The sequence below is a fragment of the Gordionus sp. m RMFG-2023 genome, chromosome 1, assembly GCF_954871325.1.
Source record: "Gordionus sp. m RMFG-2023 chromosome 1, tfGorSpeb1-WG-v2, whole genome shotgun sequence".
NCBI lineage: Eukaryota > Metazoa > Nematomorpha > Gordioida > Chordodea > Parachordodidae > Gordionus > Gordionus sp. m RMFG-2023.
This window is the reverse complement of record NC_088775.1, coordinates 74,140,177-74,212,265: the sequence shown is the minus strand read 5'-3', so window position 1 is coordinate 74,212,265 and position 72,089 is coordinate 74,140,177. Positions and strand designations below refer to the sequence as shown.

The window sequence follows — 72,089 nt, the reverse complement described above, 5'->3', positions numbered from 1 at the left end:
TTTTCGGACGATAGTAGATAAAAGAAAAATTACGTACATCTACCTTAAATGACAAAATAAAATATAAATTTTGTAAAGATATTAATTTAACCTTAAATAAAATGGTAGAATTAGGAATTAAATTAGATAGTATCAATGATAAATCAGATGTTGATTATATAAGTTATATGAGTAACGATAAAAAGTCTGATAAAGATAAAAACTTTAACAATAGAAATAGAAATGACAATAATAATTATTTTAGACCTAATAATAATTTTAGAAATAATTTTAGAAATAATTATGATAATAGAAATAAAGATAGGAATTACAATAATAATTTTAGATACAATGATAGGAATTACGGTAATAATAATTTGAGATACCACGATAATTGTAACAATTATAACTAAAATAACTATCGCTACAACAATAATAATCAATCTAATTATGGTAGAAATAACACATGGCATGATAATAATCAAAGAAAACAGATCCAATACGATGACGGAAATCGTAACAATTACCAATCTTATTACAACAATTCAAATAATTATAGAGGTAGTGACAATAATCAGAGAAAGCAAATACAATATAACAACAACTCAAATAATTATAGAGGTAGCGACAACAATAATAGAAAGCAAATACAATACTACAATGATTATAATATGAATATTGAAGAAATTATTAAAGAGAAAGTTGACTCTACAAAGAACAAAGATGATAACGATTTCAATGTTAACAACTTATCTGGTGACATGCTCAATGACAAAGATAATGCATTCATGACTACTTTAAAAGTGAACGATATTGCTACATGTATGCAAGTCGATAAAGGCTCAAAACATACTATTATACCTCATGGTCTGGCTAAAAAACTTGGTATTAGAGATGTTAAGAAATCCGAGTTACAACTTACCGCTTATGACGGAAATTTAATCAAGATCATCGGCATCACTCAAGTTAAAGTGACTTATGAGGGTATCTCAAAATATTTACAAGCGGTAGTCGTCGAATCAAGTAAAAATGCCTTGTTGGGACGTACATGGATCAACGCTTTCAAAAATTTTTTAAATAAATTTATAGCAAATGTTGACACTAATTACGAAGATGAAATAAAAAAATTGATTAAGTGTGAATCCAAATTGACTAATGGGCCAATCAACAAAACAAGTGTCAAGTTACATTTAATAAGAGATGCCCAACCTAAAATTATACCGCCTAGACGTATTCCTTATTCAAAAATTGATCTTGTTAGCAATGAACTTAAAAAATGGATACATGATAAAATTATTGAACCGGTGAATTATGTCCGATGGGCAAGTCCTGCTACCGCTGTCTACAAAGATGATGGGAGCATTAGGCTTTGTGCTGATTTTAAAGACACTGTAAATCCAGCTCTTGAAGATTTCAGCTCTACCACGAATCAATGATCTAATAGCTAAACTTTCAGAAGGAAAGAAATTTACAAAGATTGACTTTAAAAATGCTTTCTTACAGATCCCAATTGATAAAAGTTGCAGAAATATTTTAACCATATCTACGCACAAGGGATATTATCAATTTACTAGACTTCCTTTTGGGCTTAAGACCTCTGTAATTTTCAACAAATTATGGATCAAATCTTCGGTGCTATGGATGACGTCATATTTTATATTGATGATTTACTTATAACTGGAAAAAAACGATGAAGCCCACCTTAACAACATAAAAAAGTGTTTGATAGAATATCATCGTTTGGGCTGATACCTAACTTCAATAAAAGTGTGTTCTTTAAAAACAAAGTGAGGTTCCTGGGTCATGATATTGACGCCAAGGGGATTCATGCTAATCACGACAAAATTGAAGCAATAATTAATATGCCAGAACCAAAATCAGCTGCTGAATTATCAACATTTCTGGGAATGGCTGGCTACTATAGAAAATTTTTGAACAATTTTGCAGAAATTGCCGATCCTTTATATAAGATTGTCAACAAAGAAAAATGGGCTTGGAACCTAGAACACTCTAAAAGTTTTAAAGATCTTAAGAAGTTGATAAGTCTTCCACCTGCTTTGACATATTTTAACTCTGAATTACCTATAGGGATAGCCAATGACGCATCGAAATGTGGTTTAGGAGCTGTACTATTTCATACTGAAAAAGATGGTAAAGAAAAACCTATAGTTTTCGCGTCAAGAATTTTATTAAAATCCGAAATGAACTATACCAATATTGAGCGTGAGGCTCTAGCTATTTTGTTCGCCGCTATAAGGAGGTTCCAGGAATACTTAATCGGCACAAAATTTACAATTATTACTGACCATAAACCTCTAGTTCACATCTTTACCAATGTTCTTAAGGATAATAGCACCATGTAGTTAAGACTTCAGAAGTGGAATATTACATTAGGAGGATATGATTTTAATATAAAGTATAAAGCCGATAAATATAATGTTGTTCCTGATTGCCTCTCGAGATTACCACAAGAATGTCATGATGAAACTATTGAAAATATCACTATAATAAATGAATATGGGGATTTACCTATTAATTTTAATCAGAGACCTTCAGGCCCGGCCCTAAGCCCGGCCGTATTTTAAATTTTTTAAATATACCCGGGCCGGGCCTAAAAAAATTTTTTTAAACATATCCGGGCCGGGCCTAAGATTGTTAAACCCGGGCCGGGCCGGGCCGGGCCTTAATATTTTTTATAAAAATTTTTACATTATGAGTTAATGGTTATAAGATTATATTATATTATAGTTATGATTAATATAATATTGGGTGATGGTTAACACTACCTAACAACCCACAGATCGATCTAATTATTAATTTCCTGCAAATTTATTCAAAGTATTAATATATTTTTTTTATAATTCATATCTAAATTTTTACAACATATTTTACCAAAACAATCAAATAAGGGAATATCTTAAATAAGCCCCAATATTCAAGTATTATTAATATATTTTTTTATAATTCATATCTAAATTTTTAGAATATATTTTACCAAAACAATCAAATAAAGGAATATCACTTCTTAAAGTTTGTAATGCCTTTCAAAGCGAAAAGGAGAAATAAAATTGATTTTACTTATTATAAAGTATTTTTTAATTGAAAAATTTGTTTTACACAAGTATCATTTTATTTCTCTTTTTCTCTGTCCCAAATTCAAGCAATTACGTATGTAGTCAGGGACAGATCGCAAAATGACGGAAAACTATATAAAAGATTATATTAAATTACAAGAGGCTCAGGAAGTAAATGAAATACCATCGACCAGTCAAATTACGACTGTTGTTAAACAAACTGAATCGTTTTATGACAAATAAGGCGATGGTAATTCTGGTAATATGTCAATACCCGATGATGAATATAATAATTACATAAATAATAGATAAAACATTTAAGGTGGATAATTTGTTAGAGTGGTGGGCGGCTCATCAAAGCGAATTTCCAATTTTAGCAAAATTGGCAATTCCTGCTTTAAGTGCAAGCTGTGAGCGGAATTTTTCCACTACTGGGAGAATTCTTGAAGAAAGAAGAAGTAATCTTCAACCTGAAAAGGTAGATATGCTTCTCTTTCTTCATGATAATTTGTGAATTTTTAATATCTTTCTTGAGTATAGGGTTTCGTCAATCATGCAGGTTTTTTACTTTGCAAACTGTCAAATATTTATTGCATTTATTATATTTGCCTTGAGTCATGAAAGTTTTTAATCCAACATTTTTCATTATTTTTTTTTACAATATTATATAATACAATTATCTTCTTTTGTTAAAAATTTATATTATAAAATAAATTATATTAATATTGTGCAATTAGATTATATTTTCAAAATACTATTTATTATACATGCATTTTTTTAAATAGCGATTTATTTTTATTTTATAAATTAAATAGTAAATTAAATACAATATATTATATTCTCAAAAATATTTTCCATTTTTATAAATTAAATATTAGTTTTATTTTTTTTAAATGTAATATAAAATATAGTATATGACAAATATTATTACCATTTTTATGAATATTAGTTTTATTTTTATAAATGCAATATAAAATATAGTATATGCTCAAAATATCCATTTTTATAAATAACAGTTTTATAATTTTTATAACAATATAATATTCTCAAAATATTAGCTTTTTACATGTATTTTTTAAATAATAAGCGATAATACTCGCTTAAAAATATGGTAAAATACCTCATAGGTGAATTTTTGCATATACCAGGTCGAATATAATTTTTAAAAATTCCGAGCCGGGCCTGAAATTTTTAAATCCGGGCCGGGCCGGGCCGGGCCGTAAAAAATTTTTTTAAAAAATATCCGAGCCGGGCCGTAAAATTTTTTTTTTAATAACCGGGCCGGGCCTAAAAAATTTAAAACCGGGCCGGGCCGTGCAAATGGTACCTCTGCAGGTCTCTGATTTTAATCAAATTCGTGATGAAATTGAAAGATATGGAATTAAAACAAGTCATAAATGATATTAAAAACAACAGGCCTATAATGAATAATATTTATAAAAACATTGAATTGGAATTAAGTATAATTAAGGATTGTCTTTACAAAAGCAACAGAATCATAATTCCGTCTTCTATGAGAATAAATATACTACAGTCATTATATGAAGGTCACTTGGGAGCAGGAAAAATCAAATCCTTAGCCAAAGATTACATGTGGTGGCCTGGTATAAATAATGACATAGTAATGGAAGTGAAAAGTTGTGACGATTGTAACATATATCATGATAATCCTATAAAGATACAAAAACCATATGTTTCGGCAACCAAACCGTTTGAAAGGATACACATAGATTATGCGGGTCCGTTTTTCACAAAAAATTGGTTGATAATAGTCGATGCCTACAGCAAATTTCCAATTATTATTCCTGTTAAAAATATTACGACTGATGTTACTTTAAAAGAAATCTTTAAAACTATTTCGCTATATGGAATACCTGAAACTATAGTTACTGATAACGGCACTAACTTTACGAGTAACGATTTTGAAAAATTTTCCAACAATTTCGGTATCAAACATGTGCTCACGTCTGCTTATCACCAGCAATCCAATGGCCAGGTAGAACGTATGGTGAGAACGTTCAAAACACATATGAAAAGGAATATTAAAATTTACCTAGATATCGCACTTGGCAAATTTTTATTTAATTACAAAAATACGCGTGATACTACAGGAGTTACACCATCTCAGAGAATGTTTAATCGAGATATTAGAATTAAATGGGACTTATTAAAACCGTTGGAGGAGAAGGAGAATAAAATAAACGTTACTTTACCACGAAATAGAACCTTTAACGTAGAAGATTTTGTTTGGTATAAAGTACAAGGTGATGATAAATGGTGCAAAGGCATGATCACACATAAAGAAAGTTACATGATTTTCCAAATTAAGACAGAGAAAGGTATTTTGAGGAGACATTTAGATCAAATAAGAATTAGAAACTGTTTTAACACAATTATTAACTATGACTCTAAGAATTCTTTTAAGGAGGGAAGTGTGGAGAAAAATATAAAAATTACTGATAATAACGATATAACACCTATTTCTAGACCTGTGCGAATTAAACAAAAACCTGTTTATTTAAAAGACTACATAACTTAAAATATTAAATAAATATTAAATTGCATAAAGTAAATTAAATATTAAAACGCTTACACTAAAACGCAAAAAATTATAACGCTGAAAATATTATATAACAATCTTATTGATTTATCATTCTTCATTTATTCTTATATCCAATTTGATGAATTATTATTTCTCATTATCCGTAACACTGATGATAATAACAATTTTGAAAAATGATAATAATAACAACTGAGGTGACAAGCAAGCTATATGACAAAGTCACGATTTATAAGGACAACTTACGATAAGGATATCAAGCTTGCGATTTAAACAAACCAATGTGAAAATCGATTTAAACAAACCAACTATTGGGACAAGCCAACGATATGATGACTGGTGAAACAACTTGATGAACAAACTAACTACGATAACATAATTAAAGTGTGAAGGCTTTTTGAAGAAGGAGAATGTTATATATTCAAAATTTATATTTTTACTTTTTTATAATCTAATTTTTGTAACCTTACCTATTATTACTTTTTGTTTTTCGTTTTGATTATATGTATTCTAATTTATATTTTTAGATAATATATATATAGTGTGTGTACGAAGATAAAGAAGACAATAATAAAAACTTACTCTCACCATAATTCTTATTCTCTTTAATTCCTATTAAAAATTTAACTCAAAACTGTTTTTCAAAGAAGAAGAAAATAGCTTTCCTAAAAATACGTAAAAAAAAGAGAAGAAAAGATATTTATTACATCCATTGTGGGATGAATAATAAGATGTTTGATTATAATAATATTTTAAATAAATAGATGGCTTAAATTTATTATCAAAAGAATTGATTAGTAAAATTTTAAAAATATTAACTGTAATATTTTATATAACTGTCAAATACGTCTCAGAACCAGTGGTATCGTGCCGCATGATATACTTTTTTTTTGTGTTTTGATGTTTTGTCGCGTGACTTTTTGCTAAATTTTTCTTAAGCTTAAAATTTGTATGCTCAATTTAACAAGCTGATTGCTCAATATATAGTTTATATATAAATATTACCTTATGATTCCTTCACATTTTAGAAAATATGATAGCTATAATACTACTATGTTTTACAATTGCACCAAGCCATCATGTGCGGGTAAAGGGATATTTAAAAACAATATTCATATATCCAAACAATGCACCGATATATTTTTTATTAATCTTATATAAAATAATCATATAGCTCTTACCTGCTTAGAAAGTTTATCTAAAATATTTTCTCCAGCATCATTTGAGACCATAACCAACCCAGGTAAATTATAGAATATATTACTAATATGTTATCTTGTAAACCTACAAATTTTCTTCTTAGAATATATTACTAATATGCTATCTTGTTAACCTGGAAATTTTCTTCTTAGCATCAATTGATATAATTTATTCAGGAACTCCAATTAACCAAATTAAATATAAAATATGTTTCTTGTTAACCTGGAAATTTTAATCTTAGCATCACTTGATATAATCCATTCAGGAACTCCAACTAATTAAGGTAAATTTAAAATATGCTATCTTGTTAACCTGGAAATTTTAATCTTAGCATCACTTGATATAATCCATTCAGGAACTCCAACCAGCCAAAGTAAATTTAAAATATGCCATCTTGTTAACCAGGAAATTTTAATCTTAGTATCACTTGATATAATCCATTCAGGAACTCCAACCAACCAAAGAAAATTTAAAATATGCTATCTTGTTAACCTGGAAATTTTAATCTTAGCATCATTTGATATAATCCATTCAGGGACTCCAACCAATCAAGGTAAATTTAAAATATGCTACTAGTTTTATCTGGAAATTATCTTTTATAGCCATTGAAGATTATTCAATAAATCAATTAATTTTTTTAAAGCAAAATGCGCAATATAAATTTATAAAATCTAAATTTAATAAAAATCTACTATTTTCTAATAATTATTTATATTCTCAAAATAGAGAAAACTTTTTAGCTAAAAATTCACATCACTCTTTATCAATATTATGACCATGCTGTCAAAATTTTCATTTTTTAATGCTTTTTATACCAAATTTACACCATTTTATATAATATTGATATGCAAAAAGTAATTACCATAATTTTATATATTACTATTGAAATACAAATTGCAATCATTATTTTATATACCACCTATTGATATACAAATTGTAATCATCAATTAATATTCAATTGCAATATATACAAATTTTTATACACCACCAACAATATAGAGTCTTAATAAATATAATTTTATAATTGATATGCAAATTGCAATCTTTATTTTATATACCTTCTGAAGGAAACAAGTTATTTTTGAGTTTTTAATTTTATTTCTACTTTTAAAAAATCAAATAATAATAATAATAATAATAATATGTATAACGATCAACTGGTATATATAATAAAACATTTCAATAGATATTCAAATTAATACTCAATTAACATTAAAATAAATTATTTCAACTGATCACAAATTTAAATTAACATTACAATAAATTATGTTAATTGAACACAATTAACATTCCCCTCTTCGACAAAGTATCAAGTTGCTGTTCCGTGAGCGCATAAGTCTATGTTTGAGTCGCGTGAGTCCATAAGTTTTCGTAGGTTTGATAAAATTGTTGTACGTTATCATTATCATAAGGAATAATTGATCAAATACGGAATAAAATTTTAAATTTGGAAAAAAGAATTTGGAATATGGAATGATAAATATGTAGAATTCCGTAAGAATGAAAAATCAAAAAGATTATTATATAATATTTTGCGATTTGGAATAAAAATTTTGGAATATGGAATGATAAATATGTAGAATTCCGTAAGAATGATAAATCAAAAAAGATTATTATATAATATTTCGCGTTTTTTCAAATTTTGCGTTTTATATATTTTATTTTAATAATTTAAGTTGCGTTTTAATATTTTATTTTAATAATTTAAGTTACGTTTTAATATTTGATTTTAATAATTTAAGTTAAATAGATTAGGTAGTCATCTCAATAGATTAAGCATTGGTCATATAATAGATTAGGTAGTCATCTCAATAGATTAGGCAGTCATAGCAATAGATTAGGTAGTCATCTCATAGGTAGTCATCTCAATAGGTAGTTATCTCATTCTAGTCCACCACCCAGAGACAGGGCACGATAAGTTACCTAATAAGGTCCTAGCCTTAGATGCGTCAGACGCAATGTAATCCTCAAAGTATGTCTCAACCATATCAAGGTATGTGTCCGTCATCTCTCCAATAAGTTTTGGAAATCTGAGATACGGATCGCATATAGCAGTAAGTTTATTGTCCATAATTAGCATTAAGTTTATTGTCCACAATTAGCATTAAGTTTATTGTCCATAATAAAAATTTAACTTTAAGAAAATACTATATGTTTTAAGTTATGAATTTCATATCGAACAAAAAAAATTATGTTCATAGTCAAACGGAATTAAATAATTCTATGTCTTTAAATTTTATATCGTCAAAGCAAATCAAAAAAAAAATCCTATGCTTTAATTTTGAGTCGTCAAAGGAAATTAGATAAATTAATCTCATTGAATTTAAGTCTTCAAAGGAAATTGGATAATTCTTTAAATTTAAGTTTTTAAATAAAACTAGATTATTCTAAATCTCTAATTTTAAGTTATAAAAGAAAATCAGATAATATTATGTCTTTATATTTAAATTATCAAAATAGATCAGAAAATACTATAACATGAAAAAATGTGTAATTCGTATTCAATTTATATACTATAATTTGTAGCATAATAAGCGTATCAAAATATAAATTTGCGTAAAATTGTAAGTTCTAACATTTTGTGATCATGCAATCTATGAACATAAAGTTCTTATCTTGAATAATATGCGGTCTCCCATTCATTAATATATAATTGCGTAGCATCACAACCACACATATCACGAGCATATGTGCGATGAAAATAGTGTCCGGCAAATTAATCGCCTTAAATTCAAACATTAAAAAAAAATTTTTTTTTTTACCTTTTGTATATGTATATATCAGAATAATATTTGACTATTTTTTTTTTAAAAAAAAAACAAACAAGTCATATATCCTTCGAATTTAATTTACTTTTTACTTTTTTTTTAATTTAAGGCAAATTTTATATATTTTATTTTTTTTTTACAAAAACGTGCCGGGGTACCATGAAGGAAACAAGTTATATTTTGGGTTTTAAATTAATTTTATTTCTACTTTTAAAAAATCAAATAATAATATTAATATGTATAACAATCAACTGGTATATATAATAAAACATTTCAATAGATATTCAAATTAATACTCAATTAACATTAAAATAAATTATTTCAACTGATCACAAATTTAAATTAACATTACAGTAAATTATGTTAATTGAACACAATTAACACCTTCATCAATATATAGTCTCAATAAATATAAATTTATATACTATTGATATATAAATTGCAATCATTATTTTATATAGCATTATTATACAATTGCATTCAATCAATCACAATAATAATATTTATATAATCATATTATTTATAAGTAATTAGTGTTGTTAATCGGCTTAGCCGAGTCGGCTCGAACAGAGCTCACCCAAATTTTGGGTCGTTTTTTTCGACTCCAACTCAAAGTTTTGGTCGTTTTTTACGACTTCGACCCGAGTTCAAGCCGAAAAAAACGACTTCGACCCAAAATATGGGTCGTTTTTTTCGACTCCGACCCAAGTCCAAGCCGAAAAAAACGACCTCGACCCAAAATATGGGTCGTTTTTTACGACTCCGACTCAAAATTTGGGTTGTATTTTTCGACTCAAACTTGAAATTTGGGTCGTATTTTTCGACTCAAACTTGAAGTTAGGGTCGTATTTTTCGACTCCAACTTGAAGTTTGGGTCGTATTTTTCGACTCCAACTTGAAGTTTAGATCGTATTTTTCAACTCCAACTCAAAGTTTGGGTCGTTTTTCTGACTCAGACTCAAACATCGGGTCGTTTTATTCAATCCGACCCAAAATATGGATCGTTTTTTTTAAAGACGCCTTAAAGTTAGGGTTACTTTTTTTCACCTAACCAAATATCTAGATCATTTTTTTCGACCAAAAGTCAAATAACATTTAGTAGATATTAATATTATAGGCGGGAAAGTTTCTTAAAGCTTCTTTAAATTATAACGCTCTGGATTAACTATTCCATCATAGTTATTTTTTAAAATTTTTAAGTAAAGATGTACCATAGAAAAGAGCCATTTGTTATGATGGTTATTTTTGAATTTTTTTAAATTAACTAGATAAAAATATATATTGTAGACATGTTAAATCAAAATTTCAGTGAAGATGTACCATAGATAAGTGACAATTGTCATAATCGCCATTTTTGAACTTTTTTGAGTTTTTTTAAAGCAAATTGCTAAAAATATATATTCTGAACATGTTAAATTAAAAATTCAGTGAGGATGTATCATAGATAGGTGACAATTGTCATAATCGTTATTTTTGAACTTTTTTCAATTTTTTTAAAGGAAATAGCTAAAAAAATATATATTCTAAACATGTTAAATTTAAAATTCAGTGAGGATGTATCATAGATAGGTGACAATTGTCATAATCGCTATTTTTGAACTTTTTCAAATTTTTTTAAAGGAAATAGCTAAAAATATATATTCTAAACATGTTAAATTTAAAATTCAGTGAGGATGTATCATAGATAGGTGACAATTGTCATAATCGTTATTTTTGAACTTTTTTCAATTTTTTTAAAGGAAATAGCTAAAAATATATATTCTAAACATGTTAAATTTAAAATTCAGTGAGGATGTATCATAGATAGGTGACAATTGTCATAATCGCTATTTTTGAACTTTTTCAAATTTTATTAAAGGAAATAGCTAAAAATATATATTCTAAACATGTTAAATTAAAAATTCAGTGAGGATGTATCATAGATAGGTGACAATTGTCATATTCGTTATTTTTGAACCTTTTTTAATTTTTTTAAAGGAAATAGCTAAAAATATATATTCTAAACATGTTAAATTAAAAATTCAGTGAGGATATATCATAGATAGGTGACAATTGTCATAATCTTTATTTTTGAACTTTTTTCAATTTTTTTAAAGGAAATAGCTAAAAATATATATTTTAAACATGTTAAATTAAAAATTCAGTGAGGATGTATCATAGATAGGTGACAATTGTCATAATCGCTATTTTTGAACTTTTTCAAATTTTTTTAAAGCAAATAGCTAAAAAAATACATCCTAAACATGTTAAATTAAAATATCAGTGAGGATGTATCATAAATAAGGGACAAAAAATGGTTATTATATATACGAGTAGTTAGGTACATAATAATTTTTAAGTGATAAAATGAGATTCTAATATATTTCTTGTAATTTTAATTTATAAAAAAATTCTTAAATATGTTATTGTCATAGACTGGGTCAGAAAATCAACTATCACATAAACTCATCTATGTTTTATTCATATTATATTAAGTTTGAGGATATTAAAATATTTCCTCTTTGAAGTTTCTAGTTAGGATAAAATTTACTTGGCACATCTTACAATGATATTTATACCTTGTTTTTTTTTTCGAAAATAATAAATTTTATGCGATATCTCATGAAGGAAATTACAATATTATCTGCACCCATATCTTTTATATCAATCTCTATCGATGACATTTTAAATTATATTGGAAACTAGATTGTGTAGATTTCTAAATATTAATTTAAAATAAGATGCTAGAATTAATTATAGATATATCTTAATAATTTGTATATGCATTTATTATTTAAAATCTCTCGTTTTAACCCTATTTAGCAAGAAAAATATTGACTAATCCTGAAAATTGGACAACTTTTATTAATAAAATTTATGTTACTTATTAAAATTAAATTATAATTTTAAAAACAAAAAATGAATAAAAAAAAAAATTAAAATTTAATTTGGCTACCCTCAAAAATAATAAAAAAAATTTGGAAAGTTAAAAAAAATGATTATTAATCATATCCCTGACAATGAAGAAAAGAAAAAATCTCAACAAATTTGCCGTCTAGCTGGCACCACGCCAAGTAAAATAAAATATCTTTTTTAATTTTAGAATTTAAATAGTCACTTCACTTCCATATGGACTTTTTAAACTAATAAAACAATAAATTTTTTTTATAAGTATTTGCGATTCCGGATGCATTTTTTAAATATAAAATATGAATTTTTTTAAATATAATTTAGTAATTTAGGCGAGCCATATTTTTCAAAAATGTAGTGTTAAGTCGAGTTTTTTTAAGTCGTACTGTAATTCTGAGCGTTTTCCGTACTTTTGCATGATGGCTAAAGATTTTTTGTCGCAGCAAAGTACATCCGTTGAGAGCGAGCGTGTCTTCTCAAGAGGGGTGGACACCGTAACAAAGAAAAGAAATCGCATGGCCTCCGAAACACAGTGTTTATGTTTAAATTCATGGGATATCAATATCATGAATAATAAATTTTATATATAATTTTTATATCTATATATATTGTTAAATTAAATTTTTTGTACATTAATAAATATATAATTTAAATAAAAATATTTAAACTATAAATGTATCAAATATTTTAGATGTTTTGAGCTTAGTATTCTTGTTTCAGGCTGTTGTTTTTTATGAATACTGTAGAATATTAGTGTTTTAATATTATTTGACTTTAAATTGATAACTAAAATAGTTTTTGATATTAAGATTTAGAATTTTGAACACTTGAGAAAAATTACACATTAAAATTGATACTGGGATTAACTTTGAACCATGTTATAAAGCGCTATACTTTTTTTCAGGCGTTAATTATTCACTATTTTATTAAGAAGAATATTATGAGAGCAATTTTTCTCATAGATTATATAAAGGTATAGATATCTATTATTGTAATTTCAGGATTAGTCAATATTTTTCTTGCTAAATAGGCTTAAAACGAGAGATTTTAAATATTAAATGCATATACAAATTATTAAGATATATCTATAATTAATTCTTGCATCTTAATCTTTTAAATTAATATTTAGAAATCTACACAATCTAGTTTCCAATATAATTTAAAATGTCATCGATAGAGATTGATAAAAAAGATATGGGTGCAGATAATATATACAAAGTTATTTCTCTGTACAATGATATATAATTTCCTTCATGTATATCGCATAAAATTTATCGAAAAAAAAACAAGTATAAATATCATTGTAAGATGTGCCAAGTAAATTTTATCCTAACTAGTAACTTCAAAGAGGAAATATTTTTATATCCTCAAACTTAAAAATATAATATGAATAAAACATAGATGAGTTTATGTGATAGTTGATTTTCTAACCCAGTCTATGACAATAACATTTAAGAATTTTATTATAAAATTAAAATTACAAGAAATATATTAGCATCTCATTTTATCACTTAAAGATTATTATGTACCTAACTACTCGTATATATAATAACCATTTTTTGTCCCTTATCTGTGATACATCATCACTGATATTTTAATTTAACATGTTTAGGATATATTTTTTTAGCTATTTCCTTTAAAAAAATTGAAAAAAGTTCAAAAATAGCGATTATGACAATTGTCACCTATCTATGATACATCCTCACTGAATTTTTTATTTAACATGTTTAGAATATATATTTTTAGCTATTTCCTTTAAAAAAATTGAAAAAAGTTGAAAAATAAAGATTATGACAATTGTCACCTATCTGTGATACATCCTCACTGATATTTTAATTTAACATGTTTAGGATATATTTTTTTAGCTATTTCCTTTAAAAAAATTTGAAAAAGTTCAAAAATAGCGATTATGACAATTGTCACCTATCTATGATACATCCTCACTGAATTTTTAATTTAACATGTTTAGAATATATATTTTTAGCTATTTCCTTTAAAAAAATTGAAAAAAGTTCAAAAATAGCGATTATGACAATTGTCACCTATCTATGATACATCCTCACTGAATTTTTAATTTAACATGTTTAGAATATATATTTTTAGCTATTTCCTTTAAAAAAATTGAAAAAAGTTCAAAAATAAAGATTATGACAATTGTCACCTATCTGTGATACATCCTCACTGATATTTTAATTTAACATGTTTAGGATATATTTTTTTAGCTATTTCCTTTAAAAAAATTTGAAAAAGTTCAACCATAGCGATTATGACAATTGTCACCTATCTATGATACATTCTCACTGAATTTTAAATTTAACATGTTTAGAATATATATTTTTAGCTATTTCCTTTAAAAAAATTGAAAAAAAATCAAAAATAAAGATTATGACAATTGTCACCTATCTGTGATACATCCTCACTGATATTTTAATTTAACATGTTTAGGATATATTTTTTTAGCTATTTCCTTTAAAAAAATTTGAAAAAGTTCAAAAATAGCGATTATGACAATTGTCACCTATCTATGATACATCCTCACTGAATTTTAAATTTAACATGTTTAGAATATATATTTTTAGCTATTTCCTTTAAAAAAATTGAAAAAAGTTCAAAAATAGCGATTATGACAATTGTCACCTATCTATGATACATCCTCACTAAATTTTTAATTTAACATGTTTAGAATATATATTTTTAGCTATTTCCTTTAAAAAAATTGAAAAAAGTTCAAAAATAACGATTATGACAATTGTCACCTATCTATGATACATCCTCACTGAATTTTTAATTTAACATGTTTAGAATATATATTTTTAGCTATTTCCTTTAAAAAAATTGAAAAAATTTCAAAAATAAAGATTATGACAATTGTCACCTATCTATGATACATCCTCACTGAATTTTAAATTTAACATGTTTAGAATATATATTTTTAGCTATTTCCTTTAAAAAAATTTGAAAAAGTTCAAAAATAGCGATTATGACAATTGTCACCTATATATGATATATCCTCACTGAATTTTAAATTTAACATGTTTAGAATATATATTTTTAGCTATTTCCTTTAAAAAAATTGAAGAAAGTTCAAAAATAACGATTATGACAATTGTCACCTATCTATGATACATCCTCACTGAATTTTTAACTTACATGTTCAGAATATATATTTTTAGCAATTTGTTATAAAAAACTCAAAAAAGTTCAAAAATGTCGATTATGACAATTGTCACTTATCTATGGTACATCTTCACTGAAATTTTGATTTAACATGTCTACAATATATATTTTTATCTATTTCATTTAAAAAAGTTCAATAATAACCATCATAACAAATGGCTCTTTTCTATGGTACATCTTTACTTAAAAATTTTAAAAAATAACTGTGATGGAATAGTTAAATCAGAGCGTTATAATTTAAAGAAGCTTTAAGAAACTTTCCCGCCTATAATATTAATATCTACTAAATGTTATTTGACTTTTGGTCGAAAAAAATGATCTAGATATTTGATTAGGTGAAAAAAAGCAACCCTAACTTTAAGGCGTCTTTAAAAAAAACGATCCATATTTTGGGTCGGATTGAATAAAACGACCCGATGTTTGAGTCTGAGTCAGAAAAACGACCCAAACTTTGAGTTGGAGTCGAAAAATACGATCTAAACTTCAAGTTGGAGTCGAAAAATACGACCCAAACTTCAAGTTGGAGTCGAAAAATACGACCCAAACTTCTAGTTTGAGTCGAAAAATACGACCCAAACTTCAAGTTGGAGTCGAAAAATACGACCCTAACTTCAAGTTTGAGTCGAAAAATACGACCCAAATTTCAAGTTTGAGTCGAAAAATACAACTCAAATTTTGAGTCGGAGTCGTAAAAAACGACCCATATTTTGGGTCGAGGTCGTTTTTTTCGGCTTGGACTTGGGTCGAAGTCGAAAAAAACGACCCAAACATTGAGTCGGAGTCGAATAAAACGACCCGAGCTTTGGGTCGGGGTCGCGACTCGCGGCGTTTTAACAACACTATAAGTAATGTTGTTAAACGGCTCGATTTGAGACTATTTTTAAAAACGGCTAACTCAATATTTTATCCGAAAAAATATTAGGCAAGCCAGCAGACCTTGCTCAGAGGTGGCATAAAGGTTTGGCATCTATTAGCTAAATCTCGAGGCTTAGTCAATATTTTGCTAGAGAAAATGTGAGTTTGCCGTTTTTAGAAACTCGACTCAAATCGAGCCGTTTAACAATATTTTAAAGTAATATCTAAGTAATCAGATATTTATATGAATAAATACGTATGATAAATAGATTTCCTAGTAAGATAAGTGACTAGAAACCTCTAACAAAATAAATCTCATATTTATAGTAATAACAAGTATAAATCCCTATGATAAATTTTATTAATGGAGTTCCTAGTAGGAAAAGAGATTAACATATTCCCATTAATCATTAGAAATCCAAAAAAAATTAAAATATGAGTAAATCTGATATTTATAGGAATAAAAAATATAAATCCCTATGATAAAAATTTTATTAAAGGAGATCCTATTAGGAAAAGAGATTAACATATTCCCATTAATCATTAGAAATCTTAAAAAAATTAAAATATGAGTAAATCTGATATTTATAGGAATAATAAATATATTGGATAATAGAAGGTGTTAGTAAGATAAATGACTAAAACTTTCTACCAATAAAATTTATCTTATGATAAGTATAAATACCTACGAATAATTTGATTTACCCTTTTACCCCAAATTTATTTTTTATATCCTACCCAGCTACAAGTCTCATGAAATAATATTCAGAAAACGATGTAAGTAAATGGCTCCTAGTCCTATCATCCTCGGCTATTTTTTTAGAATAAATATAACAAAAAATATTAACCTATATTTATATTAGTAAATTAAGTTATATCATATATATAAAAAAATGTTTTAATATTGTATTATATATAATATTGAATTATAAATATATTATATTAAATAGGTAAATAATATTAATATATATAAAATATGTAAATAATATTATAAATATATAATATAAATTAAACTATTTTAATTATATATTAATTATGTAAATAATATTAATTATTATATTATAATAAAATCATATTAAATATTATAATTATATATTACTAAAATTTATATTAATACAATTCATATATTTTTCTTTATATCAAATTAATTACTTTAAATATTATATTAAAATTATATTATGATAATTATTACAATTATATATTTATTAAAATTTATATTAATACCATTTATATTAAATGATATTAATATTAATTATGTAATTATATTAAATATTTGATTAAGGTATTTACTAAAATTTATATTAATACAATTAATAAATTTTTATTTAAATGAAATTAATTTAATATTAATTACTTAAATAGGAAAAACTATCTAATCTGTAAAAGTTAAATTTTTCTTTAAACTTATAGGGGCCATTTTGACAGCCATTTTAGCTTATTTGCCTTTTTGATATTTTTAAGCAGGGATTCGAACCGAACCCGAACCCGGAGAAGTGAACCCGGGTTTTTAGAAAAAAACTCTGAACCCGAACCGAACCTGAACCCCATTTATAAAATTTTCAAAACCCCGAACCGAACCCAAGAATTTTATTTGAACCCGGGTTCAATCGGGTTCAGTGTATTATTTAAAATCATATATTAATATATGTAAATACAAATATTATATTTTCAAATTTCCAATTAAATGAAGTCTTAATAAATTTTAAACAACTTAATTCATTTATGCCATTTTTAAATTTATACTCGATTCCTATTGGAGTGTTAAAAAATTTTAAACAATTGAATTAATTTACGCCATTTATTTTTAAATTTTTATCTTATTATTCTTAAAGATTATTAATTAGAAGAAAATGGTTAACAAATCAAAGTAAAAATTATTATATTGTTAATTTAAAAAATTCTAAACATCTAACCTAAAAATTGTTAAATGTAGGGCAGTTTTTGTGAACTTATTAAAATGATTTTAAAATTTATATATGCTAATCATTTATTTTTGGTTCAGTTTAATTTTTACAAGATATTAATGAAGTGCATATTATAAATGAAATTAAATTTATAAATATCTCTTTTTTAATTCTGAAATCATTGCTATTTAAAAAAATTGTTCTCTTTTTATAGATTTAAGATTAAAGATAAAGTCATATTTGATAAGCATTTTACCTTTAATACAATAGAAAAAAAAATCAATATGTTCATATTGCAAAGTAAAAATGTCTGGTAATCACTTGTCAAATTTAGAAAGACACCTGGAAAGAAATCACAACAATGAATATTTTCATTATTTAAATGAAAAAACCAAATATCAGGAATTGTTATTGACAAAAAAACCTAAAATTAATATAGAAACCTTTTTTCCAAAAAAGCATATAAGTATAAATATATCATCTAATGATTTGATGAGTTCTATACTAGAACTTGTTACTGTAAATGGCCGGCCTTTATCAATTATTGAAAATTCGGGATTTCAAAGAATTATAAATCCACTCCTATCTGGGCTCAATTTAGTTATAAACAAAGAAAATTTATCCAGAACTATTAATAAAACAGCCCAATCAATTAGAGACAAAATATCGAGAGAGGTAGAAGGAAAATTAATAAGTTTAAAAGTTGATGCAGTTCAACGACTAGATAGGTCAATTCTTGGTGTAAATATTCAATTTATATCAAAGTCCATTATAAATTTGAGGACTCTTGGAATTGTAAAGCTGAAAGAGAGATGTACAGGAGAATATATTAAAAACTTTACTAAAATTTAAAATTAATATTCAACAAATATACAGAATTACTTCTGATAATGGTTGTAATTTTTTAAGAGCTATAAAGCTCCTGCAACCTGAAACTGATTATGATATAAGGAGTGAATCAGCAGATGAGGAAAATATGGATGTAAATGTATATAAATATGATATTGATGATATACAAAATACTTTTTTATCAACTATTATATCCTATCCGATTTATAGTGTACGGTGTGCAGCTCACACACTTCAGCTGGCACTTCAAGATGCTATAAAATTATCACCTATTGTGGAAACCATTGCAAAGGCTAGGAGCCTAAATGTAAAATTAAGACATCTTACTTACCAAAAGTTATTAAAAAATATGAAACTCCCTAAGCCTGTGTTAGATTGCCACAGATGGCAGTCAACCCATGATATGTTAGAAAGGCTGATTTTACTAAAACCCAATATAGAAGATTTTTTTATAGAGCAATCTGGTTATTTATTGACTGAAGATTGGAAAGAGATAATAACGATTGTTGAAATTTTAAAACCGCTAAAAATCGCAACCAAACAATTCCAATCTGAACAGTTAACACTGACAGATTTTTATGCAGCATGGTTAATATGCTGCATCGAACTGGAAAAAAATCCAAACCATTTTGCTCAATTACTATATTCTTGTCTTAAGAACAGAGAAGAAAGGTTTATAAAGAACGAAATTCTCTTAGCTGCCATATACCTGGACCCAAGATACAAGGTTAATTAAAAGCTTAGTAAATTAATTATTTTAGATTTATATTAAAATTGTTATTTTATGAAATATTTAAATATAAACAATATAAATCCTTAAATATTACAGGTATTACTTAGTGATGATGATAAGATTTGTGCGAAAAAACATCTTGTCAATTTATGGAGACGAATTAAAAGCTTAACAACGCCGATTTTATCTGATGATATTAGTTCCGATGAAGTTATTGAACAAGAAGATGATTTAGAGAAATTGATACAACTTAAAGAAAGGCAGGAGAAAATACTTAAAAGAGGGCCAACGATTGCTGAGAAAAGTATTGGAACAATAATTACTGGATTTAGCGATTATAAAAGATTAGATAGGAAGGAAAATATTTTGCATTTTTGGGAGTCTGCTAAGCTGGAACACCCTGAATTATATATTTTATCTAAAATCTTATTTGCTGTTCCTGCAACCCAAAGTTAATTTTTCATATTTTCACATTAAATACATTTAACATAGGTTAGCGTTGAAAGATCTTTTTCACATTTGAAATTCATTCTTTCACCACATAGATCGAGGATGAGTGAACAACTCTTGGAAGATATTATGCTAATACGTCTAAATAAAATTTTTAAAATTGATACATGACTATATGCTTTGTATTTTTAACTATATTTGCCTATAAATAAAATAAAAAATTTATTTTTTATATCAAATTTATGTCTAGTTTTTTATTATGATTTAAATATAGAATTTTTTTTATCAACTCAAAAATTCTTGAACCCGAACCGAACCCGAACCAAACCTGGGTTCAAAAATATTTCCCTGAACCGAACCCGAACCGAACCCACCTTTTTTTTTATACCCCGAACCGAACCCGAACCGAACCCGGGCAAAAATTTTGTCGGGTTCGCATCCCTGTTTTTAAGAGTATAAGAGCGGACCCGAACCTGCAAAAGTTGCATTTTACCTAATATTTTATAAATAATTATATATGACAGAGGATTATAAACTATATGTCTACTAACTTTTTATAAATAATCTTATACTTATTTGTATCTAGACTGTTAAATATGACCAAATTAAGATTAAAATTTAATATTATTTTTTTTAGTTTAAAAGGTCGGTGTAATAAAAGATAAAAAAAAATCGGTAACGCAAAATGAAATTGTAAAGGACATATGTACTTTGTTAACATGTAAATTCGCTATTATAAAAAATGTATATAATGACAAGAATTTTGTATATGGATATATATAATAAAATTAGATTTTTATAATCAAAGAAGAGTTCTCCCGTTGCCTTCCATTAAATTAAAATGGTGGCAGCGTCGTTCCAAAGAGCCAGATATATGATTATTTTTTTTACACCGTCCAAATATACTATCAGATTTATAAAAAATATACCATATATACATCAAACAAATTACGTTCCCGTTGCTTATTATGACGATATTGAAGACATGCAAGAGGTTTACGACTCAATAAATGGTCAACAAGCCGAAGATGATGAAGGAAATAAATTTATTATAAATGCTAAAAGGTATGAAAAATTATAATCATTATAGAACAATTATTGTAAATTATATAAATTAAATAAAGGTAACAATAAAATATTTTATAAATTTATCATGACAAAATCTTTATCAAATGTAAAAAGTAATGTAGAATATCCTACCTTCAACAACAATATAGATACATACATTAAAAAGTTTGAAAATTTATTAAAGGACACGCAGGTTCCCGAGGCAGAAAAGGCTAATGCGTTCATTCAAAGATTACCAGAAGAAAACTATTTGGACCTGGAATCCATTTGCGTTCATCTGATTACAACGATTTGTAAACTTTACTGGAAAAATACAGGCTAATACATCTCGATAAATCAATAGACACGTACAAAACGGAATTTAACGCAGCCGTTCAAAATAAAGGGGAAACATTCGGTAAATGGGTAACTAGACTATGTAAGTTGAATAATAAATGCAATTTTAAGGATCAAGAGAGAATAATTGAGAAGTAAAAATATCGTCAAGTAATAAAAAAATTAGGGAGCAGATATCGAAATTAGAAAACATAACTATTACAGACATATTAAGAATTGGGAGAGAGATAAATGATGGGGATGAGTATGAAAATATAAATATTAAAATGGATAATATAAAAATAGAAGGTGAAGCAGCATCAACTTCGACGATAAAGTTAGTACAAGGAGAAAAAGATGAAAAGAGAGAATCATATAAACAAATAATAAAATACAATTCGAACATACCAACGAATAGGAGTTATGGACAATCCGGACATCTAGATACAACAATCATCAACAATGGCAAAATAATTACAATTACAGATATCAAGGTAATTATTATCCAAGACTTCAGAATAATTATGAACCAAGGTATCATTGTCAAGATAATTTTAATAATAGATTTTACAACGACAGAGGATATTACACACCAAGATCGTATAGTAGATTTTCGAGATTTAAAAATAATTATAATAATAATAATTAATTACAATTTTAATAAATATTATGATGAGCTCAGGTTTAGACCTAGATACAATGAATATCAACATTATCGTCATCAGAATTTCGATCAATCACGTAACAATCGATATCAAAACTATGAACGATGAACAAAGATACACGAATATAGTTAATACAGTGAGAAGAAATAAACGAGGAAAATAACGTCAAATCAGAAAACAAAGAAGTTGATAAAATAAAAAACAAGGAATACAATCTATTTAGCTTGGATATCAACAATTTAAATGATGATAATAACAAAGAAAATGATGCATATAAAGTCACGTTATATTTAAATGACATACCAACTGTGTTGCAAATAGATACAGGATCGCGATTTACAATATTACCGATAAATATCAAGAAAGATTGGGATAAAGATCTTAAATAAATCGGATACAAAATTAACTGGATATGACGGAAGAACAATAAATGTGATGGGCAATGCCAATGTAAAAGCCAAATACGATGATAAAACCAAAATTTTGAATGCATATGTAGTACAGAGTGACAAGATTGCACTCTTGGGAAAGACGTGGATAAAAGTTTTTAAAAACATACTTAATCAATTTGTGAATTTAGTAGAAGAAGATAACAACAACGACATTCAAAAACTGATAGACGAATGTAAATCAAAAATAAATATGAAACCAATAAATCACAGCTAAGTCAAACTACATTTGAAACAAAATGCAATACCAAAAATTATAGCACCAAGATGTGTCCCGTACAAACGTTATGATTTAATTACAAAGGAATTACAAAAATGGATCGACGATAAAATAATAGAACCGGTGGATGATGTGCGATGGGCAAGTCCACTCACACCAGTTTTCAAAAACGTTGGTTCGCTAAGACTCTGTGCAGATTTCAAAAATACGATAAATCCAGCATTGGAAGATTTTAAATATCCTATATCACGTATCAACGACTTGATTGCAAAATTATCTAAAGGGAAGAAGTTTTCAAAAATAGACTTCAAGCAATCGATCCTTCAGATCCCTATACACAAAACATCGCGTGATTTACTTACAATATCGACACACAAAGGATATTACAGATTTACAAGACTACCATTCGGATTAAAAACTTCATCGGCAATTTTTCAACAATCAATGGACAAAATATTTGGTGATATGAAAAATGTTATTTTCTACATTGATGATTTATTAATCACGGGTGATAACGATCAAGATCATTTAAACAATATAAAAAAAGTTTTTGACCGAATTTCCAAATATGGGCTAATACCAAATTTCGACAAAAGTATATTTTTCAAAAAAGAAATACGTTTTTTAGGACATGATATAGATGATAAAGGTATTCATGCAAACGGAGACAAAATCAAAGCAATTACAAACATGCCTACACCAACAAACAAAGAGGAATTAGCAACATTTCTGGGCATGGCCAGTTATTACAGAAAATTTTTACATGACTTTGCAGACAAAGCAGATTCCTTGTACAAAATAGTCAACAAAGATAAATGGATATGGGAAGAAACACATCAAAAGAGTTTCGATGATATAAGAGAATTAATAAGCTCTCCGCCAACATAAATTTGTATAATCCAGAATTACCAATAGGCATAGCAACAGACGCTTCGAAAAAAGGCTTAGGAGCCGTGTTTTTTCATATAGAGAAAGATGGTAAAGAAAAACCCATAGCTTTCGCGTCACAAACTCTATTAAAAGCGGAAATAAATTATACGAACATCGAAAGAGAAGCATTAGCAATAATATATGCAATAAAAAAATTTCAGGAATACTTAATAGGTACCAACTTTAAAATCTACACCGATCACAAACCACTCATATACATATTTACTAAGGGACTTAAAGATAACAACACGATATCAATGAGACTTCAAAAATAGAACTTAGCAATGGGAGTCCATAATTTTACAATAATTCACAGACCGAAAAAATACAATATAGTACTAGATTGCTTATCTAGATTACCACAAATTAACTCTGAAGACATTGTACAAAATATAGAAAATGAGGATGTAAATAATGATTTATGGGATATACCAATAAACTTCAAAAGAATATCGAAAGAAACAAATAATGATAAGGAATTAATGGAAATAATAAATAACATCAGGAATGGAGAATACACAAAGAATAAAACATACAAAAATATGGAAGTAGAAATAAGTTTGATAAAAGATTGTCTTTTTAAAGATAACCGAATCATCATACCACACAAAATGAGAAAAGAGATATTAGAGGAACTTCATAAAGGACATTTAGGAGCTGGCAAAACCAAATTGTTAGCAAGAGATTATGTATGGTGGCCTGGAATCAATACGGAAATTGATCAAGAAATAAAAAATTGTGAAATATGCAACAAATGGGCAGATAATCCACACAAAATACAAAATCCATGGCAAACAGCTACGAAAAATTTCGAAAGAATACACATAGATATAGCTCAATTTGAAGACAATAATTACATGGTAATCGTCGATGCTTACAGCAAATTTCCCATAATCAAGAGAATAAAAAATATAACAACAGAATTGACAGTAATAGAATTAATAAAAATAATTTGCTTATTTGGAATACCACACATAATCGTAACCGATAATGGAACGAACTTCACAAGCTATTTGTTTAAAAAATTCTGTGAAGATCATGGTATCAAACACATACTTACAGTTCCACATCATCAACAGTCAAATGGACAATGTGAAAGAATGATAAGATCAATGAAAATGAACATGATAAGGAACATGAAAACCAACAAAAAAATAGATTTAGACATAGCTTTGGAAAAAATTTTGTTTAATTATAGAAACACACCTAACGCTACAACCAATATAACTCCAAACAAATTAATGTTTTCAAGAGATATTAGAACAAAATGGGACTTAGTTAAGCCAAACATAGACATAAACAACGAAATTAATCGCAAAATATAAACAAATAGAACTATAGAAAAAGGAGATAAAATTTGGTACAAAACGTTTAAGAAAAACATTTGGGACAAAGGAATAATAACACATAAAGAAGGAAATTTATTATACAAAATAGACAACGGAAATAAAATCATCAGAAGACATTTAGATCAAATAAAGAAAAGATCAACATATATACTCGAAAAAGACGACTCGACATATAAAACACCAAATTTTAGAGGGGGAAGAATTGGAGATAGAGAACAAAAATCAAGTTCAAGATAAAATACAAAATGAGTTTCAAGTTCAAAATCAGATCAAAGATCAAGGTCAAGTTCAAGCCAGAAGTCAAGATCAAGAGCGAAAATATTTTTTGAGACTTAAAAAGATTTATAATTATAAATAAAGTTTTTTTTAAAGGTAAACCATTAGAAGAAATAAAAACATGATAGATCGAAGGAAATAACAAGCCAATATAAAGGATTTGACAACAAAAGCACAAAATTGGTTATCTAGGAAATGGATCGATCTAAACGATGTACTCTCGATGATAGGAAAGAACACTCGAGCTTTCGAAGGGAGAAATTTAAAAAGAAGGGGAAATGTTAAATATGACCAAATTAAGATTAAAATTGAATATTATTTTTTTAGTTTAAAAGGTCAGTGTAATAAAAGATAAAAAAAATCGGTAACTCAAAATGAAATTGTAAAGGACATATGTACTTTGTTAACATGTAAATTCGCTATTATAAAAAATGTATATAATGACAAGATTTTTGTTTATAGATATATATAATAAAATTAGATTTTAAAATCAAGGAAGAAATCTTCCGTTGCCTTCCATTAAATTAAAATAGACCTTGAATAATTTTAGAAAGAAACATGATAATTAAATTTAAAAATCAATAATATAGTTGATTAGTGATCTTAAACTCGGCTAATCACAATAAAATTTGTTAATTTTCAATTAATAATGATTATATTAATTTAATTAGGGTTATGTATAATTTAAATAAAAAAAGTCAATTAAGATTCAACTGTTAATGCTAAATTAATATTTAGTGAGTGATATTGATATATTTTTAACACAGAATTTGATCGCAAGCTGACATAGTGTAATTTATATTTATTAATCTAATCTAATAATTAAAATAGTATTCATTTAATAAAAATGATAGTTTTATTAATTTTTAAATAATAAAATTAAATCTATATTACTCAATAGAATTATAGAAATTGTTCAGGGAGCAATTAAAAAAATTTATTTTTAGTTCAAGGGAATATTAAGGAATTAAAAAAAAATTTTTGCTTCAGGGGGCTATTCAAATCAAGGGTCTCGAGCCCCTGAGCGCCTCCCCCCCTAGCGACGCCACTGAATAAGATCAGAATAAAATTTAACAAAAGCAATTCGTATTTTAGTCATGGCCAAATTGGAATGATGTTGTAGAATTCGAAATTAAATATTCTAAAACAATTTTAAGATTATTAATCTGGGATCAAGTGGAGTCGCTAATATCTAATGTTTCAAATATAATTTTATTAATAAAAATATTAAATATCTTTAATTTCAATAATGGGAAACCTATGGTCAAGCTTTTCTTTTCATATTTTCTTTTGTGCAAATAATATCTGAGCAATCAGATCTATTAATTCGTATATGGGTTATTATTTCTATTTCACCGCGAAATAATAACCCTGAATTTATTGTCGATCCCTGGGAAGAAAGAAATTCCACAGGCTCTCGGAATAGATTTACTGTGTAAAGCTCATCAATCATCCCATTCCTTATTAGAGTTTTAAAGATTGTTTTCCTATATTTAGAACATTATTTATAGAAATATTGGGCTCTAATACTATATGAAGCAGTTAAAAGATAGTGGATCAATTTAAGCCATAGTGAAAAATTAATACATACTTCTTATGGATATTAAACAAATATTTTGATCATTTAATAATTATAAATATCGACGCAGATATGGTAAAATATATAATACACCACAAGGAAAAGAATATTATAAAATGTAAAATTATTTATTTTATTTTGGCTGAAACCGGTTCAAACTGGTTAAACATTTTTTTTAAAGGATCTTTTTACTCTTTCAAAAAATAATTGCATCGGTTCGGTTACGGTTCAGATATTTATAAAGGTTTATAACGGTTTATTCAGGTTCACTCTGGGCCCCTTATTTTAGTCACCAAAATTGTTTTTTTTTATGTTTTACTAATTTATCAGTTTTTTAAAAATTGAAAATAACATTTTATACAAACACGGGCCTATATTTATTTTTTTAAATTTGAGCTCTTTTAATAGGCATCGAGGAGGGACGTTTAGTAAATATAAAATAAATATTACCATTTTCTGAATCTCCTAAAAGAGCTAAACATGATTTTATATTTATATTTTTAAATTAGTGCCTTTCTAATAGGGGTCGCGTAGAGATGCTTAGTTTGGTCAAAAAAAAGAAGTGTTTTTTCAAAAGCTCACTAAGTTAAAAAAAATAATTAAGATTTAATATTAACATTTTCTGAATCCTATTAAAGAGCTAAATATGATTCTGCGTTCATTTTTATTTATCGAGGATGCGTATGAGGGAGGACCCATAGGGATGCCCATTTTAGTCATGTAAAATAAGTATTTTTTAAAAAATTTCTTTATGTTACCAATTTTTTTAAATTAAAAAAAACATTTGTTAAATTTAAAAAAACATTTGTTAAATCATTTCGATTAGATAAACACCATTCTATATTAATATTATTAAATTAACGCAACTTTAATAGTAGATGCTTAGGGATGCGTAGTTTACGGCGGAGCGTATATTAGTAGAATTTATTTTCTTCTGATACCTTAGAATATACTTAAAGGTAAAATTGATGCTTAAGAAAAATTCTTGATTGTATGTAGTCAGTTACCATTGTGTTGTTATTTTGAATTTATGTGATATGCAAATTATATGATCAGATTATTTTAGTTTTATCGAAATTTTGAGAATATTATTATTATGTTCTATCTCCCCACTTGTCCCGTATAACTTATTTCTTTTTTTTACGTTTTTCTCCACTTGTTTCTTTTGTTTTCCCATCTTCCTTTTTTTTTGTTATGAAATTGATATTATACCTTATTTTTATATTGCATTTGAAACTGGTTCAAGAAATATTGTATCGCGATTATATAACAACCTTTTTTTTCTCTTTGTTTTAAAAATTATAAAGGTTGGAAAAATACCTTTTTCCAGGATTAAATATTTTTTTGATTGTGAAATTTATATACAATTTTTTTTGATTAATTATTGGATGAGTTTGATTTTTTTTTGACTTTGACTTTGTAACTTCGACTATAATAAACTTTGAAAATATTATTTCCACTACGTTGTCCGATTGATTCGATGACAAAATCGATAAAACCCGGCCCCCTGGATCCCGTCATCGACCATCCCGGACTGTATTTTTCCCACTCCGACTGGGGGACCCATCGGTCCAAACACAACACTGAGAGCATGAGGTACTTAACCTCAGGGTCGTGGGTTCGAGCCCCACGTTGGGCGCCAGTGTTGTAGTTGGACCGATGGGTCTCCCCGTCAGATTGGGAAATATACAGTCCGAGATCGGGGGTCCGGGATGGTCGATGACGGGATCTTGGGGGCAGGGTTTTATCGATTTTGTCATGGAATCAATCGGACAACGTAGTGGGAATAATATTTTCAAAGTTTATTAAACAACTTAAAGTCGATGTTACAAAGTAAAAAAAATCAAAATTATCCAATAATTAATAAAAAAATTGTATATATTCACAATCAAAAAAATATTTAATCCTGGAAAAAGGTATTTTTCCAACCTTTATAATTTTTAAAACAAAGAGAAAAAAAAGGTTGTTATATAATCGCGATACAATCATTCTTGAAACTGGTTAGAACCAGTTTCAAATGCAATATAAAAATAAGGTATAATATCAATTTCATAACAAAAAAAGGAAGATGGGAAAACAAAAGAAACAAGTGGAGAAAAACGTAAAGAAAAGAAATAAGTTATACGGGACCAGAGCCGTAGCCACGGGGAAACCCCGGGGGAAGGGGGGCTGCCCCCCCCCCAAAAAAAAAATTTTTTTGGCTCCCAAACCTGGCCCCCAGAAAAAATCTTTGGCCCCAAAAAATTTTTCTGCCCCCACCCCCCAATTTGAAATTTTTTTTTAGAATTGATTATTTTTATATTTTTATTATAAATTTTGAATATTTATTCAAAAATATTCAAAAATATTCAAAAAACATGTCTATTTAGAATTGATTATTTTTATATTTTAAAATAAATTTTGAATATTTATTCTACAAACATGTCTAGTTAGTAAATTTTTTTCTATCCTGTTTTATTTTTATTTTTACCCAATATTAAATTATCATTCATTTTTTTTTCATTTGTTTTTGTTGTGTATAACATTCTCTATAGGTATCACATTTATATTATAATATATAACCAGTTATTTTATTTAACAGCGTTTATTTTAAAATTATGAAGAAACAATCAGTTATTAACTCTTATTTTAAGTTAAAGTTAAACAAATGTCAAGCAACGTCACCTCTACAAACTACTAATAAATAAAACATCAGAAATTTCAGAAACTGATTCTTCTCATAGTTAGTATAAATTTATATTATTATTTCATGACTTATATGATATTGATATAGGGCAATACCTATATATTATTATTTCAAATATATTGATTTTATATAAGATAAGAGACAGACATTTATTATTAATATTATCATTTTTGTATAATAATTTTAATTATTAAAATAAATATATTCACTCATATTTCAAGATATGAATGAAGCAAATAATCTAGAAAATGATCCTCACTACACTCAGGAGGAGAAAGATGGTAAATAGTTTAAAATTTAACCCAAATTTTTCTATTTATATATTTTTGACAATATCAATAGGAGTAGGGGATTATGGTGTTTCATTATTACATTTGATTTTAAAACAAATAAAGGCGAAGAAGAGTCTCAATCATATTCATCTAGCAGCTCAGTTTCTCATTGTCAAGAGGCAACTAGTAATTGATTTATAAATATAAAAATATTATATTTTTTTGTTAATCTTTAAAGATATAATGTTTATGACTTTTTCTAGTTTTTAATACTGAATATCTATAATTTCACTGATCAACTTTACTGATAATCTTCATCATGATTGGGCACTACAGTATAGCAAATACTTGTATCTTAAATACAAGAAAATTTTGTGTTTGTTCATTTTCAGCATGCCCTTCCTTCGCCCATCCTGATGACCATTATTATTTATGACCCTTTCCTTCATTACAATTTATTAATTATAATATTTTTAGTGTCAAAAAAGTCCTCTAATGGTTCAATTCAAATCCCAGGTGACCTTGGCCAGAATAAACAAAATCAAATCAAATTAAACAATTACGCGAAAAAAGATATCCATGGAAGGCAAAGATCATTTCAAAAATCTTGGTATAGAGGTCGAGACTGGTTGGAGTATAGTGTAGAAGCTGACGCTGCCTTTTGTTTTCCATGTAGGAAATACTTGTGTAATCCAAGTGATGAATTTAGATAAACGGGATTCAGAAATTGGAAAAATGCGTTAGCTGCCAAGAAAGGACTGCTAAAACACGAGAGCTCAAAAGCTCATTTAAATTCAATTACAATATGGCATGATAAAAATCAAAATATAAACAAAGGTACAGAAATAACTAAAATGTTGGGAGGTGATCAAATTAATCGTAATCAATATTATATTAAATCAATATTTGATTTGATGCTATTTCTTAGCATACAAGAGCTACCTTTCCGTGGAACTGGTTTAACAAATATTACGGATGCTGCAAAAGATGAAAACATAATTTATTCTTCTGGGCTATTTATAGCAATGTTTTCCTACACCATCCAAAATGACCCTGAATTAAATAAAATTATAAAATTTATACCCCAAAATGCCCAGTATACATCACCACAGATTCAAAACGAAGTAATATCCATTATGGCAGATATGGTGCTTGAACATATTTCAGACAAATATAATAAAAGCGAGATGCCTTTTTTTTTGTCTTAAGGCTGATGAGACAAAAGATGTTTTAGGTTGTGAAAACCTAAGCATAATAATTCGCTATATTTTTTCTGGAGAAATCCAAGAAAATTTAATAGGAATCATTAATTTAGAGTGACTTTCTGCTGAAAGTATTACAGATTGCATTTTAAAGCAACTTAATGATCTAAATATTAATTCAGCTAATATAATAAGCCAGGCATATGATGGTGCAAACGTTATGTCTGGCCGAAATGGAGGAGTGCAAACACTTCTTCAAAAAAAAATTAATAAAAATGTTCCTTTTATACATTGCTACAACCACAAGTTGCATCTTGTGGTTCAAAATTGATATAATAATATTGTTATTATTTCTAATTTTTTTAATTTATCAATGCATTGTATAATTTTTTCAGGCGTTTTAACGTATCCTGTAAATATACAGGCCACACCCTTAAGAGACTTTCAGACCAGAAATGGACTGGTCATTTGGAAACATCTCGCATTATTTATGAGAATTTTGAGGTTATTGATGAAGTATTATTTTACTTTTCTAATAGAACTCTTAATTCTGAGGTTTCAATTCATGATTCAGTCGAAGCCTCTGGTCTTTTATCTCAATGTATTAATATAAATTACATTATATTAGCCATCATAATTTATGAGATATTAATTACAATAGATCCACGAAATAAGTATCTACAATCAGTAGGAATGGAGTTCTTTAAAAAGGATATATTATGAAATTATAGATAACTTTGTGGATCGTTTTTTAGACCGATTTACAGAAGATGATTTTAATCTTTTTTCATCTTTTAATACATTGTCCCCCCTTGACCCTGATTATTTTTTATCAGATAAAATGGCCCCATTAAAATCCCTGTTAAACTTAAATATGGAAACACTGCATCATGAAATCAAGATAGCAAAAGGATTGCTAGCTTCGGAAGCTAAAGAAAATCATAATTTTGAAAATATCTTACATATTATGTATAAAAAAAATAAAATCATGCATTTAAAGAATTATATAAATGCTACTCAGCAGCGCTAATCATTGGGATATCAACGGCCATTGTGAGGCCTCGTTCTCTACATTAAAGAGAGTTTTATTGAGCAGTAGAGTCTATAAACGTAAACAAAATTTAGTATTTATGGCGTATGAAAAAAGAATCACGCAGAATTTATCTTTTAGTTCATTTATATTAAAATTTAAAAATAAAAATCGCCGTAATCTATTATAGTAATATTTTGTTTTGTATATGCATATTATAGTATTATTTTGTTTTGTATATTTATATTATAGTATTATTTTGTTATTAAATTTTTAATAAAAATAGGAAAAAATTTCTATGAATGCGTAATTATTTGTTTGATTTTAAAAAAATAGTGCCCCCCCCCCAAGTAAGCACTTGGCCCCCCTAAGTGAAAATTCCTGGCTACTGCCCTGTACGGGACAAGTGGGGAGATAGAACATAACAATTATCAATATGAGGAATATAATATTACTATTAAAACAATAGATGTTATTGTTGCTAAAACAGATTTTAAGTGATTTATATATTTTTAATAATACTTTAAATAAAATTAAACTTATGGACTTCATAGAAGAGTTATATAAAATCTAAAAAAAGTTTTAATTATGAAATAATAAAAGAATTGGTGAAATCAAATTTATATAATGTATGAGTGGTGAAATGATGATGTCCTAAAATTTTTATATTTAATTTGCATATTTTACTGCTTAATTTATAAGATATTTTATATATTGATATAGAACATCCAAAAATATAATACAAATGCTATCTCTTCCTCTAGAGCTTATAGCAAGTCTAAAAAATATTTTTACGAAAAAGGTATTAGTTAATTATATATTGAAATCTATCCGTTAAAAAATTTATCAAGGCTAAAAAGCAGCAAATATTTCAAGCTTTCTTTAAATATGTATACTGTATATTTACAAATTTGATCAGGCTAAAATTCAAAAAAACCGAAGAAAATTTGTTTTACATTTGTATTACATAGATCAGAACCTACAGGAGGCAGTATTCTGTCATTTAGTTAATCCTCTAAGTCCTATGAACCTTTGGCAAAATCCTTCTTAGAATTAAATAACTACTATATTTTGATAATGGAACGAAAATATAAATCTAAGAATTTTTTTCTCAACTCAACACCAAGTAGTTCAAGTTTTAAAACCATAAGCAAAAAACAATTTAGCGCTAGTATTCTTCTTAACTTTTTGATATATTCTATGTATTTTATGAGCAATTGTTTTAAACGGTTTATTAGCTTTCTATATCCGATATTTTAGAAGCACTACCATAAGAGAATTAACCTTTTTAATTTTTCCCTGAAATGTTTTATATTTTTAGATTCTCTTCTATTTTAAATATGAAATATACCTAAATGTAAATCTAACTGAATTTAATAGGCGTTTATCTCTTAAAATCATCTAAGATGAGTGGTTGGTCGGATTTATATAGTTAAATAGTCTTATTTTAATTTATTTGTATAGCGTCTATTTTCATAACTCCTATTGACCAACTTAAATGTCGCCTTGACAATTTGGTAGGACCCAGTTACGCATGATAATTTCCTATATTAATTCATCCAGACATAAGTCCTATTAAAAATAATAACAACGCCCTCCCCTTTCCCTGGAGTATGCTGAACTACTTTAGAATGAACATTGTTAATGGTCTTTAGTAGCTGGAAGTATAATCTATTCGGATTCCTAACAATATCTTACAGAGTTGCCATAAGCCACCAAATGATGCGACATGTTATATCTTATTCATGTATAAAAAAAAATGGTAAATTCAAGTGAGGGCATTGATTAATAAATTGCATATTAAGCTCTGAAATTGTGTAGAAAACGTATGAAAAAATCGGAAAATAAAAAAAAAAGAAAGAATATGTTTGGAATCAACTATCAAATTAATCAAAATCACCTATCTGATATTATCAATCCTCCAGAATTTAAAAAAATGATAATGGCATGAATATTTTAAATAATAAAATGCTATAAAAATATAGATTTTTTTTAAATTAGCTTTTTTTTGAAAATAAAAAATAATTTTGAATAATACACGAGTCTAAAACAAAGATGCAAGTTATGATTGCAATATATACCTTTATTTTAAATAAATTTTTACCCATATAAATTATTAAATAAATATAAAAATGATTCATTATTTATTAATAATTAAATTGATTCATTGATTAGTACATGAATAATTCACCACCGGATTAAATGTTGCACTTGTTATAAATTATTATAAAATTAAAATTAAAAATATAATTATCATTAAATTATGTTGGTTAAATCATTAGCGTTAATATATCCATTACAATAAATAAAGATAGAAAATAATTATCGTGTTACCGATCTAATTTGATATTTAAAATTAAATTTCTATTCGCACTGCCTTATATATTTAGATACAACCATGTGAGCATCTTCAAAATAATGTATGGATTCAACTCCTTCGGGTATCCTCACTTCGGTTATCACGAAATTTTTGAAATAAGCAAATTTATCAATACCACTATCAGTGATATAATTCATGCTCACTCCAGATCTACTTTGTGATATGGTCATCTATATAAATTATAGTTTAAAACAGTTCATTTTAAGTTTCTTGTTACGTTTGGATATTCGCGAGAGTCAATTAACTTGATATTTTTGTTAGCTAGATCACTTATATATATTGATGTATATTCGGAAGGTTTCTTAGTTATAACATTTAATTTTACCTTTGAAGAGATAAATAAATTTTAAATATTAATTTAAAATTTATATACGTCGGCGTTAACTGCTATTTTATATTGCGGTATATTTACTAATCGTTCCAAATATGTTTTTTCAAGATCTGTAAATAAATGATAGACTATTCTTGAAGCTTCTTGAATAGGTTGGAAATTAGCAACAAATTTAGCGCTAATACCATCTATTTCTGGGAATAATTTAACATTTCTAATTGTAAAAAAATATTAAAATATAAATCCTAACATCATAAATAATACTCTAATTTAGTGATGTTAGAATCATAATTGATAATATTATAAATTCCTGGTTCTTGAACAAGTTCGCAGATACACTTGTGTTCGAGATAGAGAGCTTTAAAAAATTGATTTGATTAGAAATGAATGTAGCTTATTTAATACTTTTGTTATTTTCCCGAGTATGGTCAGGTAAGGTATAATTGCTTGAAATATCATCATCGTGACATTCTAATATAATTGATGGAATAAATTTACTTCAATATCAATTTAAATTATACGTTCTGAACAATTTTGGAGTTGAATCTCAAGGGTATGAATTCCTGGACTAATAGGGGTAAATATGGCACTTTCGAATTGGATTTCATTTATAAAGGTCTTCTTAATAGCCTTTCTTATAACCGAATCATGATAATATTCGTCAATAGATATATGATCGTTTTTTTGGGCTACTGCCAGCTGAAACTAGATTTAAATAATGTATAAAAAACTTTTAAAACCTTATCCAACGTAGAGTGAGATATTGATAGGTTATAACATCTACTATTAACATCGTTAACTCCAAAGTGTAATCCACAGAATTTTTGTAATCTAGTCATAGGTGTTATTATCATTTTGATCTAAATAAATTAAAAATAATAAATTGTTTTAAGCTCTTTATTATTTCACAATAATTGGAAAAATATGATTATATTTAGAAAATCATTACATCACTCTTGGCTTTAAAGGCGATATTAAAGTATTTTTTAGCATTAGAAATATCTTGAACTGTATTTGAATCAAATGCTGTCCTTAAATTATCATTATCTTTGTTAAATATATTTTTGCCATCTAATTTCCATAGAACATTATCATTTTCCTTGGCAAGATATGTTTTGGTTTTGAATATGGCTTCCCTAATAAAAGTCTAAAATTAATATTATAAAAAAATTGATATCAACTTTGGTAAATTAAGCCGTTCACGAATGTCATAATATCCAGCAGTTTGGACAATGTAGCAAATTGCTTTAAATTTAAGATAGATTAGATACGTATAAAACATGTTATGATTTTAAAATATTACCTCCAATATCCATTGTATCGTTTTTAGCTATAAAAAAAGAAAAAAAATAGATATTGTAAATGAATTTTTTTGTTAAAACCAGTGTCATTTTCGTTTTCTGGACATCCTATTATTGTGACATCGCCTAATTAAAACCATTAAATATTGGAACAGTTTTAATAACAAAATACTTAAATCCTGTCTAGTTGTGGAAGGTGAAGAAGCAGAAAATGTAAAACCAGAAGGAGTGGTTTGTTTAGATGGAGTAGTTTGTCCAGATGGAGTGGTTTGTCCAGATGGAGTAGTTTGACCTGATGGAGTGGTTTTTCCAGAAGGAGTAGTTTGTCCTGATGGAGTAGTTTGTCCAGAAGGAGTAGTTTGTCCAGATGGAGTAGTTTGTCCAGAAGGAGTGGTTCGTCCAGAAGGAGTGGTTTGTCCAGAAGGAGTGGTTTGTCCAGAAGGAGTGGTTTGTCCAGATGGAGTAGTTTGTCCTGGAGTAGTTTGTCCAGAAGGAGTGGTTTGTTTAGATGAAGTAGTTTGTCCAGATGGAGTGGTTTGACCAGATGGAGTGGTTTGTCCAGATGGAGTAGTTTGACCTGATGGAGTGGTTTGTCCAGAAGGAGTGGTTTGTCCAGATGGAGTGGTTTGTCCAGATGGTGTCGTTTGACCTGATGGAGTGGTTTGTCCAGAAGGAGTGGTTTGTCCAGATGGAGTAGTTTGTCCGGAAGGAGTGGTTTGTTTAGATGGAGTAGTTTGTCCAGATGGAGTGGTTTGACCAGATGGTGTCGTTTGACCTGATGGAGTAGTTTGCCCAGATGGAGTAGTTTGTCCAGAAGGAGTTGTTTGTCCAGATGGAGTAGTTTGTCCAGATGGAGTGGTTTGACCAGATGGAGTGGTTTGTCCAGATGGAGTAGTTTGACCTGATGGAGTGGTTTGTCTAGATGGAGTGGTTTGTCCAGATGGTGTCGTTTGAGATGATGTTGTATTAAATGGCGATCCGGTTGTGGTGGGGGTAATTACTTATAAAAGGAAATAATTCAAATATAAATTTAGATTTAATTATATATAAATAGATATATCTTTTCAGTCATATCAATAAGCATCATAGGTAAATTTAAAAATTAACACGGATATATAGATGGAAATAAAAAATTTCAAAATTAAATAAGGTAAATTAGCCTTTTGATTTATTTAACTTATTTTCACAATATAATATTTAGTTGACAATTTTATTGTATAAAAATATTTTAATTTCGTATCAAATTTTATTATAAAGTTTTAATACTTTAAAATATTATTTTAGCAACTAATTTATGAAATAAATAAATTAATATAAAATAAATATTATTATGAAATACTTGATGAGGAACTAGTGATGTCTGTTATTTTAAAAATATATTATATATTAGTTTACCTTAATTATAAACTAAAAATTACTTCCACAATCCTTTATAATAATGTCTAAAACATGATGATCTCCTTTAATATCGAATATATCTTTATTGGCACGGATAATAAAGCTATTATCGATAGTCTTTAATTTCCCATCTTTCATCTCAATTTTGATTGATGTAATCAATTGTGTAATAGTTTTCTAAAATATACAGTAAATTTTTGTCTTAAAAATTCAATTTACAATATCTTCAACATCCTGGGGAAAGAAACATTTTGAATATATTACTTTTTCAATAACTAAGGAACAATATGCTTTTTTACTATAATCTGTAAAATCTTTTGTTACAAGTATAACCTAGAAATTGAAAGAATTTTATGGAACGCAAGAAATTAAATTTACATTGCTTTCTGCTTGGAAGCTAATATCAAATTTTATTTTAAGATAATACAATATTGAAAATGTTAAATAGAAATCTTTCTCTTCGTCATCCGTGGGAACAAATTGTCCGAAAATATCATTTTCAAAGATAGGATATATAATTTTATTATCCTTTCGTTCCAAGTATATCTCGGCACTATATGATATATTAAGTATATATTTGAAATGGAATATTATTACTTGCAAGATAGCGAGGTGCAATTTATTAAATCACTTAGACTATAATTTCCGTCTTTTGTAACTAAATCACAAGGATTTATAGCTAGAAAATTAAAATAAAGTTTGTATCATTTGATTATGGGACTATAATAAAACCTGGCGGACAAGTAGTAGTTTGTCCAGAAGGAGTAGTTTGTCCAGATGGAGTAGTTTGTCCAGAAGGAGTGGTTTGTCCAGATGGAGTAGTTTGTCCGGAAGGAGTGGTTTGTCCTGATGGAGTAGTTTGTCCAGAAGGAGTGGTTCGTCCAGAAGGAGTGGTTTGTCCAGAAGGAGTGGTTCGTCCAGAAGGAGTGGTTTGTCCAGAAGGAGTGGTTTGTCCAGAAGGAGTGGTTCGTCCAGAAGGAGTGGTTTGTCCAGAAGGAGTGGTTTGTCCAGATGGAGTGGTTTGTCGAGATGGAGTGGTATGTCGAGATGGAGTGGTTTCTCTAGATGGAGTGGTATGTCGAGATGGAGTGGTATGTCGAGATGGAGTGGTTTCTCTAGATGGAGTGGTATGTCGAGATGGAGTGGTATGTCGAGATGGAGTGGTATGTCGAGATGGAGTGGTTTCTCTAGATGGAGTGGTATGTCGAGATGGAGTGGTATGTCGAGATGGAGTGGTATGTCGAGATGGAGTGGTTTCTCTAGATGGAGTGGTATGTCGAGATGGAGTGGTTTGTCCAGAAGGAGTAGTTTGTCCGGAAGGAGTGGTTTGTCCGGAAGGAGAGGTTTGTTTAGATGGAGTAGTTTGTCCAGATGGAGTAGTTTGACCTGATGGAGTGGTTTTTCCAGAAGGAGTGGTTTTTTCAGATGGAGTAGTTTGTCCAGAAGGAGTGGTTCGTCCAGAAGGAGTGGTTTGTCCAGAAGGAGTGGTTTGTCCAGAAGGAGTGGTTTGTCCAGATGGAGTAGTTTGTCCTGATGGAGTAGTTTGTCCAGAAGGAGTGGTTTGTTTAGATGGAGTAGTTTGTCCAGATGGAGTGGTTTGACCAGATGGAGTGGTTTGTCCAGATGGAGTAGTTTGACCTGATGGAGTGGTTTGTCCAGAAGGAGTGGTTTGTCCAGATGGAGTGGTTTGTCCAGATGGTGTCGTTTGACCTGATGGAGTAGTTTGCCCAGATGGAGTAGTTTGTCCAGAAGGAGTGGTTTGTCCAGATGGAGTAGTTTGTCCGGAAGGAGTGGTTTGTTTAGATGGAGTAGTTTGTCCAGATGGAGTGGTTTGACCAGATGGTGTCGTTTGACCTGATGGAGTAGTTTGCCCAGATGGAGTAGTTTGTCCAGAAGGAGTGGTTTGTCCAGATGGAGTAGTTTGTCCAGATGGAGTGGTTTGACCAGATGGAGTGGTTTGTCCAGATGGAGTAGTTTGACCTGATGGAGTGGTTTGTCTAGATGGAGTGGTTTGTCCAGATGGTGTCGTTTGAGATGATGTTGTATTAAATGGCGATCCGGTTGTGGTGGGGGTAATTACTTATAAAAGGAAATAATTCAAATATAAATTTAGATTTAATTATATATAAATAGATATATCTTTTCAGTCATATCAATAAGCATCATCGGTAAATTTAAAAATTATTTCTAATTTCCTATCATTTGCAATTTATTTGATCTTTTGGCACTTTTAGACGAAACGGCATTTTGCACGGTTATATAGATGGAAATAAAAAATTGCAAAATTAAATAAGGTAAATTAGCCTTTTGATTTATTTAACTTATTTTCACAATATAATATTTAGTTGACAATTTTATTGTATAAAAATATTTTAATTTCGTATCAAATTTTATTATAAAGTTTTAATACTTTAAAATATTATTTTAGCAACTAATTTATGAAATAAATAAATTAATATAAAATAAATTTTATTATGAAATACTTGATGAGGAACTAGTGATGTCTATTATTTTAAAAATATATTATATATTAGTTTACCTTAATTATAAACTAAAAATTACTTCCACAATCCTTTATAATAATGTCTAAAACATGATGATCTCCTTTAATATCGAATATATCTTTATTGGCACGGATAATAAAGCTATTATCGATGGTTTCTAATTTCCCATCTTTCTTCTCAATTTGGATTGATGTAATCAATTGCGTAATAGTTTTCTAAAATATACAGTAAATATTTGTCATAAACATTTAATTTACAATATCTTTAACATATTTAGCATATATGCATATAGGACTTATAAATTTTTCAATAACTATTGTACAAAATGCGATTTCATTATATTCAGTAAAATCTTTTGTTTCAAGTACAACCTATATATGTTATGTAAAATTTAAAAATTGAATCGAATATGATTACATTGCTCTCTGCTTTAAAGCTAATATCAAACTTTAATTTAAGATAATATAATATTGACAATATTCGAAAGATTTCTTTCTCTTCGTCATCCGTGGGAACAAATTGTCCGAAAATATCATTTTCAAAGATAGGATATATAATTTTATTATCCTTTCGTTCCAAGTATATCTCAGCACTATATAATATATTAAGTATATATTTTAAATGGAATATTATTACTTGCAAGATAGCGAGGTGCAATTTATTAAATCACTTAGACTATAATTTCCGTCTTTTGTAACTAAATCACAAGGATTTATAGCTAGAAAATTAAAATAAAGTTTGTATTTGATTATGGGACTATAATAAAACCTGGCGGACAAGTAGTAGTTTGTCGAGATGGAGTGGTTTGTCCAGAAGGAGTAGTTTGTCCAGAAGGAGTGGTTTGTCCAGATGGAGTAGTTTGTCCGGAAGGAGTGGTTTGTCCTGATGGAGTAGTTTGTCCAGAAGGAGTGGTTCGTCCAGAAGGAGTGGTTTGTCCAGAAGGAGTGGTTTGTCCAGAAGGAGTGGTTTGTCCAGATGGAGTAGTTTGTCCGGAAGGAGTAGTTTGTCCAGAAGGAGTAGTTTGTCCAGAAGGAGTAGTTTGTCCAGATGGAGTAGTTTGTCCAGAAGGAGTAGTTTGACCTGATGGAGTAGTTTGTCCAGATGGAGTGGTTCGTCCAGAAGGAGTGGTTTGTCCAGAAGGAGTGGTTTGTCCAGAAGGAGTGGTTTGTCCAGAAGGAGTGGTTTGTCCTGATGGAGTAGTTTGTCCAGAAGGAGTGGTTTGTTTAGATGGAGTAGTTTGTTTAGATGGAGTGGTTTGACCAGATGGAGTGGTTTGACCAGATGGAGTGGTTTGTCCAGATGGAGTAGTTTGACCTGATGGAGTGGTTTGTCCAGATGGTGTCGTTTGACCTGATGGAGTGGTTTGTCCAGATGGAGTAGTTTGTCCAGAAGGAGTGGTTTGTCCAGATGGAGTAGTTTGTCCGGAAGGAGTGGTTTGTTTAGATGGAGTAGTTTGTCCAGATGGAGTGGTTTGACCAGATGGTGTCGTTTGACCTGATGGAGTAGTTTGCCCAGATGGAGTAGTTTGTCCAGAAGGAGTTGTTTGTCCAGATGGAGTAGTTTGTCCAGATGGAGTGGTTTGACCAGATGGAGTGGTTTGTCCAGATGGAGTAGTTTGACCTGATGGAGTGGTTTGTCTAGATGGAGTGGTTTGTCCAGATGGTGTCGTTTGAGATGATGTTGTATTAAATGGCGATCCGGTTGTGGTGGGGGTAATTACTTATAAAAGGAAATAATTCAAATATAAATTTAGATTTAATTATATATAAATAGATATATCTTTTCAGTCATATCAATAAGCATCATAGGTAAATTTAAAAATTAACACGGATATATAGATGGAAATAAAAAATTTCAAAATTAAATAAGGTAAATTAGCCTTTTGATTTATTTAACTTATTTTCACAATATAATATTTAGTTGACAATTTTATTGTATAAAAATATTTTAATTTCGTATCAAATTTTATTATAAAGTTTTAATACTTTAAAATATTATTTTAGCAACTAATTTATGAAATAAATAAATTAATATAAAATAAATATTATTATGAAATACTTGATGAGGAACTAGTGATGTCTGTTATTTTAAAAATATATTATATATTAGTTTACCTTAATTATAAACTAAAAATTACTTCCACAATCCTTTATAATAATGTCTAAAACATGATGATCTCCTTTAATATCGAATATATCTTTATTGGCACGGATAATAAAGCTATTATCGATAGTCTTTAATTTCCCATCTTTCTTCTCAATTTGGATTGATGTAATCAATTGCGTAATAGTTTTCTAAAATATACAGTAAATATTTGTCATAAACATTTAATTTACAATATCTTTAACATATTTAGCATATATGCATATAGGACTTATAAATTTTTCAATAACTATTGTACAAAATGCGATTTCATTATATTCAGTAAAATCTTTTGTTTCAAGTACAACCTATATATGTTATGTAAAATTTAAAAATTGAATCGAATATGATTACATTGCTCTCTGCTTTAAAGCTAATATCAAACTTTAATTTAAGATAATATAATATTGACAATATTCGAAAGATTTCTTTCTCTTCGTCATCCGTGGGAACAAATTGTCCGAAAATATCATTTTCAAAGATAGGATATATAATTTTATTATCCTTTCGTTCCAAGTATATCTCAGCACTATATAATATATTAAGTATATATTTTAAATGGAATATTATTACTTGCAAGATAGCGAGGTGCAATTTATTAAATCACTTAGACTATAATTTCCGTCTTTTGTAACTAAATCACAAGGATTTATAGCTAGAAAATTAAAATAAAGTTTGTATCATTTGATTATGGGACTATAATAAAACCTGGCGGACAAGTAGTAGTTTGTCGAGATGGAGTGGTTTGTCCAGAAGGAGTAGTTTGTCCAGAAGGAGTGGTTTGTCCAGAAGGAGTGGTTTGTCCAGATGGAGTAGTTTGTCCGGAAGGAGTAGTTTGTCCGGAAGGAGTAGTTTGTTCAGAAGGAGTGGTTCGTCCAGAAGGAGTGGTTTGTCCAGAAGGAGTGGTTTGTCCAGAAGGAGTGGTTTGTCCAGAAGGAGTGGTTTGTCCAGAAGGAGTGGTTTGTCCAGAAGGAGTGGTTTGTCCGGAAGGAGTAGTTTGTCCGGAAGGAGTGAGTATTTGTCCAGAAGGAGTAGTTTGTCCAGAAGGAGTGGTTTGTCCAGATGGAGTGGTTTGTCGAGATGGAGTGGTATGTCGAGATGGAGTGGTATGTCGAGATGGAGTGGTATGTCGAGATGGAGTGGTATGTCGAGATGGAGTGGTATGTCGAGATGGGGTGGTATGTCGAGATGGAGTGGTATGTCGAGATGGAGTGGTATGTCGAGATGGAGTGGTTTCTCTAGATGGAGTGGTATGTCGAGATGGAGTAGTTTGTCCAGAAGGAGTAGTTTGACCAGATGGAGTGGTTTGTACAGATGGAGTAGTTTGTCCAGATGGAGTAGTTTGTCCAGATGGAGTGGTTTGTCCAGAAGGAGTGGTTTGTCCAGAAGGAGTAGTTTGACCTGATGGAGTAGTTTGTCCAGAAGGAGTGGTTCGTCCAGAAGGAGTGGTTTGTCCAGAAGGAGTGGTTTGTACAGATGGAGTAGTTTGTCCGGAAGGAGTGGTTTGTCCTGATGGAGTAGTTTGTCCGGAAGGAGTGGTTTGTTTAGATGGAGTAGTTTGTCCAGATGGAGTGGTTTGTCCAGATGGAGTAGTTTGACCTGATGGAGTGGTTTTTCCAGAAGGAGTAGTTTGTCCTGATGGAGTAGTTTGTCCAGAAGGAGTGGTTCGTCCAGAAGGAGTAGTTTGTCCAGAAGGAGTAGTTTGTCCAGATGGAGTAGTTTGTCCAGATGGAGTGGTTCGTCCAGAAGGAGTGGTTTGTCCAGAAGGAGTGGTTTGTCCAGAAGGAGTGGTTTGTCCAGAAGGAGTGGTTTGTCCAGATGGAGTAGTTTGTCCTGATGGAGTAGTTTGTCCAGAAGGAGTGGTTTGTTTAGATGGAGTAGTTTGTTTAGATGGAGTGGTTTGACCAGATGGAGTGGTTTGACCAGATGGAGTGGTTTGTCCAGATGGAGTAGTTTGACCTGATGGAGTGGTTTGTCCAGATGGAGTGGTTTGTCCAGATGGTGTCGTTTGACCTGATGGAGTGGTTTGTCCAGATGGAGTAGTTTGTCCAGAAGGAGTGGTTTGTCCAGATGGAGTAGTTTGTCCGGAAGGAGTGGTTTGTTTAGATGGAGTAGTTTGTCCAGATGGAGTGGTTTGACCAGATGGTGTCGTTTGACCTGATGGAGTAGTTTGCCCAGATGGAGTAGTTTGTCCAGAAGGAGTTGTTTGTCCAGATGGAGTAGTTTGTCCAGATGGAGTGGTTTGACCAGATGGAGTGGTTTGTCCAGATGGAGTAGTTTGACCTGATGGAGTGGTTTGTCTAGATGGAGTGGTTTGTCCAGATGGTGTCGTTTGAGATGATGTTGTATTAAATGGCGATCCGGTTGTGGTGGGGGTAATTACTTATAAAAGGAAATAATTCAAATATAAATTTAGATTTAATTATATATAAATAGATATATCTTTTCAGTCATATCAATAAGCATCATAGGTAAATTTAAAAATTAACACGGATATATAGATGGAAATAAAAAATTTCAAAATTAAATAAGGTAAATTAGCCTTTTGATTTATTTAACTTATTTTCACAATATAATATTTAGTTGACAATTTTATTGTATAAAAATATTTTAATTTCGTATCAAATTTTATTATAAAGTTTTAATACTTTAAAATATTATTTTAGCAACTAATTTATGAAATAAATAAATTAATATAAAATAAATATTATTATGAAATACTTGATGAGGAACTAGTGATGTCTGTTATTTTAAAAATATATTATATATTAGTTTACCTTAATTATAAACTAAAAATTACTTCCACAATCCTTTATAATAATGTCTAAAACATGATGATCTCCTTTAATATCGAATATATCTTTATTGGCACGGATAATAAAGCTATTATCGATAGTCTTTAATTTCCCATCTTTCTTCTCAATTTGGATTGATGTAATCAATTGCGTAATAGTTTTCTAAAATATACAGTAAATATTTGTCATAAACATTTAATTTACAATATCTTTAACATATTTAGCATATATGCATATAGGACTTATAAATTTTTCAATAACTATTGTACAAAATGCGATTTCATTATATTCAGTAAAATCTTTTGTTTCAAGTACAACCTATATATGTTATGTAAAATTTAAAAATTGAATCGAATATGATTACATTGCTCTCTGCTTTAAAGCTAATATCAAACTTTAATTTAAGATAATATAATATTGACAATATTCGAAAGATTTCTTTCTCTTCGTCATCCGTGGGAACAAATTGTCCGAAAATATCATTTTCAAAGATAGGATATATAATTTTATTATCCTTTCGTTCCAAGTATATCTCAGCACTATATAATATATTAAGTATATATTTTAAATGGAATATTATTACTTGCAAGATAGCGAGGTGCAATTTATTAAATCACTTAGACTATAATTTCCGTCTTTTGTAACTAAATCACAAGGATTTATAGCTAGAAAATTAAAATAAAGTTTGTATCATTTGATTATGGGACTATAATAAAACCTGGCGGACAAGTAGTAGTTTGTCGAGATGGAGTGGTTTGTCCAGAAGGAGTAGTTTGTCCAGAAGGAGTGGTTTGTCCAGAAGGAGTGGTTTGTCCAGATGGAGTAGTTTGTCCGGAAGGAGTAGTTTGTCCGGAAGGAGTAGTTTGTTCAGAAGGAGTGGTTCGTCCAGAAGGAGTGGTTTGTCCAGAAGGAGTGGTTTGTCCAGAAGGAGTGGTTTGTCCAGAAGGAGTGGTTTGTCCAGAAGGAGTGGTTTGTCCAGAAGGAGTGGTTTGTCCGGAAGGAGTAGTTTGTCCGGAAGGAGTAGTTTTTCCAGAAGGAGTAGTTTGTCCAGAAGGAGTAGTTTGTCCAGAAGGAGTGGTTTGTCCAGATGGAGTGGTTTGTCGAGATGGAGTGGTATGTCGAGATGGAGTGGTATGTCGAGATGGAGTGGTATGTCGAGATGGAGTGGTATGTCGAGATGGAGTGGTATGTCGAGATGGGGTGGTATGTCGAGATGGAGTGGTATGTCGAGATGGAGTGGTATGTCGAGATGGAGTGGTTTCTCTAGATGGAGTGGTATGTCGAGATGGAGTAGTTTGTCCAGAAGGAGTAGTTTGACCAGATGGAGTGGTTTGTACAGATGGAGTAGTTTGTCCAGATGGAGTAGTTTGTCCAGATGGAGTGGTTTGTCCAGAAGGAGTGGTTTGTCCAGAAGGAGTAGTTTGACCTGATGGAGTAGTTTGTCCAGAAGGAGTGGTTCGTCCAGAAGGAGTGGTTTGTCCAGAAGGAGTGGTTTGTACAGATGGAGTAGTTTGTCCGGAAGGAGTGGTTTGTCCTGATGGAGTAGTTTGTCCGGAAGGAGTGGTTTGTTTAGATGGAGTAGTTTGTCCAGATGGAGTGGTTTGTCCAGATGGAGTAGTTTGACCTGATGGAGTGGTTTTTCCAGAAGGAGTAGTTTGTCCTGATGGAGTAGTTTGTCCAGAAGGAGTGGTTCGTCCAGAAGGAGTAGTTTGTCCAGAAGGAGTAGTTTGTCCAGATGGAGTAGTTTGTCCAGATGGAGTGGTTCGTCCAGAAGGAGTGGTTTGTCCAGAAGGAGTGGTTTGTCCAGAAGGAGTGGTTTGTCCAGAAGGAGTGGTTTGTCCAGATGGAGTAGTTTGTCCTGATGGAGTAGTTTGTCCAGAAGGAGTGGTTTGTTTAGATGGAGTAGTTTGTTTAGATGGAGTGGTTTGACCAGATGGAGTGGTTTGACCAGATGGAGTGGTTTGTCCAGATGGAGTAGTTTGACCTGATGGAGTGGTTTGTCCAGATGGAGTGGTTTGTCCAGATGGTGTCGTTTGACCTGATGGAGTGGTTTGTCCAGATGGAGTAGTTTGTCCAGAAGGAGTGGTTTGTCCAGATGGAGTAGTTTGTCCGGAAGGAGTGGTTTGTTTAGATGGAGTAGTTTGTCCAGATGGAGTGGTTTGACCAGATGGTGTCGTTTGACCTGATGGAGTAGTTTGCCCAGATGGAGTAGTTTGTCCAGAAGGAGTTGTTTGTCCAGATGGAGTAGTTTGTCCAGATGGAGTGGTTTGACCAGATGGAGTGGTTTGTCCAGATGGAGTAGTTTGACCTGATGGAGTGGTTTGTCTAGATGGAGTGGTTTGTCCAGATGGTGTCGTTTGAGATGATGTTGTATTAAATGGCGATCCGGTTGTGGTGGGGGTAATTACTTATAAAAGGAAATAATTCAAATATAAATTTAGATTTAATTATATATAAATAGATATATCTTTTCAGTCATATCAATAAGCATCATAGGTAAATTTAAAAATTAACACGGATATATAGATGGAAATAAAAAATTTCAAAATTAAATAAGGTAAATTAGCCTTTTGATTTATTTAACTTATTTTCACAATATAATATTTAGTTGACAATTTTATTGTATAAAAATATTTTAATTTCGTATCAAATTTTATTATAAAGTTTTAATACTTTAAAATATTATTTTAGCAACTAATTTATGAAATAAATAAATTAATATAAAATAAATATTATTATGAAATACTTGATGAGGAACTAGTGATGTCTGTTATTTTAAAAATATATTATATATTAGTTTACCTTAATTATAAACTAAAAATTACTTCCACAATCCTTTATAATAATGTCTAAAACATGATGATCTCCTTTAATATCGAATATATCTTTATTGGCACGGATAATAAAGCTATTATCGATAGTCTTTAATTTCCCATCTTTCTTCTCAATTTGGATTGATGTAATCAATTGCGTAATAGTTTTCTAAAATATACAGTAAATATTTGTCATAAACATTTAATTTACAATATCTTTAACATATTTAGCATATATGCATATAGGACTTATAAATTTTTCAATAACTATTGTACAAAATGCGATTTCATTATATTCAGTAAAATCTTTTGTTTCAAGTACAACCTATATATGTTATGTAAAATTTAAAAATTGAATCGAATATGATTACATTGCTCTCTGCTTTAAAGCTAATATCAAACTTTAATTTAAGATAATATAATATTGACAATATTCGAAAGATTTCTTTCTCTTCGTCATCCGTGGGAACAAATTGTCCGAAAATATCATTTTCAAAGATAGGATATATAATTTTATTATCCTTTCGTTCCAAGTATATCTCAGCACTATATAATATATTAAGTATATATTTTAAATGGAATATTATTACTTGCAAGATAGCGAGGTGCAATTTATTAAATCACTTAGACTATAATTTCCGTCTTTTGTAACTAAATCACAAGGATTTATAGCTAGAAAATTAAAATAAAGTTTGTATCATTTGATTATGGGACTATAATAAAACCTGGCGGACAAGTAGTAGTTTGTCGAGATGGAGTGGTTTGTCCAGAAGGAGTAGTTTGTCCAGAAGGAGTGGTTTGTCCAGAAGGAGTGGTTTGTCCAGATGGAGTAGTTTGTCCGGAAGGAGTAGTTTGTCCGGAAGGAGTAGTTTGTTCAGAAGGAGTGGTTCGTCCAGAAGGAGTGGTTTGTCCAGAAGGAGTGGTTTGTCCAGAAGGAGTGGTTTGTCCAGAAGGAGTGGTTTGTCCAGAAGGAGTGGTTTGTCCAGAAGGAGTGGTTTGTCCGGAAGGAGTAGTTTGTCCGGAAGGAGTAGTTTTTCCAGAAGGAGTAGTTTGTCCAGAAGGAGTGGTTTGTCCAGATGGAGTGGTTTGTCGAGATGGAGTGGTATGTCGAGATGGAGTGGTATGTCGAGATGGAGTGGTATGTCGAGATGGAGTGGTATGTCGAGATGGAGTGGTATGTCGAGATGGGGTGGTATGTCGAGATGGAGTGGTATGTCGAGATGGAGTGGTATGTCGAGATGGAGTGGTTTCTCTAGATGGAGTGGTATGTCGAGATGGAGTAGTTTGTCCAGAAGGAGTAGTTTGACCAGATGGAGTGGTTTGTACAGATGGAGTAGTTTGTCCAGATGGAGTAGTTTGTCCAGATGGAGTGGTTTGTCCAGAAGGAGTGGTTTGTCCAGAAGGAGTAGTTTGACCTGATGGAGTAGTTTGTCCAGATGGAGTAGTTTGTCCAGAAGGAGTGGTTTGTCCAGAAGGAGTGGTTTGTCCAGAAGGAGTGGTTTGTACAGATGGAGTAGTTTGTCCGGAAGGAGTGGTTTGTCCTGATGGAGTAGTTTGTCCGGAAGGAGTGGTTTGTTTAGATGGAGTAGTTTGTCCAGATGGAGTGGTTTGTCCAGATGGAGTAGTTTGACCTGATGGAGTGGTTTTTCCAGAAGGAGTAGTTTGTCCTGATGGAGTAGTTTGTCCAGAAGGAGTGGTTCGTCCAGAAGGAGTAGTTTGTCCAGAAGGAGTAGTTTGTCCAGATGGAGTAGTTTGTCCAGATGGAGTGGTTCGTCCAGAAGGAGTGGTTTGTCCAGAAGGAGTGGTTTGTCCAGAAGGAGTGGTTTGTCCAGAAGGAGTGGTTTGTCCAGAAGGAGTGGTTTGTCCAGAAGGAGTGGTTTGTCCAGGAGTAGTTTGTCCGGAAGGAGTGGTTTGTCCTGATGGAGTAGTTTGTCCAGAAGGAGTGGTTTGTCCAGATGGAGTGGTTTGTCGAGATGGAGTGGTATGTCGAGATGGAGTGGTATGTCGAGATGGAGTGGTATGTCGAGATGGAGTGGTATGTCGAGATGGAGTGGTATATCGAGATGGAGTGGTATGTCGAGATGGAGTGGTTTCTCTAGATGGAGTGGTATGTCGAGATGGAGTAGTTTGTCCAGAAGGAGTAGTTTGACCAGATGGAGTGGTTTGTACAGATGGAGTAGTTTGTCCAGATGGAGTAGTTTGTCCAGATGGAGTGGTTTGTCCAGATGGAGTAGTTTGTCCAGATGGAGTGGTTTGACCAGATGGTGTCGTTTGACCTGATGGAGTAGTTTGCCCAGATGGAGTAGTTTGTCCAGAAGGAGTGGTTTGTCCAGATGGAGTGGTTTGACCAGATGGAGTGGTTTGTCCAGATGGAGTAGTTTGACCTGATGGAGTGGTTTGTCTAGATGGAGTGGTTTGTCCAGATGGTGTCGTTTGAGATGATGTTGTATTAAATGGCGATCCGGTTGTGGTGGGGGTAATTACTTATAAAAGGAAATAATTCAAATATAAATTTAGATTTAATTATATATAAATAGATATATCTTTTCAGTCATATCAATAAGCATCATCGGTAAATTTAAAAATTATTTCTAATTTCCTATCATTTGCAATTTATTTGATCTTTTGGCACTTTTAGACGAAACGGCATTTTGCACGGTTATATAGATGGAAATAAAAAATTGCAAAATTAAATAAGGTAAATTAGCCTTTTGATTTATTTAACTTATTTTCACAATATAATATTTAGTTGACAATTTTATTGTATAAAAATATTTTAATTTCGTATCAAATTTTATTATAAAGTTTTAATACTTTAAAATATTATTTTAGCAACTAATTTATGAAATAAATAAATTAATATAAAATAAATATTATTATGAAATACTTGATGAGGAACTAGTGATGTCTGTTATTTTAAAAATATATTATATATTAGTTTACCTTAATTATAAACTAAAAATTACTTCCACAATCCTTTATAATAATGTCTAAAACATGATGATCTCCTTTAATATCGAATATATCTTTATTGGCACGGATAATAAAGCTATTATCGATAGTCTTTAATTTCCCATCTTTCATCTCAATTTTGATTGATGTAATCAATTGTGTAATAGTTTTCTAAAATATACAGTAAATTTTTGTCTTAAAAATTCAATTTACAATATCTTCAACATCCTGGGGAAAGAAACATTTTGAATATATTACTTTTTCAATAACTAAGGAACAATATGCTTTTTTACTATAATCTGTAAAATCTTTTGTTACAAGTATAACCTAGAAATTGAAAGAATTTTATGGAACGCAAGAAATTAAATTTACATTGCTTTCTGCTTGGAAGCTAATATCAAATTTTATTTTAAGATAATACAATATTGAAAATGTTAAATAGAAATCTTTCTCTTCGTCATCCGTGGGAACAAATTGTCCGAAAATATCATTTTCAAAGATAGGATATATAATTTTATTATCCTTTCGTTCCAAGTATATCTCGGCACTATATGATATATTAAGTATATATTTGAAATGGAATATTATTACTTGCAAGATAGCGAGGTGCAATTTATTAAATCACTTAGACTATAATTTCCGTCTTTTGTAACTAAATCACAAGGATTTATAGCTAGAAAATTAAAATAAAGTTTGTATCATTTGATTATGGGACTATAATAAAACCTGGCGGACAAGTAGTAGTTTGTCGAGATGGAGTGGTTTGTCCAGAAGGAGTAGTTTGTCCAGATGGAGTAGTTTGTCCAGAAGGAGTGGTTTGTCCAGATGGAGTAGTTTGTCCGGAAGGAGTGGTTTGTCCTGATGGAGTAGTTTGTCCTGATGGAGTAGTTTGTCCAGAAGGAGTGGTTTGTTTAGATGGAGTAGTTTGTCCAGATGGAGTGGTTTGACCAGATGGAGTGGTTTGTCCAGATGGAGTAGTTTGTCCAGAAGGAGTGGTTTGTCCAGATGGAGTGGTTTGTCCAGATGGTGTCGTTTGACCTGATGGAGTGGTTTGTCCAGATGGAGTAGTTTGTCCAGAAGGAGTGGTTTGTCCAGATGGAGTAGTTTGTCCGGAAGGAGTGGTTTGTCCAGAAGGAGTGGTTTGTCCAGATGGAGTGGTTTGTCGAGATGGAGTGGTATGTCGAGATGGAGTAGTTTGTCCAGATGGAGTGGTTTGACCAGATGGAGTGGTTTGTCCAGATGGAGTAGTTTGCCCAGATGGAGTAGTTTGTCCAGAAGGAGTGGTTTGTCCAGATGGAGTACTTTGTCCAGATGGAGTGGTTTGTCCAGATGGAGTAGTTTGACCTGATGGAGTGGTTTGTCTAGATGGAGTGGTTTGTCCAGATGGTGTCGTTTGAGATGATGTTGTATTAAATGGCGATCCGGTTGTGGTGGGGGTAATTACTTATAAAAGGAAATAATTCAAATATAAATTTAGATTTAATTATATATAAATAGATATATCTTTTCAGTCATATCAATAAGCATCATCGGTAAATTTAAAAATTATTTCTAATTTCCTATCATTTGCAATTTATTTGATCTTTTGGCACTTTTAGACGAAACGGCATTTTGCACGGTTATATAGATGGAAATAAAAAATTGCAAAATTAAATAAGGTAAATTAGCCTTTTGATTTATTTAACTTATTTTCACAATATAATATTTAGTTGACAATTTTATTGTATAAAAATATTTTAATTTCGTATCAAATTTTATTATAAAGTTTTAATACTTTAAAATATTATTTTAGCAACTAATTTATGAAATAAATAAATTAATATAAAATAAATTTTATTATGAAATACTTGATGAGGAACTAGTGATGTCTATTATTTTAAAAATATATTATATATTAGTTTACCTTAATTATAAACTAAAAATTACTTCCACAATCCTTTATAATAATGTCTAAAACATGATGATCTCCTTTAATATCGAATATATCTTTATTGGCACGGATAATAAAGCTATTATCGATGGTTTCTAATTTCCCATCTTTCTTCTCAATTTGGATTGATGTAATCAATTGCGTAATAGTTTTCTAAAATATACAGTAAATATTTGTCATAAACATTTAATTTACAATATCTTTAACATATTTAGCATATATGCATATAGGACTTATAAATTTTTCAATAACTAATGTACAAAATGCGATTTCATTATATTCAGTAAAATCTTTTGTTTCAAGTACAACCTATATATGTTATGTAAAATTTAAAAATTGAATCGAATATGATTACATTGCTCTCTGCTTTAAAGCTAATATCAAACTTTAATTTAAGATAATATAATATTGACAATATTCGAAAGATTTCTTTCTCTTCGTCATCCGTGGGAACAAATTGTCCGAAAATATCATTTTCAAAGATAGGATATATAATTTTATTATCCTTTCGTTCCAAGTATATCTCAGCACTATATAATATATTAAGTATATATTTTAAATGGAATATTATTACTTGCAAGATAGCGAGGTGCAATTTATTAAATCACTTAGACTATAATTTCCGTCTTTTGTAACTAAATCACAAGGATTTATAGCTAGAAAATTAAAATAAAGTTTGTATCATTTGATTATGGGACTATAATAAAACCTGGCGGACAAGTAGTAGTTTGTCGAGATGGAGTGGTTTGTCCAGAAGGAGTAGTTTGTCCAGAAGGAGTAGTTTGTCCAGAAGGAGTGGTTTGTCCAGAAGGAGTGGTTTGTCCAGATGGAGTAGTTTGTCCAGAAGGAGTGGTTTGTCCAGAAGGAGTGGTTTGTCCAGATGGAGTAGTTTGTCCGGAAGGAGTGGTTTGTCCTGATGGAGTAGTTTGTCCAGAAGGAGTGGTTTGTCCAGAAGGAGTGGTTTGTCCAGATGGAGTGGTTTGTCGAGATGGAGTGGTATGTCGAGATGGAGTGGTATGTCGAGATGGAGTGGTATGTCGAGATGGAGTGGTATGTCGAGATGGAGTGGTATGTCGAGATGGAGTGGTTTCTCTAGATGGAGTGGTATGTCGAGATGGAGTAGTTTGTCTAGAAGGAGTAGTTTGACCAGATGGAGTGGTTTGTACAGATGGAGTAGTTTGTCCAGATGGAGTAGTTTGTCCAGATGGAGTGGTTTGTCCAGAAGGAGTGGTTTGTCCAGAAGGAGTGGTTTGTCCAGAAGGAGTAGTTTGACCTGATGGAGTAGTTTGTCCAGATGGAGTAGTTTGTCCAGATGGAGTAGTTTGTCCAGATGGAGTAGTTTGTCCAGATGGAGTGGTTTGTCCAGAAGGAGTGGTTTGTCCAGAAGGAGTAGTTTGACCTGATGGAGTAGTTTGTCCAGATGGAGTAGTTTGTCCAGGAGTGGTTCGTCCAGAAGGAGTGGTTTGTCCAGAAGGAGTGGTTTGTCCAGAAGGAGTGGTTTGTACAGATGGAGTAGTTTGTCCGGAAGGAGTGGTTTGTCCTGATGGAGTAGTTTGTCCGGAAGGAGTGGTTTGTTTAGATGGAGTAGTTTGTCCAGATGGAGTAGTTTGACCTGATGGAGTGGTTTTTCCAGAAGGAGTAGTTTGTCCTGATGGAGTAGTTTGTCCAGATGGAGTGGTTCGTCCAGAAGGAGTGGTTCGTCCAGAAGGAGTGGTTTGTCCAGAAGGAGTGGTTTGTCCAGATGGAGTAGTTTGTCCAGAAGGAGTGGTTCGTCCAGAAGGAGTGGTTTGTCCAGAAGGAGTGGTTTGTCCAGAAGGAGTGGTTTGTACAGATGGAGTAGTTCGACCTGATGGAGTGGTTTTTCCAGAAGGAGTAGTTTGTCCAGAAGGAGTGGTTCGTCCAGAAGGAGTAGTTTGTCCAGAAGGAGTAGTTTGTCCAGATGGAGTAGTTTGTCCAGATGGAGTGGTTCGTCCAGAAGGAGTGGTTTGTCCAGAAGGAGTGGTTTGTCCAGAAGGAGTGGTTTGTCCAGAAGGAGTGGTTTGTCCTGATGGAGTAGTTTGTCCAGAAGGAGTGGTTTGTTTAGATGGAGTAGTTTGTTTAGATGGAGTGGTTTGACCAGATGGAGTGGTTTGACCAGATGGAGTGGTTTGTCCAGATGGAGTAGTTTGACCTGATGGAGTGGTTTGTCCAGATGGTGTCGTTTGACCTGATGGAGTGGTTTGTCCAGATGGAGTAGTTTGTCCAGAAGGAGTGGTTTGTCCAGATGGAGTAGTTTGTCCGGAAGGAGTGGTTTGTTTAGATGGAGTAGTTTGTCCAGATGGAGTGGTTTGACCAGATGGTGTCGTTTGACCTGATGGAGTAGTTTGCCCAGATGGAGTAGTTTGTCCAGAAGGAGTTGTTTGTCCAGATGGAGTAGTTTGTCCAGATGGAGTGGTTTGACCAGATGGAGTGGTTTGTCCAGATGGAGTAGTTTGACCTGATGGAGTGGTTTGTCTAGATGGAGTGGTTTGTCCAGATGGTGTCGTTTGAGATGATGTTGTATTAAATGGCGATCCGGTTGTGGTGGGGGTAATTACTTATAAAAGGAAATAATTCAAATATAAATTTAGATTTAATTATATATAAATAGATATATCTTTTCAGTCATATCAATAAGCATCATAGGTAAATTTAAAAATTAACACGGATATATAGATGGAAATAAAAAATTTCAAAATTAAATAAGGTAAATTAGCCTTTTGATTTATTTAACTTATTTTCACAATATAATATTTAGTTGACAATTTTATTGTATAAAAATATTTTAATTTCGTATCAAATTTTATTATAAAGTTTTAATACTTTAAAATATTATTTTAGCAACTAATTTATGAAATAAATAAATTAATATAAAATAAATATTATTATGAAATACTTGATGAGGAACTAGTGATGTCTGTTATTTTAAAAATATATTATATATTAGTTTACCTTAATTATAAACTAAAAATTACTTCCACAATCCTTTATAATAATGTCTAAAACATGATGATCTCCTTTAATATCGAATATATCTTTATTGGCACGGATAATAAAGCTATTATCGATAGTCTTTAATTTCCCATCTTTCTTCTCAATTTGGATTGATGTAATCAATTGCGTAATAGTTTTCTAAAATATACAGTAAATATTTGTCATAAACATTTAATTTACAATATCTTTAACATATTTAGCATATATGCATATAGGACTTATAAATTTTTCAATAACTATTGTACAAAATGCGATTTCATTATATTCAGTAAAATCTTTTGTTTCAAGTACAACCTATATATGTTATGTAAAATTTAAAAATTGAATCGAATATGATTACATTGCTCTCTGCTTTAAAGCTAATATCAAACTTTAATTTAAGATAATATAATATTGACAATATTCGAAAGATTTCTTTCTCTTCGTCATCCGTGGGAACAAATTGTCCGAAAATATCATTTTCAAAGATAGGATATATAATTTTATTATCCTTTCGTTCCAAGTATATCTCAGCACTATATAATATATTAAGTATATATTTTAAATGGAATATTATTACTTGCAAGATAGCGAGGTGCAATTTATTAAATCACTTAGACTATAATTTCCGTCTTTTGTAACTAAATCACAAGGATTTATAGCTAGAAAATTAAAATAAAGTTTGTATCATTTGATTATGGGACTATAATAAAACCTGGCGGACAAGTAGTAGTTTGTCGAGATGGAGTGGTTTGTCCAGAAGGAGTGGTTCGTCCAGAAGGAGTGGTTTGTCCAGAAGGAGTGGTTTGTCCAGAAGGAGTGGTTTGTCCAGAAGGAGTGGTTTGTCCAGATGGAGTAGTTTGTCCGGAAGGAGTGGTTTGTCCTGATGGAGTAGTTTGTCCAGAAGGAGTAGTTTGTCCAGAAGGAGTAGTTTGTCCAGATGGAGTAGTTTGTCCAGAAGGAGTAGTTTGACCTGATGGAGTAGTTTGTCCAGAAGGAGTAGTTTGTCCAGATGGAGTAGTTTGTCCAGATGGAGTAGTTTGTCCAGAAGGAGTAGTTTGTCCAGATGGAGTAGTTTGTCCAGAAGGAGTAGTTTGACCTGATGGAGTAGTTTGTCCAGAAGGAGTAGTTTGTCCAGATGGAGTAGTTTGTCCAGAAGGAGTGGTTTGTCCAGAAGGAGTGGTTTGTCCAGAAGGAGTGGTTTGTCCAGATGGAGTGGTTTGTCGAGATGGAGTGGTATGTCGAGATGGAGTGGTATGTCGAGATGGAGTGGTATGTCGAGATGGAGTGGTATGTCGAGATGGGGTGGTATGTCGAGATGGAGTGGTATGTCGAGATGGAGTGGTATGTCGAGATGGAGTGGTTTCTCTAGATGGAGTGGTATGTCGAGATGGAGTAGTTTGTCTAGAAGGAGTAGTTTGACCAGATGGAGTAGTTTGTCCAGAAGGAGTAGTTTGACCTGATGGAGTAGTTTGTCCAGAAGGAGTGGTTCGTCCAGAAGGAGTGGTTTGTCCAGAAGGAGTGGTTTGTCCAGAAGGAGTGGTTTGTACAGATGGAGTAGTTTGTCCGGAAGGAGTGGTTTGTCCTGATGGAGTAGTTTGTCCGGAAGGAGTGGTTTGTTTAGATGGAGTAGTTTGTCCAGATGGAGTGGTTTGTCCAGATGGAGTAGTTTGACCTGATGGAGTGGTTTTTCCAGAAGGAGTAGTTTGTCCTGATGGAGTAGTTTGTCCAGAAGGAGTGGTTCGTCCAGAAGGAGTAGTTTGTCCAGAAGGAGTAGTTTGTCCAGATGGAGTAGTTTGTCCAGATGGAGTGGTTCGTCCAGAAGGAGTGGTTTGTCCAGAAGGAGTGGTTTGTCCAGAAGGAGTGGTTTGTCCAGAAGGAGTGGTTTGTCCAGATGGAGTAGTTTGTCCTGATGGAGTAGTTTGTCCAGAAGGAGTGGTTTGTTTAGATGGAGTAGTTTGTTTAGATGGAGTGGTTTGACCAGATGGAGTGGTTTGTCCAGATGGAGTAGTTTGACCTGATGGAGTGGTTTGTCCAGATGGAGTGGTTTGTCCAGATGGTGTCGTTTGACCTGATGGAGTGGTTTGTCCAGATGGAGTAGTTTGTCCAGAAGGAGTGGTTTGTCCAGATGGAGTAGTTTGTCCGGAAGGAGTGGTTTGTTTAGATGGAGTAGTTTGTCCAGATGGAGTGGTTTGACCAGATGGTGTCGTTTGACCTGATGGAGTAGTTTGCCCAGATGGAGTAGTTTGTCCAGAAGGAGTTGTTTGTCCAGATGGAGTAGTTTGTCCAGATGGAGTGGTTTGACCAGATGGAGTGGTTTGTCCAGATGGAGTAGTTTGACCTGATGGAGTGGTTTGTCTAGATGGAGTGGTTTGTCCAGATGGTGTCGTTTGAGATGATGTTGTATTAAATGGCGATCCGGTTGTGGTGGGGGTAATTACTTATAAAAGGAAATAATTCAAATATAAATTTAGATTTAATTATATATAAATAGATATATCTTTTCAGTCATATCAATAAGCATCATAGGTAAATTTAAAAATTAACACGGATATATAGATGGAAATAAAAAATTTCAAAATTAAATAAGGTAAATTAGCCTTTTGATTTATTTAACTTATTTTCACAATATAATATTTAGTTGACAATTTTATTGTATAAAAATATTTTAATTTCGTATCAAATTTTATTATAAAGTTTTAATACTTTAAAATATTATTTTAGCAACTAATTTATGAAATAAATAAATTAATATAAAATAAATATTATTATGAAATACTTGATGAGGAACTAGTGATGTCTGTTATTTTAAAAATATATTATATATTAGTTTACCTTAATTATAAACTAAAAATTACTTCCACAATCCTTTATAATAATGTCTAAAACATGATGATCTCCTTTAATATCGAATATATCTTTATTGGCACGGATAATAAAGCTATTATCGATAGTCTTTAATTTCCCATCTTTCTTCTCAATTTGGATTGATGTAATCAATTGCGTAATAGTTTTCTAAAATATACAGTAAATATTTGTCATAAACATTTAATTTACAATATCTTTAACATATTTAGCATATATGCATATAGGACTTATAAATTTTTCAATAACTATTGTACAAAATGCGATTTCATTATATTCAGTAAAATCTTTTGTTTCAAGTACAACCTATATATGTTATGTAAAATTTAAAAATTGAATCGAATATGATTACATTGCTCTCTGCTTTAAAGCTAATATCAAACTTTAATTTAAGATAATATAATATTGACAATATTCGAAAGATTTCTTTCTCTTCGTCATCCGTGGGAACAAATTGTCCGAAAATATCATTTTCAAAGATAGGATATATAATTTTATTATCCTTTCGTTCCAAGTATATCTCAGCACTATATAATATATTAAGTATATATTTTAAATGGAATATTATTACTTGCAAGATAGCGAGGTGCAATTTATTAAATCACTTAGACTATAATTTCCGTCTTTTGTAACTAAATCACAAGGATTTATAGCTAGAAAATTAAAATAAAGTTTGTATCATTTGATTATGGGACTATAATAAAACCTGGCGGACAAGTAGTAGTTTGTCGAGATGGAGTGGTTTGTCCAGAAGGAGTAGTTTGTCCAGAAGGAGTGGTTTGTCCAGAAGGAGTGGTTTGTCCAGATGGAGTAGTTTGTCCGGAAGGAGTAGTTTGTCCGGAAGGAGTAGTTTGTTCAGAAGGAGTGGTTCGTCCAGAAGGAGTGGTTTGTCCAGAAGGAGTGGTTTGTCCAGAAGGAGTGGTTTGTCCAGAAGGAGTGGTTTGTCCAGAAGGAGTGGTTTGTCCAGAAGGAGTGGTTTGTCCGGAAGGAGTAGTTTGTCCGGAAGGAGTAGTTTTTCCAGAAGGAGTAGTTTGTCCAGAAGGAGTGGTTTGTCCAGATGGAGTGGTTTGTCGAGATGGAGTGGTATGTCGAGATGGAGTGGTATGTCGAGATGGAGTGGTATGTCGAGATGGAGTGGTATGTCGAGATGGAGTGGTATGTCGAGATGGGGTGGTATGTCGAGATGGAGTGGTATGTCGAGATGGAGTGGTATGTCGAGATGGAGTGGTTTCTCTAGATGGAGTGGTATGTCGAGATGGAGTAGTTTGTCCAGAAGGAGTAGTTTGACCAGATGGAGTGGTTTGTACAGATGGAGTAGTTTGTCCAGATGGAGTAGTTTGTCCAGATGGAGTGGTTTGTCCAGAAGGAGTGGTTTGTCCAGAAGGAGTAGTTTGACCTGATGGAGTAGTTTGTCCAGATGGAGTAGTTTGTCCAGAAGGAGTGGTTCGTCCAGAAGGAGTGGTTTGTCCAGAAGGAGTGGTTTGTCCAGAAGGAGTGGTTTGTACAGATGGAGTAGTTTGTCCGGAAGGAGTGGTTTGTCCTGATGGAGTAGTTTGTCCGGAAGGAGTGGTTTGTTTAGATGGAGTAGTTTGTCCAGATGGAGTGGTTTGTCCAGATGGAGTAGTTTGACCTGATGGAGTGGTTTTTCCAGAAGGAGTAGTTTGTCCTGATGGAGTAGTTTGTCCAGAAGGAGTGGTTCGTCCAGAAGGAGTAGTTTGTCCAGAAGGAGTAGTTTGTCCAGATGGAGTAGTTTGTCCAGATGGAGTGGTTCGTCCAGAAGGAGTGGTTTGTCCAGAAGGAGTGGTTTGTCCAGAAGGAGTGGTTTGTCCAGAAGGAGTGGTTTGTCCAGAAGGAGTGGTTTGTCCAGAAGGAGTGGTTTGTCCAGATGGAGTAGTTTGTCCGGAAGGAGTGGTTTGTCCTGATGGAGTAGTTTGTCCAGAAGGAGTGGTTTGTCCAGATGGAGTGGTTTGTCGAGATGGAGTGGTATGTCGAGATGGAGTGGTATGTCGAGATGGAGTGGTATGTCGAGATGGAGTGGTATGTCGAGATGGAGTGGTATATCGAGATGGAGTGGTATGTCGAGATGGAGTGGTTTCTCTAGATGGAGTGGTATGTCGAGATGGAGTAGTTTGTCCAGAAGGAGTAGTTTGACCAGATGGAGTGGTTTGTACAGATGGAGTAGTTTGTCCAGATGGAGTAGTTTGTCCAGATGGAGTGGTTTGTCCAGATGGAGTAGTTTGTCCAGATGGAGTGGTTTGACCAGATGGTGTCGTTTGACCTGATGGAGTAGTTTGCCCAGATGGAGTAGTTTGTCCAGAAGGAGTGGTTTGTCCAGATGGAGTGGTTTGACCAGATGGAGTGGTTTGTCCAGATGGAGTAGTTTGACCTGATGGAGTGGTTTGTCTAGATGGAGTGGTTTGTCCAGATGGTGTCGTTTGAGATGATGTTGTATTAAATGGCGATCCGGTTGTGGTGGGGGTAATTACTTATAAAAGGAAATAATTCAAATATAAATTTAGATTTAATTATATATAAATAGATATATCTTTTCAGTCATATCAATAAGCATCATCGGTAAATTTAAAAATTATTTCTAATTTCCTATCATTTGCAATTTATTTGATCTTTTGGCACTTTTAGACGAAACGGCATTTTGCACGGTTATATAGATGGAAATAAAAAATTGCAAAATTAAATAAGGTAAATTAGCCTTTTGATTTATTTAACTTATTTTCACAATATAATATTTAGTTGACAATTTTATTGTATAAAAATATTTTAATTTCGTATCAAATTTTATTATAAAGTTTTAATACTTTAAAATATTATTTTAGCAACTAATTTATGAAATAAATAAATTAATATAAAATAAATATTATTATGAAATACTTGATGAGGAACTAGTGATGTCTGTTATTTTAAAAATATATTATATATTAGTTTACCTTAATTATAAACTAAAAATTACTTCCACAATCCTTTATAATAATGTCTAAAACATGATGATCTCCTTTAATATCGAATATATCTTTATTGGCACGGATAATAAAGCTATTATCGATAGTCTTTAATTTCCCATCTTTCATCTCAATTTTGATTGATGTAATCAATTGTGTAATAGTTTTCTAAAATATACAGTAAATTTTTGTCTTAAAAATTCAATTTACAATATCTTCAACATCCTGGGGAAAGAAACATTTTGAATATATTACTTTTTCAATAACTAAGGAACAATATGCTTTTTTACTATAATCTGTAAAATCTTTTGTTACAAGTATAACCTAGAAATTGAAAGAATTTTATGGAACGCAAGAAATTAAATTTACATTGCTTTCTGCTTGGAAGCTAATATCAAATTTTATTTTAAGATAATACAATATTGAAAATGTTAAATAGAAATCTTTCTCTTCGTCATCCGTGGGAACAAATTGTCCGAAAATATCATTTTCAAAGATAGGATATATAATTTTATTATCCTTTCGTTCCAAGTATATCTCGGCACTATATGATATATTAAGTATATATTTGAAATGGAATATTATTACTTGCAAGATAGCGAGGTGCAATTTATTAAATCACTTAGACTATAATTTCCGTCTTTTGTAACTAAATCACAAGGATTTATAGCTAGAAAATTAAAATAAAGTTTGTATCATTTGATTATGGGACTATAATAAAACCTGGCGGACAAGTAGTAGTTTGTCGAGATGGAGTGGTTTGTCCAGAAGGAGTAGTTTGTCCAGATGGAGTAGTTTGTCCAGAAGGAGTGGTTTGTCCAGATGGAGTAGTTTGTCCGGAAGGAGTGGTTTGTCCTGATGGAGTAGTTTGTCCTGATGGAGTAGTTTGTCCAGAAGGAGTGGTTTGTTTAGATGGAGTAGTTTGTCCAGATGGAGTGGTTTGACCAGATGGAGTGGTTTGTCCAGATGGAGTAGTTTGACCTGATGGAGTGGTTTGTCCAGAAGGAGTGGTTTGTCCAGATGGAGTGGTTTGTCCAGATGGTGTCGTTTGACCTGATGGAGTGGTTTGTCCAGATGGAGTAGTTTGTCCAGAAGGAGTGGTTTGTCCAGATGGAGTAGTTTGTCCGGAAGGAGTGGTTTGTCCAGAAGGAGTGGTTTGTCCAGATGGAGTGGTTTGTCGAGATGGAGTGGTATGTCGAGATGGAGTAGTTTGTCCAGATGGAGTGGTTTGACCAGATGGAGTGGTTTGTCCAGATGGAGTAGTTTGCCCAGATGGAGTAGTTTGTCCAGAAGGAGTGGTTTGTCCAGATGGAGTACTTTGTCCAGATGGAGTGGTTTGTCCAGATGGAGTAGTTTGACCTGATGGAGTGGTTTGTCTAGATGGAGTGGTTTGTCCAGATGGTGTCGTTTGAGATGATGTTGTATTAAATGGCGATCCGGTTGTGGTGGGGGTAATTACTTATAAAAGGAAATAATTCAAATATAAATTTAGATTTAATTATATATAAATAGATATATCTTTTCAGTCATATCAATAAGCATCATCGGTAAATTTAAAAATTATTTCTAATTTCCTATCATTTGCAATTTATTTGATCTTTTGGCACTTTTAGACGAAACGGCATTTTGCACGGTTATATAGATGGAAATAAAAAATTGCAAAATTAAATAAGGTAAATTAGCCTTTTGATTTATTTAACTTATTTTCACAATATAATATTTAGTTGACAATTTTATTGTATAAAAATATTTTAATTTCGTATCAAATTTTATTATAAAGTTTTAATACTTTAAAATATTATTTTAGCAACTAATTTATGAAATAAATAAATTAATATAAAATAAATTTTATTATGAAATACTTGATGAGGAACTAGTGATGTCTATTATTTTAAAAATATATTATATATTAGTTTACCTTAATTATAAACTAAAAATTACTTCCACAATCCTTTATAATAATGTCTAAAACATGATGATCTCCTTTAATATCGAATATATCTTTATTGGCACGGATAATAAAGCTATTATCGATGGTTTCTAATTTCCCATCTTTCTTCTCAATTTGGATTGATGTAATCAATTGCGTAATAGTTTTCTAAAATATACAGTAAATATTTGTCATAAACATTTAATTTACAATATCTTTAACATATTTAGCATATATGCATATAGGACTTATAAATTTTTCAATAACTAATGTACAAAATGCGATTTCATTATATTCAGTAAAATCTTTTGTTTCAAGTACAACCTATATATGTTATGTAAAATTTAAAAATTGAATCGAATATGATTACATTGCTCTCTGCTTTAAAGCTAATATCAAACTTTAATTTAAGATAATATAATATTGACAATATTCGAAAGATTTCTTTCTCTTCGTCATCCGTGGGAACAAATTGTCCGAAAATATCATTTTCAAAGATAGGATATATAATTTTATTATCCTTTCGTTCCAAGTATATCTCAGCACTATATAATATATTAAGTATATATTTTAAATGGAATATTATTACTTGCAAGATAGCGAGGTGCAATTTATTAAATCACTTAGACTATAATTTCCGTCTTTTGTAACTAAATCACAAGGATTTATAGCTAGAAAATTAAAATAAAGTTTGTATCATTTGATTATGGGACTATAATAAAACCTGGCGGACAAGTAGTAGTTTGTCGAGATGGAGTGGTTTGTCCAGAAGGAGTAGTTTGTCCAGAAGGAGTGGTTTGTCCAGAAGGAGTGGTTTGTCCAGAAGGAGTAGTTTGTCCAGAAGGAGTGGTTTGTCCAGAAGGAGTGGTTTGTCCAGATGGAGTGGTTTGTCCAGAAGGAGTGGTTTGTCCAGAAGGAGTGGTTTGTCCAGATGGAGTAGTTTGTCCGGAAGGAGTGGTTTGTCCAGAAGGAGTAGTTTGTCCAGAAGGAGTGGTTTGTCCAGAAGGAGTGGTTTGTCGAGATGGAGTGGTATGTCGAGATGGAGTGGTATGTCGAGATGGAGTGGTATGTCGAGATGGAGTGGTATGTCGAGATGGAGTGGTATGTCGAGATGGAGTGGTTTCTCTAGATGGAGTGGTATGTCGAGATGGAGTAGTTTGTCTAGAAGGAGTAGTTTGACCAGATGGAGTGGTTTGTACAGATGGAGTAGTTTGTCCAGATGGAGTAGTTTGTCCAGATGGAGTGGTTTGTCCAGAAGGAGTGGTTTGTCCAGAAGGAGTGGTTTGTCCAGAAGGAGTAGTTTGACCTGATGGAGTAGTTTGTCCAGATGGAGTAGTTTGTCCAGATGGAGTAGTTTGTCCAGATGGAGTAGTTTGTCCAGATGGAGTGGTTTGTCCAGAAGGAGTGGTTTGTCCAGAAGGAGTAGTTTGACCTGATGGAGTAGTTTGTCCAGATGGAGTAGTTTGTCCAGGAGTGGTTCGTCCAGAAGGAGTGGTTTGTCCAGAAGGAGTGGTTTGTCCAGAAGGAGTGGTTTGTACAGATGGAGTAGTTTGTCCGGAAGGAGTGGTTTGTCCTGATGGAGTAGTTTGTCCGGAAGGAGTGGTTTGTTTAGATGGAGTAGTTTGTCCAGATGGAGTAGTTTGACCTGATGGAGTGGTTTTTCCAGAAGGAGTAGTTTGTCCTGATGGAGTAGTTTGTCCAGATGGAGTGGTTCGTCCAGAAGGAGTGGTTCGTCCAGAAGGAGTGGTTTGTCCAGAAGGAGTGGTTTGTCCAGATGGAGTAGTTTGTCCAGAAGGAGTGGTTCGTCCAGAAGGAGTGGTTTGTCCAGAAGGAGTGGTTTGTCCAGAAGGAGTGGTTTGTACAGATGGAGTAGTTCGACCTGATGGAGTGGTTTTTCCAGAAGGAGTAGTTTGTCCAGAAGGAGTGGTTCGTCCAGAAGGAGTAGTTTGTCCAGAAGGAGTAGTTTGTCCAGATGGAGTAGTTTGTCCAGATGGAGTGGTTCGTCCAGAAGGAGTGGTTTGTCCAGAAGGAGTGGTTTGTCCAGAAGGAGTGGTTTGTCCAGAAGGAGTGGTTTGTCCTGATGGAGTAGTTTGTCCAGAAGGAGTGGTTTGTTTAGATGGAGTAGTTTGTTTAGATGGAGTGGTTTGACCAGATGGAGTGGTTTGACCAGATGGAGTGGTTTGTCCAGATGGAGTAGTTTGACCTGATGGAGTGGTTTGTCCAGATGGTGTCGTTTGACCTGATGGAGTGGTTTGTCCAGATGGAGTAGTTTGTCCAGAAGGAGTGGTTTGTCCAGATGGAGTAGTTTGTCCGGAAGGAGTGGTTTGTTTAGATGGAGTAGTTTGTCCAGATGGAGTGGTTTGACCAGATGGTGTCGTTTGACCTGATGGAGTAGTTTGCCCAGATGGAGTAGTTTGTCCAGAAGGAGTTGTTTGTCCAGATGGAGTAGTTTGTCCAGATGGAGTGGTTTGACCAGATGGAGTGGTTTGTCCAGATGGAGTAGTTTGACCTGATGGAGTGGTTTGTCTAGATGGAGTGGTTTGTCCAGATGGTGTCGTTTGAGATGATGTTGTATTAAATGGCGATCCGGTTGTGGTGGGGGTAATTACTTATAAAAGGAAATAATTCAAATATAAATTTAGATTTAATTATATATAAATAGATATATCTTTTCAGTCATATCAATAAGCATCATAGGTAAATTTAAAAATTAACACGGATATATAGATGGAAATAAAAAATTTCAAAATTAAATAAGGTAAATTAGCCTTTTGATTTATTTAACTTATTTTCACAATATAATATTTAGTTGACAATTTTATTGTATAAAAATATTTTAATTTCGTATCAAATTTTATTATAAAGTTTTAATACTTTAAAATATTATTTTAGCAACTAATTTATGAAATAAATAAATTAATATAAAATAAATATTATTATGAAATACTTGATGAGGAACTAGTGATGTCTGTTATTTTAAAAATATATTATATATTAGTTTACCTTAATTATAAACTAAAAATTACTTCCACAATCCTTTATAATAATGTCTAAAACATGATGATCTCCTTTAATATCGAATATATCTTTATTGGCACGGATAATAAAGCTATTATCGATAGTCTTTAATTTCCCATCTTTCTTCTCAATTTGGATTGATGTAATCAATTGCGTAATAGTTTTCTAAAATATACAGTAAATATTTGTCATAAACATTTAATTTACAATATCTTTAACATATTTAGCATATATGCATATAGGACTTATAAATTTTTCAATAACTATTGTACAAAATGCGATTTCATTATATTCAGTAAAATCTTTTGTTTCAAGTACAACCTATATATGTTATGTAAAATTTAAAAATTGAATCGAATATGATTACATTGCTCTCTGCTTTAAAGCTAATATCAAACTTTAATTTAAGATAATATAATATTGACAATATTCGAAAGATTTCTTTCTCTTCGTCATCCGTGGGAACAAATTGTCCGAAAATATCATTTTCAAAGATAGGATATATAATTTTATTATCCTTTCGTTCCAAGTATATCTCAGCACTATATAATATATTAAGTATATATTTTAAATGGAATATTATTACTTGCAAGATAGCGAGGTGCAATTTATTAAATCACTTAGACTATAATTTCCGTCTTTTGTAACTAAATCACAAGGATTTATAGCTAGAAAATTAAAATAAAGTTTGTATCATTTGATTATGGGACTATAATAAAACCTGGCGGACAAGTAGTAGTTTGTCGAGATGGAGTGGTTTGTCCAGAAGGAGTGGTTCGTCCAGAAGGAGTGGTTTGTCCAGAAGGAGTGGTTTGTCCAGAAGGAGTGGTTTGTCCAGAAGGAGTGGTTTGTCCAGATGGAGTAGTTTGTCCGGAAGGAGTGGTTTGTCCTGATGGAGTAGTTTGTCCAGAAGGAGTAGTTTGTCCAGAAGGAGTAGTTTGTCCAGATGGAGTAGTTTGTCCAGAAGGAGTAGTTTGACCTGATGGAGTAGTTTGTCCAGAAGGAGTAGTTTGTCCAGATGGAGTAGTTTGTCCAGATGGAGTAGTTTGTCCAGAAGGAGTAGTTTGTCCAGATGGAGTAGTTTGTCCAGAAGGAGTAGTTTGACCTGATGGAGTAGTTTGTCCAGAAGGAGTAGTTTGTCCAGATGGAGTAGTTTGTCCAGAAGGAGTGGTTTGTCCAGAAGGAGTGGTTTGTCCAGAAGGAGTGGTTTGTCCAGATGGAGTGGTTTGTCGAGATGGAGTGGTATGTCGAGATGGAGTGGTATGTCGAGATGGAGTGGTATGTCGAGATGGAGTGGTATGTCGAGATGGGGTGGTATGTCGAGATGGAGTGGTATGTCGAGATGGAGTGGTATGTCGAGATGGAGTGGTTTCTCTAGATGGAGTGGTATGTCGAGATGGAGTAGTTTGTCTAGAAGGAGTAGTTTGACCAGATGGAGTGGTTTGTACAGATGGAGTAGTTTGTCCAGATGGAGTAGTTTGTCCAGATGGAGTGGTTTGTCCAGAAGGAGTGGTTTGTCCAGAAGGAGTAGTTTGACCTGATGGAGTAGTTTGTCCAGAAGGAGTGGTTCGTCCAGAAGGAGTGGTTTGTCCAGAAGGAGTGGTTTGTCCAGAAGGAGTGGTTTGTACAGATGGAGTAGTTTGTCCGGAAGGAGTGGTTTGTCCTGATGGAGTAGTTTGTCCGGAAGGAGTGGTTTGTTTAGATGGAGTAGTTTGTCCAGATGGAGTGGTTTGTCCAGATGGAGTAGTTTGACCTGATGGAGTGGTTTTTCCAGAAGGAGTAGTTTGTCCTGATGGAGTAGTTTGTCCAGAAGGAGTGGTTCGTCCAGAAGGAGTAGTTTGTCCAGAAGGAGTAGTTTGTCCAGATGGAGTAGTTTGTCCAGATGGAGTGGTTCGTCCAGAAGGAGTGGTTTGTCCAGAAGGAGTGGTTTGTCCAGAAGGAGTGGTTTGTCCAGAAGGAGTGGTTTGTCCAGATGGAGTAGTTTGTCCTGATGGAGTAGTTTGTCCAGAAGGAGTGGTTTGTTTAGATGGAGTAGTTTGTTTAGATGGAGTGGTTTGACCAGATGGAGTGGTTTGACCAGATGGAGTGGTTTGTCCAGATGGAGTAGTTTGACCTGATGGAGTGGTTTGTCCAGATGGAGTGGTTTGTCCAGATGGTGTCGTTTGACCTGATGGAGTGGTTTGTCCAGATGGAGTAGTTTGTCCAGAAGGAGTGGTTTGTCCAGATGGAGTAGTTTGTCCGGAAGGAGTGGTTTGTTTAGATGGAGTAGTTTGTCCAGATGGAGTGGTTTGACCAGATGGTGTCGTTTGACCTGATGGAGTAGTTTGCCCAGATGGAGTAGTTTGTCCAGAAGGAGTTGTTTGTCCAGATGGAGTAGTTTGTCCAGATGGAGTGGTTTGACCAGATGGAGTGGTTTGTCCAGATGGAGTAGTTTGACCTGATGGAGTGGTTTGTCTAGATGGAGTGGTTTGTCCAGATGGTGTCGTTTGAGATGATGTTGTATTAAATGGCGATCCGGTTGTGGTGGGGGTAATTACTTATAAAAGGAAATAATTCAAATATAAATTTAGATTTAATTATATATAAATAGATATATCTTTTCAGTCATATCAATAAGCATCATAGGTAAATTTAAAAATTAACACGGATATATAGATGGAAATAAAAAATTTCAAAATTAAATAAGGTAAATTAGCCTTTTGATTTATTTAACTTATTTTCACAATATAATATTTAGTTGACAATTTTATTGTATAAAAATATTTTAATTTCGTATCAAATTTTATTATAAAGTTTTAATACTTTAAAATATTATTTTAGCAACTAATTTATGAAATAAATAAATTAATATAAAATAAATATTATTATGAAATACTTGATGAGGAACTAGTGATGTCTGTTATTTTAAAAATATATTATATATTAGTTTACCTTAATTATAAACTAAAAATTACTTCCACAATCCTTTATAATAATGTCTAAAACATGATGATCTCCTTTAATATCGAATATATCTTTATTGGCACGGATAATAAAGCTATTATCGATAGTCTTTAATTTCCCATCTTTCTTCTCAATTTGGATTGATGTAATCAATTGCGTAATAGTTTTCTAAAATATACAGTAAATATTTGTCATAAACATTTAATTTACAATATCTTTAACATATTTAGCATATATGCATATAGGACTTATAAATTTTTCAATAACTATTGTACAAAATGCGATTTCATTATATTCAGTAAAATCTTTTGTTTCAAGTACAACCTATATATGTTATGTAAAATTTAAAAATTGAATCGAATATGATTACATTGCTCTCTGCTTTAAAGCTAATATCAAACTTTAATTTAAGATAATATAATATTGACAATATTCGAAAGATTTCTTTCTCTTCGTCATCCGTGGGAACAAATTGTCCGAAAATATCATTTTCAAAGATAGGATATATAATTTTATTATCCTTTCGTTCCAAGTATATCTCAGCACTATATAATATATTAAGTATATATTTTAAATGGAATATTATTACTTGCAAGATAGCGAGGTGCAATTTATTAAATCACTTAGACTATAATTTCCGTCTTTTGTAACTAAATCACAAGGATTTATAGCTAGAAAATTAAAATAAAGTTTGTATCATTTGATTATGGGACTATAATAAAACCTGGCGGACAAGTAGTAGTTTGTCGAGATGGAGTGGTTTGTCCAGAAGGAGTAGTTTGTCCAGAAGGAGTGGTTTGTCCAGAAGGAGTGGTTTGTCCAGATGGAGTAGTTTGTCCGGAAGGAGTAGTTTGTCCGGAAGGAGTAGTTTGTTCAGAAGGAGTGGTTCGTCCAGAAGGAGTGGTTTGTCCAGAAGGAGTGGTTTGTCCAGAAGGAGTGGTTTGTCCAGAAGGAGTGGTTTGTGCAGAAGGAGTGGTTTGTCCAGAAGGAGTGGTTTGTCCGGAAGGAGTAGTTTGTCCGGAAGGAGTAGTTTTTCCAGAAGGAGTAGTTTGTCCAGAAGGAGTAGTTTGTCCAGAAGGAGTAGTTTGTCCAGAAGGAGTAGTTTGACCTGATGGAGTAGTTTGTCCAGAAGGAGTAGTTTGTCCAGATGGAGTAGTTTGTCCAGAAGGAGTGGTTTGTCCAGATGGAGTGGTTTGTCGAGATGGAGTGGTATGTCGAGATGGAGTGGTATGTCGAGATGGAGTGGTATGTCGAGATGGAGTGGTATGTCGAGATGGAGTGGTATGTCGAGATGGGGTGGTATGTCGAGATGGAGTGGTATGTCGAGATGGAGTGGTATGTCGAGATGGAGTGGTTTCTCTAGATGGAGTGGTATGTCGAGATGGAGTAGTTTGTCCAGAAGGAGTAGTTTGACCAGATGGAGTGGTTTGTACAGATGGAGTAGTTTGTCCAGATGGAGTAGTTTGTCCAGATGGAGTGGTTTGTCCAGAAGGAGTGGTTTGTCCAGAAGGAGTAGTTTGACCTGATGGAGTAGTTTGTCCAGATGGAGTAGTTTGTCCAGAAGGAGTGGTTCGTCCAGAAGGAGTGGTTTGTCCAGAAGGAGTGGTTTGTCCAGAAGGAGTGGTTTGTACAGATGGAGTAGTTTGTCCGGAAGGAGTGGTTTGTCCTGATGGAGTAGTTTGTCCGGAAGGAGTGGTTTGTTTAGATGGAGTAGTTTGTCCAGATGGAGTGGTTTGTCCAGATGGAGTAGTTTGACCTGATGGAGTGGTTTTTCCAGAAGGAGTAGTTTGTCCTGATGGAGTAGTTTGTCCAGAAGGAGTGGTTCGTCCAGAATGGAGTAGTTTGTCCAGATGGAGTGGTTCGTCCAGAAGGAGTGGTTTGTCCAGAAGGAGTGGTTTGTCCAGAAGGAGTGGTTTGTCCAGAAGGAGTGGTTTGTCCAGGAGTAGTTTGTCCGGAAGGAGTGGTTTGTCCTGATGGAGTAGTTTGTCCAGAAGGAGTGGTTTGTCCAGATGGAGTGGTTTGTCGAGATGGAGTGGTATGTCGAGATGGAGTGGTATGTCGAGATGGAGTGGTATGTCGAGATGGAGTGGTATGTCGAGATGGAGTGGTTTCTCTAGATGGAGTGGTATGTCGAGATGGAGTAGTTTGTCCAGAAGGAGTAGTTTGACCAGATGGAGTGGTTTGTACAGATGGAGTAGTTTGTCCAGATGGAGTAGTTTGTCCAGATGGAGTGGTTTGTCCAGATGGAGTAGTTTGTCCAGATGGAGTGGTTTGACCAGATGGTGTCGTTTGACCTGATGGAGTAGTTTGCCCAGATGGAGTAGTTTGTCCAGAAGGAGTGGTTTGTCCAGATGGAGTGG

General features: G+C 31.5%; 1 protein-coding gene and 3 long non-coding RNA genes across 4 annotated transcripts; all 4 read right to left on the bottom strand.

The window, feature by feature from the left end:
• Positions 1-34,587: 34,587 nt before the first annotated feature.
• Positions 34,588-37,490, bottom strand: LOC135931615 (uncharacterized). The gene is made up of 12 exons (XM_065468850.1): positions 36,664-37,490; positions 36,573-36,617; positions 36,494-36,520; positions 36,372-36,435; positions 36,140-36,326; positions 35,931-36,050; positions 35,712-35,889; positions 35,596-35,661; positions 35,455-35,548; positions 35,233-35,404; positions 35,077-35,184; positions 34,588-35,029 (listed from the first exon to the last, which is right to left on the bottom strand). Exons 3-12 carry the CDS (start codon positions 36,504-36,506, stop codon positions 34,844-34,846), a joined length of 1,188 nt encoding a protein of 395 aa, XP_065324922.1. The 5' UTR covers positions 36,507-36,520; positions 36,573-36,617; positions 36,664-37,490; the 3' UTR covers positions 34,588-34,843.
• A 435-nt stretch (positions 37,491-37,925) lies between these two features.
• Positions 37,926-38,434, bottom strand: LOC135922867 (uncharacterized). The gene is made up of 3 exons (XR_010571058.1): positions 38,268-38,434; positions 38,109-38,222; positions 37,926-38,066 (listed from the first exon to the last, which is right to left on the bottom strand). It is a non-coding gene; the product is annotated as an uncharacterized LOC135922867 (long non-coding RNA).
• A 12,691-nt stretch (positions 38,435-51,125) lies between these two features.
• Positions 51,126-51,634, bottom strand: LOC135922868 (uncharacterized). The gene is made up of 3 exons (XR_010571059.1): positions 51,468-51,634; positions 51,309-51,422; positions 51,126-51,266 (listed from the first exon to the last, which is right to left on the bottom strand). It is a non-coding gene; the product is annotated as an uncharacterized LOC135922868 (long non-coding RNA).
• A 10,231-nt stretch (positions 51,635-61,865) lies between these two features.
• Positions 61,866-62,374, bottom strand: LOC135922870 (uncharacterized). The gene is made up of 3 exons (XR_010571061.1): positions 62,208-62,374; positions 62,049-62,162; positions 61,866-62,006 (listed from the first exon to the last, which is right to left on the bottom strand). It is a non-coding gene; the product is annotated as an uncharacterized LOC135922870 (long non-coding RNA).
• Between the last annotated feature and the right edge of the window lie 9,715 nt (positions 62,375-72,089).

Bases quoted from the DNA above. Each gene is read 5' to 3' on its own strand.
- LOC135931615 (XM_065468850.1), bottom strand. The intron at 35,662-35,711 runs GTATAATTTAAA...CAATTATATTAG, and splicing joins ACTCCAAAATTGTTCAGAAC to AATGTCACGATGATGATATT. The intron at 35,030-35,076 runs GTAACAAGAAAC...TAATTTATATAG, and splicing joins ACTCTCGCGAATATCCAAAC to ATGACCATATCACAAAGTAG.